This window comes from Parasteatoda tepidariorum, chromosome 5, assembly GCF_043381705.1.
Source record: "Parasteatoda tepidariorum isolate YZ-2023 chromosome 5, CAS_Ptep_4.0, whole genome shotgun sequence".
Taxonomy (NCBI): domain Eukaryota; kingdom Metazoa; phylum Arthropoda; class Arachnida; order Araneae; family Theridiidae; genus Parasteatoda; species Parasteatoda tepidariorum.
The window spans coordinates 19,296,855-19,360,376 of record NC_092208.1 but is presented as its reverse complement, the minus strand read 5'-3'; the positions used below and the strand labels follow the sequence as shown (position 1 = coordinate 19,360,376).

The following is a 63,522-nucleotide window of genomic DNA, read 5'->3' as shown; positions in this document are numbered from 1 at the left end:
ATACTATAATCATATATATATATATAAATAGGCCAATAAATATTTCTTTAAATCCATTTACAAATTTTCAATAATCAAAAGTATTAAAATTCTATTATTATTTTTTCACAAAATTCTAGCTAGTTGACAGTTTTCCGTATAGTTTTCCAGGGAGTAGACGTCATCAGAATCCTCCAATCCACTCAATCCATGTAGTGAATGACAAGTACCTTACCGAAGTGTACCAAGTTTCCCATTCTTCAAGAAACTACGGTCATTCCTCATTCGTCTGAAAATGTGCCTTTTCTTCATAATCCATCAGCAGGCACTATTTGGGCAGGGAGGAACTTGAAGTGCCTGATTTCAGCAACATCGTTTGAAAAGGAGAGTGTTCCATCAAATCCCTTTTCCGCAATCACAGCGTCACTCGAGTCACTATTTTTCTTTTTTTTAAAATACACTTAGGTGTATATATATTTATATGGATCAAAAGAAAAAATTCTGAAAACTGTCTTCATATTTTTTTTATTGTTCTTTAGCTATAGTGAAACGAAAACGTCTAGCTTAATAATATTCTCTGAAATTATGTGGATGAATCAAATAAAATCAAGTGAAATTTTAAGTATAAGTACGTAGGGGATGGGCAGATATATTTCAATGGACTAGATTCTTGAAAATGTTGATTCACTTTCAGTGATACCGAATACTTAACTTGAGATTTTTTTCAATTATTTTAATGAAATTTTTGTAACTATGTTTTAATTAAGATGTATAATATATTAATTTTACGATTTTCGGATTCTTCATAGCAAGTACTACAAATAGTTTGGAAAAATAAGAAGCGAAATCAACCAACACTTTGTAAACACTATATGGTAAAAACAGGATTCAAAATTTTTAAATTTAAAAATAACAATAAATTCTAACTGTAGTGAAATTCCTCTCTAATCAAAGAATAATAGATAAAATCGTTAATGTGTATTTAAATATTCAATACATTTTAAGAAAAAAGAAGACAGCCCTTCAAATCTAATGATAAATAAAAATGAAAAAAGAGCAAACTTAAATTGCATTACTTGAATTTTTTAACATTAGCATAACAATGGTAACGATGATCTTTAGATATTTTCAGTGGACTAGACTTACAAAAATACTGATTTGTTTTAATGAAATACCATCAAATCATCCACCCCATGTGTAGATGTATACTTGTTCCATCCAATTTGTGACTGATTTTAATTAAGTAATTAGGCTGTAATGGAGCGTCATTTGAACTTAAGAATGAGATGAATAAAATATTATTTTCAAAAATTTTTAACACCATTAATTTCAGCCCAAAAGAAATTTTATTTCGCTGTGAAGAGCTGCAAAATCATTTTTTCAGATAATTTGCTGATAAATAAATAATTTGAAGTTTAAAAATATTTCTTTTCTTTCGCACTCACTCTAAAAACCATGCATTTAACTCACAAAATTTTTAATAATAATTTATAACTGAAGTGATATCAAAACTAAAAGAGCATTGAAACATCCTTAGAGGATCGATGCGGCGCGTTTCCATTCAGCACAAGTGACGTAATTGCCAATCAGGAAAAAAAATTTTATTGCATCACTTACGGAGGTCTTCTTGGGCATTTTAACTATTTTATAATTAAAAAAATATTTGGCCGAAAAACCAATCAGATTTTGGGTCTCAGAACAAAATTTCCAGTAAGTGAGGATTGGAAACATAAAAATAAAAATTAAGAGATGGGGTAAATGTCCATTGCTAACGTCAGTATCGGTATGAAATTCATATCAGTGCAATGAGTATGTTTACTGATTCAAGTTCAATATATCCCCAAAACGATTCATTCTACGAGTGCTTTTAGTAACTGCACCAGAATGGCTCTTGTGGATTTCAAATTATAAATTTTAAAAGATATGACGTAGGTATTTAATTCACAGCTTACTTAAAAGTAATTACATCACAAATTAGATTTTTTTTATACTAAATGGACAAATCAATAAAATTACTTAAAATATAATGAATTTAAAAAGGTTCATATAAAAACCATTTTTTTATTTAAAATAAATTTAATAAAAACAATTTCAAGTCTGAGATGAAATTTAGCTCCATAAAACCTCATCTATAAGTAATAATTTGTTGTCCTCCATAGCTTGACTAAAGAATTCTTCTGTTTTACCAAAGTATTTCTTTACAGAATTTTTTTTTTCAAAAGTAGTACTCAACTTCAGGTGCGAAAAACTGTCTCTTTGTCAATACATCACAAACATTATACTATAATCATTATTAATGTTGTAACAATCAAAGTATTTTTTAAAACTTTAAATGACTGTAGAAAGCAAATGATATCACCCGTAAAATATAACAAAATAAAATCTTTAGAGTTTAATACACATGCATCGATATATCTTGACGTTTTACTATGAAAAATATAAACATAATCCTCTCCAATCATAATTTTTTTCACTCATCAATCACTTGCTTGAAGCATTTTCTTGTCAAAACCATTGCGGTATCAATGTATTGTCATACTAGTTAAGATTATTATTAAATCATACCAAAAGTGCCATAATTGTAGTATATTCTAATTAGTAAATAATTTGCAAAATTTAAATTTTAGAATCTGCGAATTTACTTTAAATTATCGAATCTGCAAATTATATTCTAAATAACTTCGCTTTTCTATAATGGCATATAGTTTTTTTAAATTATTGAGTTCCTCAGAATCATGTCAAAAACGAAGCTAAATTCAGTAAAATAAAGTTTTATAAAGTTGAATCAAATTTGTATTATTTAGGTGAATGCTCACTAATCATAATTTTTTTCTATCATGAAATAATTGTTTGAAATTTTTTTTTGATATTTTATATTTCCACATGAGCTAAGATTATTTAAAAATAATAATAAAAAATAGGAAAAAAATGGGTGATTTGTAAAAGTAAAAAACAGCTGTAAAATGTAAGATAATTTTTTTAAAAAAATGTTAAAAAAAGTTCCATGAAAAAATTATTTCTCAGAGCGATTTGCAAAGCAATTTGCCCATTTATATGACAGAATTGTTTCTCAATTATTTTTTGCGGACTTCCCAGTCATATCAATATTAGAACAATAAACTCAATAAAATAAAGTGCTTCTTAATTGAAATAAAAGTTTTATTCGAGCAAAGTGAAACTCACCAATCAAAAAACTTTTCTATCCTTCATTGCTTGTTTGAATCATTTTCTCTTCAATATTATTACATCATTCCAACTCATTTTCACAGTAGTTCAGATTCTTTTAAAATCATGCACAAGAAATATTAGCTGAAAAATGACTGATTTGTAAAAGTAAAAAATTTATGATTCTTTAAAAAAAGTTTTTAAAAAAGTTTAAAAAAAATCTATTACAAATGTATCTCAAACAAATCTCCTAATTATATATGTAAAACAAATTCCACATGTATATGATAGTACATTTTTTCAAATATTATTTACATACTTCACAATCATTTTAATATTAAAAACAATAAATTCAATAAAACAAAGTGTTCCTAAAATTGAAATAAAAGTTTTATTCGAGCAAGGTGAAACCTCACCAATCATAAATCTTTTCTATCCTCCATCGCTTGTTTGAAGCATTTTCTCGTCAATACCATTACGTCACTCCAACGCATTTTCACACTTCTCAAAGATTATTTTAAAATCATGCACAAGAAATCTTGGGGTTCGAGTGTAAAAAAAATATTTCAAAAGAAGAGTGGAAAGTAAAGTGAAAAGAAAGTAAAGAAAAGGAAATGGAAAGACTTTTCATCAGTCATCAGCACACGTCAACGAAATACGTCCGAGTCACTCATTTTGGCTTTTCTTTTCTTTTATTTTTTGTCCTCTTTTTTTTCTTAACCGTCATTTATTTCCAAAGTGCATGCTGCTGAAAGATTTTTCTTAATTTTTTTCTATTTTTTTTTTTTATCATTTGAGCATACGAACTAAAGAATGTAGAAGGTATTTTTTCATTTTGAAAGTTTAAGAACGACCATGATATTATTTAAGAGATAATACGGCGGGTATTAGCGAGATAGGAAAACGAGTAGATGAAATGAGTTAAAATAAATTCAAATGCTGGAATTGGCAGATATTTAAATCTATATAACTAAAGAAAGATTTAGTGGTTTTTGAAAAAATAAAGAAATGTTATTTTAAAAGCATAAAATTTATATCTTTATAAAAACTGTATTTTTTGTTTAATAGAACACTATTAAATATTTTAAATTTCGTTTTATCTGTGAAATATGCTTAAATTCCACTCCCGAAGTCTGAACAATAGTTAAAGCTTGTGAGTCATAATTATGAAAATCCTCATTTTTGAATTGCCCGGGGGAATGGTTATAGAGAATATATAATAATTTCAATTCCATGTTGGCGATAAAGTATTTTTTGCTCCCTTTAAAAAATTAAGGTAAAAAGCGCCAGCACTTAGGATGCTGGTACGGTTTACCGTAAATCCACTTTTACCGAACATGTTACGGAATAAATTATACCGTAGTTATAAGTTTACAGTACTAATATTTTACTTTAATTTTTAGAGCAACAATTACCGTGAAATCACTGAATAACTCTAACTCAATAATTATTTTCTCTTTTTCTTAATAATATTAATTTCAATAAATATAATAATTATTTTTCTTAAATAATATTATTATATATTTAATATAATAATATTATTTAAGAAAATAATATTATTATTAAAATAATATTAATAATATCATATTAAAATAATAATTTTTCTTAAAATATAAAAATTTCAATTCCATGTTGACAATGAAGTATTCTTTGCTCCCTTTAAAAAATTAAGGTAAAAAGCACCAGCACTTAGGATGCTGGTGCAGTTTATCGTAAATTCATATTTTCATTTCATTTATATTTTCATTTCATTCAGATTTTCATTTTTTCATTCATATTTTTATTTATATTTCAAAGAAATTGCTCTGTTGGCGTAGTTTACTGCTGCAAAAAGAAAGTCTTCTGAAGTTACTACCGTTTGTTAGTCTCTAAAATTAAACAAAACATTACTTTCTATTTTAAAGCATACAAAGATTGTTACTTTGTACATTTATTTAAGGAAATATGTTAAATTTAAAGACTTGTCAAAATAAATTAATGTTGCATAGTTCAATAAAACAAAATAATGCAAAACAAAGAAAATTCCATTGTTTATAAACTCTCACTTAGCCTTGTCACTTTCAAACATGTCAATATTCCTCTTAGCCTTGAAGTATAGAGAACAATATTTTGTGTTGAAATATTTAAGCAAGGCTAGAACAAGAATATCATATGTTCAAACCTTCTTTTTCTTTCATTCAATACATGGTTTAAGTATTTTTGAACATTGAATCGCTGAAATCCATTAACACTGAAATATTCTTAGCTACTTCTCTCAGCGGTTTAAGACATCATCTACTGTGATTGAGATGAGTAATAAGAAGATATATGAAAAGAAATGTTTATTTCAAAATAATGGTTGGATAAGCATCTCTAAACAAGTATAGTAAATTATAAAAAATAAAGACTAAAAGTTAAAAACAAAAATTTACAGTAATTACCGTTTCAAGTTAACTTGATAGACCAGTCATATTGTCCGAAAAACTCTCTGTTTTTGAATGTTTAAACGAAAAAAGAGAATTTCCCAACGATATGTTGTTCAGGTTAGTAAGGTGAGAAAGGGTTAGTGTGTCTTAAATCACTAATATTTCAGATTTTTCCCGTTTCCTAACAATACCTTAAGAAATAGTAATTTTTTAAATCTAAGCATATAAATTGCTTTTATTACTAAATAAATTTACCTCAAATTGGAAATCAATACGAAACATGTAATATTTTCAGAAATAGAGCATTTCATTTTATATTTCATTACCGGCGTTACGCAACACCTCAATTCAAAGTTTACGATAATCACTGTTCAACTCTGTGGCCTTATATTTTTAAATACATCACAGAAGACAAGGGAACTCAGGATCAAGCATTGGAACAAACTAATCTTCATAGAGGACTTTTTGATAGAACAAACCCGCATCAGCATCACATGGAGAGGAAAACCACAAAAACCTCCCATGGTTAGCCGTCTGTTACTGGATTTTAACTCGTGATACGTTTACCGCTGAGACAACCAGCCACCTCTAGGATTTGAGCATGGCTCATCATATTGGGAAGTAAACGCTCTTATTCCGCGAGCTATCTTGTGATATAAAATATAATGAATTTAAAAAGGTTCATATAAAAACCATTTTTTTATTTAAAATAAATTTAATAAAAACAATTTCAAGTCTGAGATGAAATTTAGCTCCATAAAACCTCATCTATAAGTAATAATTTGTTGTCCTCCATAGCTTGACTAAAGAATTCTTCTGTTTNAATCCTAGCAACTTATAACGTCGTTGCCGAGTGGAAGTATTAAAACAGGTCTTAGGCTGGGAAGGAGGGTACAAAATTTATTTATTGATTATTAGACAGGGAACGTTTATCAAAGTGAAGACGAGATCGTTGTGCTTCTCGATATAAGTTAGGGAAAATCCTGCAAAATAAATCCGTAAAATTTTTCATTTTAGGGAAAAATGGAAATCTTAGTCATTGTAATTGGTTTATTAAATAGGTGGCGCGATTCCGACAAAGAGCAAAAAGAAAAATGCCTTACTATTAATTAATGCATACTTGAGCCAAAAATAGATTAAAGGACAGGATGTGAATTTAAAAGTGTGAGAAAGCATTTCGTTTCGAACAGTAAATTAAGAAAGGGATTTACAGAAAAGGAATAAGATAAAAAGATTAAGCCCTAGCTCAAACTATATTGCAATTTTAAAAATGACAGACTCATTTGATAATATAACCTTCAAAATAATAGTTTTACCAAATTTCCTATCATACAGCTTGACAATGAAACTATAAATTATTTTCATTTTACCAAAAGTCATTAATCAACTCGCTATGTTTAACTCACTGTATTTTTTGGTTCAGTAAGAACCGATTGCTTTATATGTTTATTGAAATGCTTCAAAACATTCCATATCCTTTTTACATTTTTTAGTCTGCAATTAAGTGATTAAAGTGAATTTCACACTAGAGAAAATTTTTCAATATGAACTTAAAGAATCTATTCGGTCAGAAATTAGTAAAGTTCCATTTATTCAGTAAAGCAGTAAAGCGAACTTTATTTCGCAGTGATTGCCTTGCCGACTTAGTTGATTAGTTTTAAAAGCTTTTAAGTGAATTTCAGAATGAATTCTTTATTTACATTTAGCTGTTAATAAAGTTTTCCCAGAAAGAGCTGCCAGTTCTGAATAATAATGTAAATAGCTAGCAATAAATTAAATAATCAGATAAATACGTTTTTATTTCCTGTCTGCTCTAAATTCTTCCTTTATTTGTGACATGCTTTAGAATAAAACAATTTTTTTTTTCATGTAGTATAGAAAAATAATCTGAACTCAACTTATTTGATGATTGAAAAAATAAATGAATTTTAAATTATTTTGTAGAATATATAATGATATATTGCTGGAGATGAGGAAAAATTCTAAATGTCTAGTTAAGTAAAACAGAATATTTAATGAAGAATAAATTTTAAATGAATTTTTTAGTTATTGCTAGTAAAATATCGATTAAACATTTTTATTACAGTTAGGAATTGAATATATTTAACACGAGACGGACAGAAGTCCCTGTGAGTAATTTTTGCTTTTTGTTGCCCATTAATTCCTGAAATATTTAACTTAGAGCTGTGCACTTTCTGCACTTTCTTTAACTTTCTTAATGTGACTCTATTTAGGTTCTTAATCATTTGGGTTTTAGTTTGATAGGAGGAGAAATATAGAAATATCCCCTTCCCCAAGCAGGTTTTTTTATAATAGGTGTGGTTCTAAAATAAAGCACAATAATTTTTTCAAGTCGCAATTATTAGTTAATACCCATTCAAAAAAATGTTTTTTTGGACTTTATATCTGTTGAATTCAAAGTTATGTCATACAATTAACTTTCACGTCACGTTTGGTTGAACGTCATGCAATTAACTTTCATTATTATTTGCATGACAATAGCTGTTCCTCAGCAATACTACCTTGCCTAGGATTATAACAATATAAACACTTGTAACCAACATGTACGTGGTTTCTTTTAGACGCAATAATGAAATAAATTTTAACGGAAATTAAGTAGTTTAGATATCGGATCTAAATCGAATCGGATCGGTAATCGAATCTGAAATGCAATATAGTTCTTACGAAAATTGTTGCGCGTGAAAGTTTTTAACACGATGAACCCTAATTTCTATTCTAAAGTTCATATTCATAATTTTTCCAGTTCAGCAAATTTAAAAATAGACATAAAACTTCAAAAATAAAGTTTTTATTGTAGGAGTTGAAATGACCATTTTTGAATGTTTTAGGCATTTTTACAATAATAATTTTATTTTACCAATCATCAGAAAGGCATGAAGTTTTGATATACTATACTTGGAAAATTTTTTGGAAAAGTCAGAAAGTTTGAGATTTGAAGTTATCTTGTATCTTCAAAAATAACCTAAGAAATGGCAAAAAACGATCAAAATGACCTCAACGGCACTTTTAGAGTTAAAAAATATATTTCAACTTAATATCTCCTTAAATCTTGTAAATTTTTTCTTAATTTGTAAGAATATTCAAAAAGAAATATTTTCGAACTGTTATCCATAATTATTATTTTTATTAAGCTTCATTTGCGTGTAATACAGGAAAAATTGAACAAATTATGGAATTATTTATTGATAATTCTTAAGACACCATAATCAGTAAAATACAATTATTATTACTATTTTTACTTTTACAATTTTTTTTGATTGAAAAAGTTTACTGTCATCAGTAGTTAAGAAATAAAGAATGGCAAAGAGAAAAATGAATGATAGAAGAATTAAAAAGGGAAAATTTCTAAGAAAGAAAGGGATGAAGACGAGGGAAAAGGAAAATGAGAAAGCAGAAAAATGGTTTTGAAATCAAATCACTTAAAAAAAAATTCTAATCAATCAATCAAAATTAAGTACCAATTTTTCAATTACGTATCCTCCAATACATTTCACTACATATTTAAAAAAAAATCACATTTTTTCTCAATTTTGTCCAAGATATTTTATTTATCACTTTGTCAAACGAGTAGGATGAGGATGCTGCAAAATGTTTAGCGGTAGTTTCGAATCTTCTGGCGAGGCTGATACTGCGTTTTCAAATAAATGGTTCTTTTGAGTAAATCACGTTATGAATAGTAATCTTCAAAAACTGTGATTCTAGATAAGCATGTGACATTTCATATTTATCTCCAGCTTACATATACCCTTCACAAGAATCTATATCAGAGCTAATGTCATTAGAATTTAGTAAAATTATTGAAACTTACTTTTTATTCAAGTTTGTGCTGCTTTGATGATCTTGATGCTTTCCATACAGCCCTTTTACGTTGGTTCATGCATGTGAATCATGTTCATGCATGTGCATCATGTTTTCATTTTTTATCACTCTATTACCACCTAGTGAGTCAAATAGAAGTCTTCATCCTCTTCATAAACTTCTCTTGTATCGACTCACCTATTTATCAAAAAATATTTCGTAATTATTCAGAAATTACAGACATTTTCTTTTTTTTTTCTAATAGCAGGTACTGAACTTTTACGTCCTTCCCGTGGGAAGATGCCGGAAGTGTTGCTCATTTAGCGTTACCCAGTGGACACCTGTAAACTTATGTCACGGAGGCGAGTAACATTAACCACGCCACACTGCCACAGACACCCGTTCATAATGTGGGCCACATTCGCATATTATACACAACAGAGGACAACACATAGAGGAAACATCCATGTACATAGCGGGAGTCGAACCCGCAGCCATTGGCTTCGTAGTCAGGTGCGCTAACCGCTCTGTCACCTGACCGACGAAATTACAGACATAAAATGTATACATAAAACTAATTTTATTTTCATCCATAAAAAATTTATGCAAAATTTTAATTTTTAAATCACCGTTCACCTGAGTGATTAATCTTTTGGATGCATTTTAATAAACTATGTTGCTTTTATATTCTTACTCTCGATAGTTTAAAGTAAACTACATAAAAAAATCACTTAATCAGAAAATTATTTCCAAAACGCTTCACGTGCTCATTTCGAATATTTTGAGCGTATAAATAAATTATTTTCGTGGAGTATTACGATTATCTTTATCACTCACTACTTCCTTCAGTTTTCGATAAAAGTAAAATGAAAAGAAAAAATCTCTCTGACTGGTTGATATCAATTTTGAAATAAAATTGTCAGCCGCAAGAAAAACCTTAGGAAAACTTCCAAGAATTGAAATCGGAGTTTCAACACCATATATCAGGATTTGGGATTTTACGAGACGTTCCTAAATTACTCCGGATAGAAGGCAGAATTTTATTTTTGTTTGCTCTCTCTCTCTCTCTCTCCTTCTCATCACTGTTTAGAGAAAAGGAAAAGGAAGAGGATGTATTTTGGAAGCTTTTGTGGTCGACTGGGCGTTTTTGATACTCCAACGCTATAAATCCCTGTTGAAATTGGACAGGTCTTCTGCTTGAAATTGAACAACACTTGGTTCGGCCCTTTCCTTCTTCTCGAGCTACGATGGGAATTACTTTCTAAATCTATCGAAATTGTAAGTATTACTGTTTGTATTGGGTGTATATGTCTTGAGAATCGGTTTATTTGCAGAAATCTACTTTCGTTTATTTTTAACAAAAGTTTTGGACTCTAGCTAGAATAAGCAATATCTTTTTTCTCTTTTATAAATATTATTATTGTTAATCTAAGGTTGTTTCCCAAAGCTGAAATGAAATATTTCAATAGCGTTAAATGGTGAGAAAATTTCTTATGAGAATAATATTTAAGAGAGCTAAATAGTTCATCATACCTTGAAAAATTAAACATATATATATATATATATAAATACAAGAAAACACGAAGAAAGTTAAGAAAAACAATAAGTTTCATTTATTGCGCTTAAGCTGCAAGTAAACAGAACTCGTTAGATAAGTTCAAAATGAAGAATAAAACAAAGAAAAATTAAAGACATATGAAAAAAAAGAGGGGGGGAATAATAAGTAAAAAAATAACAAACAACAGTTAAAAAAAAAATATGAAATTTTATTTAAAAAACCGGAAAAAAAAAGATATAATATTTTCATCAGCCCACACGATTATATCCGCAAAACAGAGTGCTTTCTGATATTGTATCAATAAAGCCAAAGCAAAATATATTAATACAATAGTGTGAGGANTTAGTATACCTCATGATTAATATATATATATATATACAAAAACTTCACAAATGGATAATCGTGTTATTTATTTAAAGATTTCAAAGAAAGTAACAATGTTCAATTCATACCACTCATAATATTTAAATTTTTGACATTTTCGGAATAATGCTGGAAATTTTGAAGCGCTAAACCATGTAATTTAGAATTTCATCACTTTACAATTTTTGAGAATTTCAACTAAAAGTTTAATACTGAAAACGATATCTAAAATTTTTCTATTCAAATATGATTGCGATTAGGTTGGTTACAAGGACATCTTTGAAGTTTGATTAAATATGTTAATTCTAATATTTTAGAAAAATTATAGAAGCTACTTTACTCTTCGTTAAAAGACTCAATTTTAGGAAACATTTTATAGAAAATAAGGAAACTTCACAAATTTATCTTAACTTCCGTACTAAAGATTTTAAATAATTGCGTATGTGCCCCTGAAAAAATATCAATCTTACGTAAGTGAAAATAAGAGATTTCACAAAAATTCGTAAGTTAAAAACGCAAACGTATTGGAATATCATTTTACTTTTGACTGAAAAAAATCATAGCAGCATTTACAATGGACGTAGAGGATGTTTTCGTTCAACCAATCCTTGCATTTCTAAATTTCATCAATATATTTCTTCAAACTTGTATTCCATGCCCATATTTTAAGTTCGAAGCTTTGAACAAAAAAAAAAAAAGGATTTAACCTCTAAGAACAGCGTGCTTGTAGCTTTGTCTTAGTAGCGTTAATCACGCCATTATAACGTAAAGAAGCGTAGCATCTGAAATCTAAAATAAACATGAGCCTGTGCAGTTGTTTCAAATATTACGTACGGGGGCGTACGAAAGCTAACGTAAAACTGCGAAGAATTTTTGTTTGCTTAGTATACCTCATGATTATTTGTTACTTTCTGAAAGAACATTTCAAAAACTTAAATAAAACAATTCAAGATGCTTAAGAAATAAATTTCAATTATTTACTGTCACTAAATCCTAATTAGACATAAGCAAACATAAGTAATTACTGTGCATAAAATCTCATTATGTGGTTATTAATCATTGTTTAGTTTGCTTTTAGCTGAAGTTAGTGTGTTTAAACAGTCTTTTTATTCTCCTGATATATCTTTTCAGTTTATCTACCATAAAATCTAAAAAGTAAGTACGCTCATGTTGTAAACCTTCTAATAACAAGTACTTAATGTCTGTGTAAACAAGTTCATGACTTTAATATATTTGACTTTCATATTTTATTTATCCTTATATGTTTTATTTTGTCTTAACAACTAATGAAATTTGCAAAATAACATTTTCTCGACAAATAATGCTTTAACGGATAAAGAAACATATTTTAACAAGGTCTGTTAAAATGAAAGGTAAAAGAAATGGCAACATTATTTAAAAATCTTTTTTTTCTGAATTTTTAAGTAGTGGAATTACTTTAGTAAATATGAATTATAATAAAGTTGTTATACAGCCTACCTTTGATTAGGTTTTGAGTGAATTTTATTACTATAAATTCCTCGTTCTATTAAAATTTTGGGCTATTTATTTTCTGCGCATTTAAAAGGTATTATTATAACTTTTGCTTAAAAATGCTACGTGTATTAAATTTTTTCGTTTTTATTTTAACTAAAATATGATTTGAGCAGTCCTTGCAAATTTATTTGAAACTTGTGTTACACTGTAAAAAATTCCACATCAAAAATTCTAAATAAAGGTAAAGAAATGATTTCCGAAGAAATGTAAGTTCGAAGTAACAACGTATGTTTTATATTTATAACTGACAATGAATAGCCGATCCAATTTCGGGATTTTGACAACTAATGTTCAACTCCGTAACCTTGTAATTTTGAATCCAATTCAGAATGCAAAGAAACTCCCGGATCGAGTATTGGGATAAATTCTCTTCCGTGGAGGACTCTTTAATGGAACTAACCACATTTGCGTAACATTGAAGGGAAAACCTCGAAAATTTCTCACGTTTAGCCTGATGGAAGGAGGACTTTAACTCATGATCCGTCTACCACTGAGGATCTTTCATGTCAGCATTGTTGTCGTTGCGAGCCGGGTGCGGAATTCGAATCAACCAGCCATAACAGGGATTAGAACCCGGATCACCTCTTTGGGATGTGACCGTTCTGCCCCTTGAGCCACCACGGCACGGAGCCAACATATTGCCCATATCTTTCCCCGCGGTATTTCAATATTTTTTATAAGCTCAAAAAAGCCCAGCGTCTGCGTAAGTGTGATAAAACGTCGAAGCCAAAGTGAACGAGTACTAGTCACTGGTTCAATCTGCAACCAATGGTTTTTATCAAGCATGACACTGATTGAGCTGCGAATTTTGATCACAAAGAAACAAATGCCTCTATAATTTTTATTTCATTGAATAAATTTTATGAAATATCACTATATTTCGTAAAACTATTGACTATAATATAATTTTTTTCATTCCTCGTTCACGAAGCAAAATGTAATATATTTCAAGAAAAAAATTATTATTTCTTAAAAATAATTATTTAATTTATTTCCCACTTGCTTGTACTTCTTCTCATTAATTCATCAATTCATTGCATAATTCATTATCAAGTTAAGTAATAAATTTATTCACTAATTTGCCAATTTACTAACTTGTTAATTTCGTCTTTTTTCCATTATTTTTGTCATGCTTGAAATCAAGAATCAATATATAGTTGTTAATCAAATGATACATTAGGAAATTAGTAATTAAATATGTGTAATATAACTATAAATAAATAATGCACATTTGTATTAATCTAAATATCTATATTGCCGTAATTTAACACTTCTGAAAAAAAAAGAATAAACAAACAAAAGTGACATTGTTGAAAAATACTGAATAGAAAAAACGCTGTTCAGTGAAATCAGCAAAAGTCAAGATTGTCTTTTACAAAAATTGATAAATTTAGAGACTTTCCAAATTTTCAATATATTTCCTTGCTTACTAATCTATCAAATGTAATAAAAAAATCATTCCTTCTTTATTTGGCAACAGTATATATTTGAAATCCGTTATATAGATTTATTCATATTTGATGATGCATTTTCGAAGTCCGCTTTAAAATAACTTCGACACAAAGAGAGGTAAAAATGAATAAAGGATACAAATCGAGAATCTTATCTTAATGAGCATTCTCTGAATTCAAATCGTTAGGACTTTTGGAAAGGAAATATCCTTTTACATCAGTTAATACACTGAAATAACATCCAATTAAGAATGTTTCTTGAGCTTCGTTGTAGGAAATTTTACCTAAAGATTATTTATGCATAAAATATTTTAAGATTACAAGGCAAAGATAAAAAAAAGGGAACTTATATTCTCTTTAAAATTCTCTAATTAAAGTCACTTATTTAAATTCTCTTAATTATAGGTTGCTAATCCCTAATATATCATAAGTAGAATGATTTAAGAGGTAATACATAACATAATAATTTTTATGAATCTATACAAACTTAACAAAAAGTATATCTGCTTTGTTATTCAGCTCTTGCGTCACTGTCATTCAGCTAATTAATAAAATATTTATCAATGTAAAAGGCTTAAAATTATAATTCAAGGAGCAATTTATTTTTCAATTTTTTAGCAATTCAAAACCGTTAAACATTTTAAAATTTCAAGCAAATATAAAATTTTCACAATGTGACAATAAGTTTTAAATTTATTTAAAAACTCTTAACATATATCTCATTTTTAACATAATAATAATTCAGTTTTAAAACTAGATATTTAAACATAACAGTTTTAAAACTAGATATTTTTATTCAGACATCTTGTTATTTAAAGACTATGTACCAATATTCTTAAGAATTGGGAAATGTAATGAATATTCCAAAATTGTTTGTAAATTTTAGTAAAACGCGAAATATTGGAAATAAGCAACGAAAAAAAAGGTCTTAAAACAAATTTACACAAGGTATATTGAGAAAGAAGAACTAGAATTGTACTATATATATATNAAGATTGTATCAGCAAAGTAAACTGCTGTAATTTCAAGCATCAATGAGTCTTTCTCATTAAAAAAACGTGATAGGTTATACAAATTTATTTGCATATGTTTTTCTTTAGCTCCTATAAATGAAAGAGTAAGTAATTTTATCAGTTAGCTTAACTATATATATATATATATATATATCAAAATGTAAAATTTAAATTTAACTTTTAATTATTATTACAACCTTTCCTTTCAATTATATATTTGAACTTTACTTTAAAACTGTTAGAAAAAAAATCACTTAAAATATAATAAAGTGCCATCTGACTTTAAATTTAACTGGTTGAAAACAAATTAAAAATTTATACCCAAAAGGCAAACATTTCTGAACCTCACAACAAATTTTGAGTAATTGTCCCTTGAATAATGTGCATCATAATTTTCAGAAAAGGTTATGAAAATGTCTTTAATGTTTACATAATAATGAACAAGCTGACACTTGTTATATGAAGATATTATTTATAAGATTAAATATGTGATTGTTTAGATCTTCCTTTAGGGATAAATGACTGATTGACGTGACACAGGAATTTTATTTCCCAAGTGGGGCCAATGTTGAAGCTTCCATTGTCCACTGAAGGATACTCTGTCGATGACGGATGGTTTCAATGACGACAAAACTTAGGACAGTGATGGATGGTCTCTAACAGTATTCTCTACCAATAAGAAGCTCTCCATGAGGTATTTACGAGATTTTTCTTCATCACAGATTTGAAATAGGTTCTATAAAAGAGGATTTCAACGTATCCAAGGAGGAAGTTTGTTTTGCATTCAAATAAAGAAGTATTATGAACCTTATATTTTTTTCTCTGTCTCAAAATCCTTTTAAAGATGGAAAATAAACAAAAAATACAATATATTCCATTAATATTACATTATAGAGGAGATGCTGGCTAGTGGGGACATTTTTTCAAACTTGTCAATAAGCATTATTAAATATAATTTTTAAACCGTAAAGTATTTTTGGAACAATATTTTGGGCATTATTTTTTGTATCTGAACTTCAATAGTTCTTTAGTTCTTCCCTATTTCTTTATAAGGTTGATTTTGTCCACGCTAGCCCCGCATAGTGCAATGCAAAATGAGGATAATCAAATATCACGAAACTTTCTCTGTTTTTGACGACATCGTTTTCAGGTTTATTCTTCGAGCAAAAAAATTAATGACTATTCTATTCTTATGCCGGAGAAAAAACTTCTCAATGCCTTATGTAGTTTAGCTTTGGTAATAATCACTGTAACGGTAATAATCACTTAACGTAGGCACCATATCGGTTATACAACACGAGAAAGACAGGTAGAACAGAGAGATAATTTACACCCATGCCCGTACCTGGATTAACTCGAGACAAACGAGGTACGATGCCAACTCCTTGACCATCATTTAGTCGGGTCAGCTTTATTCGTCAATTCACTTTTGAATGTCTAGCCTTTATTCTAGTTTCGTCATTCAAATTAACAATCTCCCACAATGCATGACGATGAGGTTTTTGTTGAGGAAAAATTTTCCCAGAAGGCTCGAGTTTCGTAATAAATCACATAATTTCGTAACGAAATGATTCCCAAAATTAACAAAATGCTGGTCAAAGATTGCTGAAACATCAAAAGTTTGACTTTAATTTCTGAGAATTCGGGGCTAGTGTGGACAATCTTGACAACTTGCTAAGTTGTCATTTATTACAACTCAGAAATACATACCTCAACCTTAAATTAAAAGAATTTCAATCGAAAACTTACTGTACAAAAGTATTGATGTAAAATATTTAAAAAACTATTCTATAAAAGAGCATATCATGGTAATGAGAACGACATTTTGAATGCAAATTTGCATCAAAATTATTATTCAATTAGGTTAATTTAATAAATATTTAAATTTTTTTTCTGATTTTCATTAAAAAAAATTTTGAATGCCAATTTTAAATGCACATTAAGATGCAGTCTTGGTAATGGCCCCAGACACAGGCGATAGAAGCTTGTTAATGTTTTTTTTCCATGAAATTTCAGGAAAAAACTTCTTTTTTCATGAGAAATGAAAGGTTCATGATTAGAATAACTATATCTATCTTTCGTAAGAAAATTTAACACCATAATCTTCAAATCTATAAGCAACTCCCACTCTACCGGAATAACGCGCCTGTTTTTTTAATTGAAAAGAAACTTGACTAGCGCAAAGTCGTTAACTCTAATTATTATTGTTGCTAACAATTTTCCATTTATTTGCATCAATTTGATATAATTTAATTTAAAAAGGGAAAAAATTAAAGTTTGTAATTTATCAATGAAAAAATCCACTCAAAGCATGTACTCGCTAGCCCAATCAACATACGTTTTCTTATGCCTAATGCTGATTCATAGAAAATTTACAGAGCAAAAGTTAATATTGAAATAGGTAAGAAAACATTATTATTTATAACATACTATCACCTTATAATATATTATCACTCTTTTTGAAAATCAAAAAATATTTTAATAATGAATAATGTCAGTTACTTATACACATTAAGAGCCTTTGCTTTCCACATTTCTACCAAAGCATTCACAGTGTGTGATGATTACGTAAATGCACATAGACGAACTGCACCTTAAAAACATACTCTTACAAATTTCTACTAAAGTATTCATTGTGTGATTATGCAAATTCACATTGAAGTATTGCACCTTAAATACATACTCTTACAAATTTCTACCAAAGCATCCAGCTCATGGAAATATTGCATATTGAAAGCATACTTTAACAGATTTTTACCAAAGTAATCACAGTGTAACTATGCAAATGCACATGTAAGTTAACGCCAGTTTTTCCAATTAACGATATCTCACAGAAGAGAATTGATCAATAAATAAAAATATTATTCTAGAAAAATTTTATAATTTTTGCACCATGTCAACAGAAGCCCCACCCCTCACCCCTATATATTTCTAAGAAAAAGTTAATAAATTTAATGAAAAGCAATAAAAATACAAATAAAATTTGCATGCATTAAGTAAAATTTAAATGCATAAAGTTATCAAGTTTGAATATTAAAAATAATAAAAGTTTAATAAAGCAATGTAAAATAGCGTAATAAAATTTGACAGAAAAAGAATTACTGTACCCCTATATTTCAACATAATCCAGCGACATTTTAAGCGACTGTCATGTTTTTCACATGAATTAAATTTCGAATACGTTGAAATTATTCAACATTTAAAAGTATCGAAGATTTGTAATTAAATACGGACATTATGCGATGTGGACACTATATTTAAAAAATGCAATATAACTTAATAAAGTAACTCATAAATAAAACATTAGATTTCATTCTTATTTTAAACTTTTATTTACACCATTATGCAACAATTTCAATATGGATGTGAGAATAACATTTCCTCCTTGTGCGAGATGAGTATTAATTTCAATACGAGGACTTGAAATAGGCTTTTGAAATATCATTTCAATTTATCCCACTTTGCTTTCATTTTTATTTTTGAAAAAAATTATAATGTATCTAAGAGAAGCCTAATATTTCCATGCATACAAAAAATTTTAAAATAAGAAAACACGAAGACAAGATGGTTTAAAATATGAATAGTACTTTTATTATACTGTATTCAGTTTTGACAAAGCTTGATCAACCCTGAGATATGCTCCTATACTTTTTTCCTCTTAAATTAAGATTGCTTGAAGAAAATATGTTAATGTAACTTCACTTTTATAGAAAATAAAAATTAAAAAATTAAAAAATAAATAAGCTTAAGCGACGAACTGTTTCTTAGAATCCTCAGCAATACATATTTTTTAAATAACTATGTTTTTTGTTCTTAACTATATTAAGGTACATAACAGAAATATAATTTATCTGAAATCTTCTTCAATTTCTACCATTTATTATTCTTTTCACATATCCGTAATTAAACCTTTAAAGTAACCGGTTCAGTGACAATTTGTCACGGTCCAATATGTTGTGAGTTCAATTTGCCATACAGGCCATCGTTTTCACAAATCGTCACATGGACAATTCATCGTGGGCACGATTCGTCGAAAGCCTAATTCGTCGTTTGCATAATTCGTAACAAGTAGAGTTCGAAAAAGATACAAATCGTCGTTAGGAGAATTCGTCATGGGCACACTTTCTTGTGCTTTCAGTGTATCGATTTATGGAAGAAAAGCTTTTATATTGTTCGAGAAAGCTAATGAAAAATTTCGTATTTCTAATTAATAGTGAAATTAGTCCCACGAATTTATTAGAAAAATGTGTCAATGAGTTTCAGAGGTCAACTTTTAAACTCCGAAAAAAAGTATTCGAAAAGAATATTCTATGCAAGGATATATAGAATAAATTTACACGTAGGTTTATATATATACTGTATATATATACTGTATATACTGTATATATATATACACGTAGGTTTATATTATAAAATTACAGAACAATGAAACAGAGCGGAAAATAAAAATAATAATATAAATAACAAGAAACTGGAAAGAAAAAAAAACCGAAAAAAATTTAAAAAGTTAATAAAATTCCAGAAAATAAAAGATATAATCTTTTCATCAGCTCACACAATTATATTCGCAAAAAGGAGTGCTTTCTAATATTGTATCAATGTATCTAAAGCGAAATATATCAATAGAATAGTGTGAGAAGCACTCAAAAAATATTTACATAAAAATTACGACAAATAAACTAGAACACAATAAGTGAAAATATATCTTAGAAAATAAAATATAAAGAGAAAACAGAATAAAACATGAAACAAAATCTATAAAGGGAGCAGCGAATTCAAATGAACTTACATGAACGGGAAATTTTTCAAGAATGATTTAAAGTATTTTCGAAACAAGATTGCCATTTTGCAAAATATGAAACCAAAACCGCAAATTGTGGTAAAAGCGTAAATATAGGGTTTTGTATTAAAGTGCGTCCTTACTTCAGTACTGAAATGCGTTTGATTTGTTAGTAAACAAGGATGGGCCCGAAAATGGATGTGCGCATGGTAATATTATACAGGATAATTTAAAGAAGCTGACAATTAATAATTTTAGACAATTAACACTTTTCTAAGAAAAGTAAAATAAATCAGAACGAAATAAGAATTGCCTGTTTTGCACTTAATTTTAGCCACGGATTTGCCTGCAATGGATTTGCACATGGTAAAAATTATACTAGTCAACAAAGTATTTTTTTAGTAAATTTATTTGCAATAATATACAATTAACTCAATGATTTTACACAGAATTCAATTACTTTAGTTGGATATCCATTGTTTTTTATCAAATTTTGAAAGAGTTCATCTGTTTATTTTTATTATTACTTTATACTGTTTTAAACTAATTACTTGGAATTCTAATGTTTCTAGGAGCATCTATGTAAATACCACAATTAATGAAATGAATAAAATTAAAAGAATATGTAGTAATATTTATTTATCCAAAAAACAAATAGATAAACTCATTCAAAATTTGATTAAAAAAACAATGGATACCCAACTAAAGTGATTAAATTCTATGTAAAATCATTGAGTTAATTCTATCTTATTGTAAATAAATTTACTAAAAAAAATTACTTTGTTGACTTGTATAATTTTTACCATGTGCAAATCCAGTGCAGGCAAATCCGTGGCTAAAATTATGTGCAAAACAGGTAATTCTTATTTCTTTCTCTCTTCTATTTTATTATTTTTTCTTAAAAAAGTGTTAATTTTCAAAAATTATTAATTGTCAACTTCTTTAAATTATCCAGTATAATATTACCTTGCGCACCCTTTTCGGGCCCATCCTTGGCAACTAACAAATCAAACGAACTTCAGTAGTGCACTAAGAACGCACTTTAATACGAAGTCCCTCTATTTGCTCTTTTACCTCAATTTGCGGTTTTGGTTTCAAATGTTGCAATCTGGCTATCCTGTTTCGAAAATATTTTAAATCATTATTGACAAATTCCCCGTTCATGTAACTTCATTTGAATTCGCTGCTCGCTTTATAGATTTTGTTTAATGTTTTATTCAGTTTTTTCTTTATATTTTATTTTCTGTTTTTTCGTGATATTTTCTCTTATTGTGTTCTATTTTATTTTTTGTAATTTTTTTGTAAAAATTTTTTTGAGTGCTTCTCACACTTTTGTATTGAGATATTTTGCTTTGGCTATATTGATTCAATATTAGAAAGCACTCCTTTTTGCAGATATAATCGTGTGAGCTGATGAAAAGATTATATCTTTTATTTTCCGGATTTTTATTCCTTTTTTTCCTTTTCTTCGGATTTTTTTTTCTTTCCGGTTTCTGGTAATTTATATTATTATTTTTTCGTTTCCCCCCTTTCTTCATTGCTCTGTAATTTTTTCCATGTTTTCTCTACATTTTGAACTTATAATAAATATATAAAACAATTCGATCATATGTAGATTCGAAATTCACCGTATGCACTAGGACATACACATGGTGGGTAGTTACTAATACCTGAAATAAAATCCGTATAGTAAAATGCAGTGGAAATTATCGTAAACTGTGCAGAGAAAAAAGTTAACAAGCGTTTAACATGACTTGTTCCGATGCAATCTATAGGTGATTTCATTGAAATCTAACAGAATTTTTTTGTTCATCTTTTTCAGATTCTTATGATTCAACAGTAAAAAGAACTCATGATTAATTATAAAGCAAATATTTTAAATGAATTGGTTGTTTTAAAAATAAAAATCTAACTATATTTAACGTCATTTTCTCTAATAATATAAATATAATAATATAATCTAAATTTTATTTAATATAATTGATGAATTGATTATTTAACTAATTAAATACTCTCTAAGTAATTACCCAACTCGCTTTTACGAAATTTACATTTCACTGCAATTTATTCTTCTAATCATTTTTAAATTAGTAAAATTTCAATATTATTTTCTCAGTTTAGTAAAATTATTCCTTTTAACTTCTCAGTTTTTCAATCATTTTAATGAGAATGGAATTTCATTAGAAAGAATGGGGCTTGTTTATATTTCAGACATATAGTTATACTAATGTCTAGATTTAATTATGTTTCATTTCAAAAACTATTTGCAATGTATTCCGTAGGTATTTATTTAAATCAAGCTTTCGAATCCCAAGCAAATTTACTAATAAATACTCACAAAAGAGAGGAAAAATAATTTTCTTTTTTTCCTATTTCTAAAGTTTTTTTTTCTAAGTTATAATTATATTAGTATTAAATCAAACAATTAAAATATTTTTTTTTCTGTACGCAAAGAAAAAAATATTCTGGTAAAATTACCGGGCTGCATGGTAGTAATATTTCTAAAAAAAACGATATTGGTAAATAAAACAAAAATATACAGTATTTAACACTAGAGCGACGAAGAGGTCATTTTAATCGCGAATCAATTTTGTGATGATTAGGAGCGCAAATCAACTTCTTAAATAATTATGCAAGGTTATTTAACTTTTGCTGCATTTCCTAACTTTTTGAAATCTCCAAAAGCATTATAGTACAATTTTCTTTTGAATATATAATGAGCGTATAAATTGATGATTTACCTAGAGCAACCACTGCTGTCAGAATGACCGCAATAGTGATATGAGTGCATATAAGCACTGTTTCATCTTCCTCGTTGCTTATCTTTATTTTATTCTAGCACGCTCCTCGTTATTAGATGCACAATTAGCACTGTACAATTTTCCTTTTTTTCAAGGGAAATATTCTTCTACCCTCCAGTCCCTCGCAATTTCATTACAAAATTGTCAATATCAACTGTTCTGATTATTTATAGATATGAGCTCGCAATGAACTTATGTAAAAATACCGTGTCCCACTATCCAAGAAAGTGTACATTTTTTTAAAAAATTCTAATTTGTATTTTATAGCAGGGAAACTATTAAAATGCAATAAACAGCTCTTGTCATTGAAAATTTCTTACGATAAAAATTTTCTCAGAAGAAGGGGAAAAATATAATAAAATTTTAATTTACTTTCTGGCTTGCTGGAGAATTAAAGACCAACTATTTTTTGATCAGTATGATATATCTAGAAAAAGACAGAAGAACCTTGGTAGAATATGCCGTTATTAACTAATTGGCGTAGTCTTTATCGGAAAGAAATCTTTCTGCCATTGGGCTAATTTAACAGGCATCTTTTTACATACCTAAAACGTGTGTACTCTTTTGGGGCAAAATGAATTTCAATAATTGTGACGATATGACTAAATTATAGAGAAATCCCATCAAATATCAAAGCTACAGCTACCTTGTACTTTTAAAAAAAACTATTCCAATGCGGCATCAAAAAGCTATTATTATAGATCAATGTAAACTAAAAAAAGAAAAAAATATCTGCACTTTGAGTACTATAAATAACTATGGAAGTGTTAAATTAATTTTGAATCCTAAAAATCTCCATGAAAATGTAGGTTTTTACAATTCGAAATATTTTTAAAGTGGGTGTATTCTCTCAAATAACCTTATTGTATAAACCAGAAGCGCGATAAAATTTGTTAAAACTTCTGGTAGTTTGACAATACTTTGCTTCTCTATGTATTACAAGTAACTCATAGAATGTATTCATGCTTATATTTTTGATTTAAATAATAATACGTTTTCTCTATGAATAAATGTCATCTTTATTTGATCACAAGACTTGAGTTCGTAATTTATTTAGAAAACGCAGCGAGGTGCAAAAATCTGTAATTGACTAAATTTATTAAGAAATATTGTTTTATCTGATATTTGAAAAGGAAATTGGTTCAATTATATTCAATAAAATATACTGATTATTCTTTTCACAAATTTGATTTAGCAATTCCAAAAAAGTACTCTAATGGATAATAACGTAGATTACATCATTTATTAAAAATTAAATATTTTAAGGTAACATTTTGAAAGTTTTACTTTTTAAATAGTTATTGCGTATGAAACATTTGAATAGTTATGGCTAAAAAATTATAATGATTAATAAATATCTTTTCCTGAATTATGAATAATTTTTAACACAATTTATTTTTCACATATGCATTAATATAATTTCTATGGTATATATAAATTTTTTTCTTACATCATGGTTTTCAAATCCTACACAAATGTGTAAAGATTTAAGAAAATAATGTCAATTCTGGGAATTTAATTTCTTCTCTCATGTGATTAACTTTACGTGATGACTAATTTACGTGGAACCTAATTTTAAATTATTTATTTATAATTAGGTTCCAGGATTAATTATAAAAGTAATTATTAAATAGTTGGAAACATGTTATGATTGTTTAAGCATGGCTTCATGCTTAACAAATGCGGTTTTATTCGCAAAAAAGGAATTCCCAAAAATAAATCAAAAGAAAACTTAAATGTAAATGTTTTTTTCAAGGAATAGGTTTTATGTTTTCATTTTTTATCAGCTGCAGAAAATCTAATTTTTGTGAAGAAAAAAATATTTCAGATTTTTATAAAATTTTGAAATTACTCATTCAAAATACGAAGTTGGTACTAAATCATATCATATACTGTTTCACAAATAGAAAAAGGAAAATTTGTATGTTGCAAAGTCACAGAAAATTCACTTTATCTATTTATTTGGTCTCTTATTATTTTGAGATTCAGCTTACATTGTGAAAGGGTGTGGGCCCAAGAGAAAGGTGACAATTCATGTGAGAGTCCTTAGTTTGTCTGGGTACAAATCTCATGCATATGCTAGGAGGGTATAAGTGCCCAGATGTTGCGTGGGGATATTTCAACAACGAGCATATCTTATCAATACAAAAGAGGGAAGAAATTCGCTGGCGTCATTTTATACTTGTTATAGTAAGTGGAATAAAACGATTGAAGTATGAAGCCACGTAAAATGGATGACGGTATAGAATATCATCGATAAAAGAACTTTGCTTTTGAATTGTCCATCATGTAAATTTCCCTAGATATTTCCTAAGAATTAGGCAAAACAACTCTTTTTTTTATCTTTAACTTACATCCGGTTTTTTCTGACACTTTATTTGATATTCATTAGTCGAAGAGTATATTGCAAAGAAAGAAAATTTTTTTTTCAGTGGGCAAGAACATGTTATTGTTATGACTTATTGCATTTTTTTTCATTAAATAACTGGTTGCATATCTTTATTTTTAATTAGAGGCTGAAAATCTAATTTTTAAAAAACAAATTATTTCAGATTTTATTCAACTCCGAAGTCTCTTAATCAAAATACGAAACCGATACTAAAGCCTATCATATACTGTTTCACAAATAGAATGAAAAAAATATGCATATTACAAATTCAAGGAAAATCCACTTTATTTATTTCGTCCCTTATTATTTTGAAATTCTGTTCAAGTTGTGAAAGGGTGTGGGCCCAAGAGAAAGGTGACAATTCATGTCAGAGTTCTTTGTGCGCCCGGGTACAAATCTCATGCATATGCTAGGAGGGTAAAAGTGCCCAGATGTTGCGTGGAGATATTTCAACAACGAGCATATCTTATCAATACAAAAGAGGGAAGAAATTTGCTGTCGTCATTTTATACTTGTTATAGTAAGAGGAATAAAACGATTGAAGTATGAAGCCACGTAAAGTGGATGACGGTATAGAATATCATTGAAAAAAGAACTTTGCTTTTGAATTGTCCATCATACAAATTTCCCAAGATATTTCCTAAGAATTAGGCGAAACAACTATTTCCTTTCTTTATTTTTATCTTTGATATGCATTCAATTTCTTCTGACACACTTTATTTGATATTTATCATCGAAGTGAATATTATAAAATGAAACAATTATTTTTTCACTGGACAAAAATATAGATATAAAACGGCTTTTACTGTTTTTTAAATTTTTTTTTCACAACAGATTGCATACTTCTAATTTTTAATGTTTAATATTTTTTTGCCAGAGATAGGAAATCTAATTTATTTACGAAGGAAAAGAAATATTGTCCAAAATATAAAGCCTGTAATAACATCTATATGTACAATATATTATTGCAGGCTTTATATTTCGGCTTTATATATTTGATATATATATATANTATATATATATATATAGTTCAAATATTGGTTCAAATATGGAGAAAACATAAAATAAAATTATACAGAATATTTTCTTGAAAATTTGGGAAGAAAAAGACATAATCTCTTTATCAGCTCACACGATAGATTAACTATAACAGTCTTTATTAATTATGAACTTCTTGAAATTATACGGTATAATATTAATTTGCGCACATCCATTTTCAGGCCAATCCATGTAACAAACAAATTAAACTTAAACGCACTTCAGTACTGCAGTAAGAACGCGTTATAAAACAAAATCCCTCTCTTTAGGCTCATAATAATTCAATATAAATATTTCGAATCATTCTTGAAATTTTCCCCGTACGTGTTCCCGTACAATTTTTCCTTTATAAAATGAGTTTATTTGAATTCGTTACTCACTTCATAAATTTCGTTCTTTGTTTTGTTGTCTTTAACCTGTTTTTCCCTTAAGCTTAATTTCTGCTTTTTGCGTGTGATTTATTACTTAATGTATTATGTTTCGTATCAGTTTTTTAAGTGCTTCTCGCACTATTTATTGTATTGATATATTTTCTTTGGCTATATTGATACTATATTAGAGAGCACTCATTTTTGTGCACATAATTGTGTGAGCTGAAGAGGAGAATTTATATCTTTTTTTCCCAAATTTATATAAATTTTTTTTAAACTTTATTTATTTATTTCTCTATGTTATTTTCTTTCAATAATTTTCATCTTCTTCTGTCATCATTTTGAAATTTTGCCCATATTTTCTTTGTATTTTTAACTCATTTTCTGATTTGTTTATACTTGCAGCTTATGCTCAGTAAATAAAGTTAATAAAACTTGTTAATTTATTCATTTCTTTCTTCCTTTTTGTATTTATTTGTTGTGCTATATATATATATATATATAAGTAATATTAAAAACAGTCTTTAAGGAACACCATGTATACTAATGGATAAAAAATTAAACAGTAATTAAAGTATTTGGAACTGCACAATCTTTTAAAAGTAATATCAATAATTTCTCAATATTTTTTTATATTATATTCATATTTTTAAAAAAAAAATTCAGAAAAATGTTCTTTTTTTAATATCCCTTATTGAAAATTTTCCAAGTTTCGAATTACTATTCATTAACATTAAAGAGGCTCATATTTTTTTGAAGCCCGTGAGTGGTCAGATATGCACTTTTAAATGATAATGTTATTTGTGCAGATCTATTTTTTTTACAAATATTTTGTTTTAACTACAATTTACAACATTATTTAGAATGCAGATGTTAATCATCATTCATTGAATGCACAAGAAAATTATTTTATTTTTTGTTTTTGTGATCCTTTATTTTTTATACATTCATCAATTAGAAGATTTATACTATAAAAAATTATTTGTTTAAAATGAAATCCTTTATATATTTTTAACTCAAGCTACGAAAATTTTGTGATAAAAAATGATAAAACCAAATTTTATTTGTGTTTGACTTTTAATCAAATGCAAAATACATCCGAATTTCACTTATTATTTAAATAGAAAATCCAATTTTATGCTTCTTTTGCTTTTACTCTGAATCATTGTTTAAAATATTTGAAAAGAATTCCAAAATTCTTTTTACATTACTTCGAAATGTTTCAAAGTAAATAGGAACGTAACACAAAGCAAGATCAAATATTTGAACACTTTAAATTCAAATATTTGTTAATTGCTGGAACATTCAGCTCTGTTCAGAATGCAATTTTGTCAGAAAAACGAAAGAGGATAAAAACTATTAATGATAATTATCCTCTTCTTTCAGAGTATTTACTTTGTTAAGGTTAAAGAATGTCAGAGACCTGTAAAAGAAAAAATAACTCTGACTTTTGAAAAAGAAAATTAGCGTCTTTAAATTTTCTAATACATAAAAGCAGGAATTTATGTAGAAAAAAATATTATCTTTATATCTTACTTTAAAAAATTAGCTTTTAACACTATATAAATTTGAAGTGTTAAACTTAAAGAAACTAGTCTTTGAGAATTGTTAATGTCTTCGCCATTTGATTTAAGGAATTTATTTATTTGCATGAAATTCAATTGAATCTTACATGAAGTATATATATTAGCATAGATTAACAATGCAAACCGTAAACATTGAACCACATTTTTACAGACATTCACGACAAATATTTTTCTTTATATCTGTAGCATTTTTAATTAAATAATATTGATGTTAAAAACTATGAATTAGTGGAATATATTATTTCTATGCAGACAGTTATATAGTAAAGAACTATTTTTTGTAGAGTCAAATTTTACTGAAAATTTTTATTTTAAAAAGTATAAATATCAATGAAAAACCATTTTTTTGAATTAGATTATTTAACGTATCGTGGATATTTTAACGTCTCTGATTTAAATTCGTAATCGGTTTCTTCTCTCTAGCTACCGTTCTTTTTTTTTATTATTATTTTCTTTCAGATGACATTTTTAGTCCATTTTTTTAACAGAAATGTACAAGTTAGAAAACGTTATGTACAACAGGGGGTCAAATTAATATCGCATTATATTTAGGGGTGTTAGGAAACACTATCAAGATCTAAACTGCATAGGAACCCACGCCTGGAAATGTCATCATACGCATCTAGGGGCGCTACGTTTGAAATGTTTCTCCGTGCGCTTCTGAAAAGGTCATAATAGGTACCCCTAGCTGTGTGCGACGACTTTTCAGGCAATAGTTTCTTATGAAAATATAATCTTATAGTTGTGCCCAAATTCCTATAGACCCATCTGTAGTAATATTTACGCAATCCTCAGTTATGTATATATTTTTAAAACTTGCGAAATTTGACATAAAATGGCCTAAAAATACCATTCTTAAAAAATCTATATCTTAAGCACCGAAACTATTTTCAGATTTGAAATCCACACTACTGAATTCGCAAGCATTTGTAAAAATACAGCACATAGTTTGTTCCACAGTGTAATTATAAGTTTGGGAACATTTTTAAAAGCAGAAACTATTGAAAACATTGAAACGCTCCCTAAATATTTAATTTCAATGAAGAATCTGTGAATAATTTTGAAAATGTATTATTTATTAATTCTTCATTTTATTTTATTTAGGAATATATGTTACAAATAACGTACTAAATGGATGCATTGTATACAGTGCCTTGTATTTTTAGAACAAAATTGAAAACTTTTATGTGCTTCACCTAGGCACTGTTTACAATTACAAATGCTAAGTATGGTTTGACAGTTGTTGGTAATACGGATATCACAGAAAGAAATATGTGAGCAACCGTAAGTGTAACCTCTACTCTATCCTCAACTCTAAAAGCAATTTATCGGTTTGGAGTTGCCGATAGGGCTGCGCAATTGCCCGAACGGTCGCTCGTAACTGGTTACTATATTTTATTATTTATGTTAACTTTTGGTTAATATTTTTTTTCGTCTGATGCTATTATCTCGTAGTTTCTCAATCCTGTTCGTTAAAGGATTAAAAGGAAATCACAGACGTTGCAGAATATTGGCTAATTTTGTGAATTTTATAATCTTTATTCGGCTACAATTAAAAATTCTAAGCAATTCACTTAAACATTAGTGGATCCACATAGTATGAAAATGATTATCACCAATGTGGGAATGATTGATGTAATTTACGGAGAATATAAAATATGGAGATGTAGGGGCATTTCACCATTCCATTTCTAAGAGGATAGGGGATTTAAAAGACTGTTATCTAGTATTTTCCCGATTTCTTTTACGTTGAATCTATTGACTAATATTTTTGAATTTATTTTGGTTTTATATATAAAAAGAAATTTTTTTACTTACATTTACGTATCTAACATTGTTTTCTAGGCAAGTGAGGTATCGTTATGGCTATCATAAAGTCAATAATTAAATAATAACTTTATTTTAGAGTTAATTATCTGATTTAATAATTAAGCAGTTATAAAATTTGTTAGAGGTTTCGTGTGTTCAAGGTAAATAAATTTTTGCTTATACCAATTTGCGCAACTGACATTGCAATCTAGACAATTAAGGCATTGCATCAAATTTAATTTCAGTACGTTAATTCTAATAAAATCATAATTAATTCTTTGAACTAATAGTTTAGTAGAAATGAGGGTTTCGTGTAGAAATAGGAATTTTTTGACGTACCTTTTGCTCATACTTATAACATTACCACTATTAGGTCTACAGAAATTAATTTTTTTTAAATTTTGTCTTAAAAAATACATAAGAAATAATGCTTGACTTACCAATATAACAATGTCTCAAAATGTTATTGTCATATAGTTAATTAATTGAAAATGCATTATTTGTGATTATTATCAGAAATATTACATTTAAGAATTCACCATTTTTTTAAAAAAATTGATTTTCAAATATAAGAAGTTTGGTACTGATGAATTAAATGTCATACTTACAGTTTATTATTGGAACATTTCAAACATTTATTATTGGTATAATATAATATAATTAAAAATTGCACGACTTATTTTAGAACAAATTTATTGTAACATACAATATATAAATTAAAATTAAATAATAACAATAAAAAGTTATATTAAGATCACTTTATTTTTGTACTCTATTTCTTGTAATAGGCTTTAAATGACTTCGCATTAAAAAAAAATATAAGAATCAATTTAAAAAGTAAAACATTTAATATCAAGTGGAACATTTAGTCAATTATTCATTTACTTTTTTAAAATTCTTTAATTTCAATCATAAAAGCAATGTTACATCTCTTTACTCCTGCATCAGACAAATCTTGTAGGGTTCTACAAAATATCTGAAATAAAAGTAAAAAAATAACAATCATGATAAAATATTACCAACACATTAATAATAGAATAAAGGAAATTGAATATCATTAATTTGAAATCAAGCATTCGGGTATATCTCAGAAACTTATTTTAAATCTGATAAATATTTTTATTAAAGTTCTAGGACTTTTCTATACACTAAAGAAAGATAGGCGGTGTAATTTGTTTCGTAGTTTTTATGATTGGACAGAAATTCATTTGTTTTAGAAATTCTAAATTATATTTATTAAAAATTATTTGCTCTTTTTAAAATGAAACTATGTTGAAAAATTAGTAAGGTGAGCTTATATACTTACTCCCATTAGAGAAAAGTGAAGTATCAATAGTTAATTATGTTTCAACTTTGAATTATTAAAGATAAAATATTATATCATAATGCACCATATCATAATGCACCATATCATAATGCACCAAAAGAATGAGGGTATGAATGTAAAAACTGTTTTAAAAAAAGGAAAGGAATTGTGGAATGTGGTGCAGTTTGGATTGTGAAATAAATATATTTAAGAACTCTTCCTTATACACTATATTTCTACTTCTTTCTAAAATTAATTACCGTAAAATGGGTAAATTTGTGGGAGACAATGTAAGTATTTGCCCCACATGTTTTCAGAGTTTTTTAATTTGTTAATGTTTCCAAGATTAGCTTTTCAAAAACTAAAAGAATTCTTAAGGAAGAAAAAATAATCATTTCAAAAAGAAAACGGGTAAAAAAATCTAATAATTTAACACATGGTTTTACAACTAGCAGAAGTTAAAATTTAAGAGAAAGAATGAAATTTAAAAAATAAAAAAAAACGCAATCTCTATTTTGTATTTTACATTTTAGAATAATGCAACAAAGTTTGGCGAGTTGCTTAGCGAAATTTTCAATATGATCTCCTCGCCAATCTTCTCACCAAAATAATTCCTCCTCCATATAAAAATCGAAATTATTTCTATCAAAAGCAATCTAAGATTTGATTGGAAAAATTATAATAATTTATAATTTTACTTTAAAAACAACTCAGTGTTTTTCTTCTTTTTTTTTCATTAAAAATAACTATTAATGGAATTAAGGCCTAATAAAAATATTTTTTTTTATTCTAAATATATATATATTTTTTAAAAACGAAAAAAATATTGCTACCAGATTATTAACTTCGTTAATCCATAGTATTAATAATGCATGGCTGTTAATAAAATTTTTTCTTTCCTCTTGGCGAAAACCAAATAAAATAAGAGCTTATTTGCCACAAAAAACTTTTTTTTTTAAATTGACAATCATAATAATGCTGATTAGAAATAGGAAATGTTCAGATTTCTTACGTTCCTAGTTGTGCTTCCTAGTTGTGACTAGTTGTGCTTTGGTTCGGCCTTTTTTCAAAATGCAAAGGAAATGAGTAAAATGTTTAGTTATTTCATACTTGATTTATGTTTATTAAAGTATAATTAAAGTCTGGCATTGTATACGATGCCGAATTTCCATTTTTGATGGTAACATATTTTAATACCTAACTTATTTTCATGTGTTTTTATCTGTGCTTTTCCCAACCGTAGCAGCATTCTTGGAAACTACAGAAAGTAAATAAGTATTGATACAAAAAATTTAACAAAATTTTATTAAAAAATTGCATTGTTTGTTAATAAATCCTCGTATATTGTTCTTAAAAGCAGAATCATCTATTTCAATTCCTGTTAAGTAGTTTATTTATTTGTAAACTTTCTTTAAAAAAGTGATATGATTATTTAAATTAAGATTAAATTTACGAACTACCTAAATATTGAAATGTTATTGTAATAATTTAACTAATAGTTTACAAGTTTAATATATACTTGTCACATAGAATGAAGTTATAACAGATTTCCACAAAAAATAATTTTGCTCCTATATAAAGTAGTGTTTAAAGCATTATTATAATATTTGAGGTAATAACAATTAATATTTATATAAATATGCAAGAATTATTTGAACATTTTATGTAATTCCAAGTTCTTCTGTTTTAAAATAAGTAAGTTTTAGTTTAGTTGAAATGTTTCTGTACTTTTTTCAAGGAAAAATTTAAGTTTTCAAACGAAAAGTTAACTCTTTAGCATTATTCAATTTAAATCAACCTTCTGCTTTCTAATTATTTTTAATGAGCTTTTATTCCAGTTAAAAGATAATTAGTTGCAAACTATAAACTACCGCTTGTTTCACTAATTACTTCTAAGTAAGACTTAAATGATAAATGAAGTACTTGAAGTGTTGAAATTTACATATTATTATATTAGTATTGCATAACTAATACAATAGTTAATTAGATTATTATACTTATTTGATATAACAGTTTCTCGAATAGAATTAATAAAAGTTTAATTCTAATAAAGGATATTGTTATAAGCATTTTCAAAAAGAATGGGGTAGAACAAAAATATATTTCTGTTGCATATATAAGTGTTACTTTACACTTTAAACTTAATTTAATAAAATTTATGTTTTAAGAAATTTATATATTTAGTTTATAATTATCTTCAGAAATAAATAAGTCGTTTGGAATATTGAAGTAGAATATTAAAAATAGTTTGGAATTTTTAAAATTAATTGTTTGGAATCTTTAAATTTCCAAAGGATTACTTACTTCTCAAATATTATGTTATTTAAGTTTACCTTGTGCTTTTTAATTAATTTTCATATTTGTTAATTTCGTTTAAAAGATAATTAGTTCCAAGATATTAATTTACGTCTGTTTATCTAATAAAATTTCCGTGATACTCCAAAGATAAATGTTCTTATTTTTCAAAACATATCAAATTATGCTTAGAGAACGAGAAATGACTTCTATCATTTAATAAGTTCGGAGATAAAAATTTTTCTTTTAATTCTAAATCAGGAATCTGGAGTTCCAGTAATGACTAAAAAAGGATAAAAAAAAGTTATCTTTGCGCTCTGCTTGTGTATCAGCATTTTCCATTTCCTTTCCAAAACAGACAACTGGCACAACAAAAACAGGAAAAATGGAGAGCGGGAAATACGGGAAAAGATAGGAAGTATGAAAAAAAAGGGGTAACGTAAAAAAAAATAATAAAAAGTTAAAAAAAAAAAAATAACTAAATGCATTCCATCTCTACGCGCCACTTAACGCAGGGAACCGTCCACCATCGTTAGAAATGATGTCATGCGAAGCGAGCGCCTCCTATCGGCCAGTCTCGGATGTTTGGCGAATTATCAGCCTGAGCGGTTTTGAATGATCGTTCACCTTCGAATGGTAGGGTACTCAAAGGGGGAGAATGCTTTCAGAACTAGGGGTTTTTGACGTTTTTCATCGCAGGGAAGAATAAAGAGCAAAACTAGAAATGCTGACAGTAAAAGACAACATGTCGTACGACTTAAAATAATCCAGCTGCAATTTAAAGTACTTGATTACAGTACACTGCTCTTGGCTTAAAATGACAATTTCTTTTTCATATTTCCAAATTAATGCCATGTTGGATTTAGAAAGCAAAATGTAAATGTCAAACCCTTTTTCTGAGAGATTTTTATTTCTCACGAAGCAATAAATAATATCAGAACACAGTAGATATAAAGAAACAAAATCATTATTTTAATGGTGTTAAAAATAATAATAGTTTGAGCTGCTCATCGTAAGCAGAGTGCATTTTTTTTCTACTTTGAGTGGAAATAATTACTGTTACTGACTAAACACAGAAATGCTGATTTTTTTATTTATTTATTTATTTTTTTTACGGGAAGTGAAAATATTTAGTAGTTTTACAAGCTATTTTAACTCAAAAAAAATAAAGAAAGAAATAAACGAGAAAGAAAGAGTGAGAAACAGAGGGCAAAAAGTATTACTTTAAATCCCGAATGATTGTTTGAACTGAATTTTAGATCAAATAATTTTTTTTCATGTCATGTGCATTCTCAATCATAATATGAAAATTATGGAATTGTAGCTGATGGGAAGCTTTAAAATAAACACAAGAAAGTTCAAAATAAGACTTTATTTTTTAGTTTTACAGAAAAAAAAATTCTTAAAATACAAGTCAAAACAGAAGAAAAAGAGAAGAAAATAACAAGATTAAGATGCATAAGTATTTCGCTTAAGTACGTTTAGTAAAGAAAAGGCTTCATTTTTTCAAATAACATTTTCTTAAAAGTTTTAATATTTTTCCATTTACAATTTTTTTTCCCGTTGAAATTATAAAAAAAAAATAATGAAGAAAAAACTTTAATCAATATTTATAAAATCTATTGTAAATAATGTAAGTAAAGAGAAACAGCATATATTTGTACAGCATGCATTGTATTAAATAAATAAATAAATAAGAAAACATAGAGTAAAAAAAAACATGCAAATTTTCACCTACATTAGAATTTTTTTTGCTCGAAAAATAATTAATAAACAGGTATTTAGATTGAAAAAATATAAATATCATTGATAGGAACAATGCAAATATAAAACTGTTCCCCTACAGTGAAACAAAAGATAGTGTTTTGATAAAGTTTTTCAGAGAATTATAAGTCTTCGTCAATATTACTAATGAATGGAAACATTATATCAACGCAGCAGGTAACTATTTTTTATTAGAAATGATTTCATTTCACCGGATGAGACATTTAATATTTACACGTATATGAAATATAGTCTAAAACATTTTTTTTTAAATTTAACGAAATAATTAAATAGATATAATGGTGGAATATTGATTTAGTTTGTAACAATTTTTCAGAAAATTTTTAATTCTTTAACAATGAATTTATTTTTATCTGGATTAAGCAATTTAATTTTTAGCGCAATCAATTCAGAAAAAAATATAGTAAAGAGATTTCTTGACGAGTTTTGCTTACGCAATAATTTCAACCTATTTCCTTCTTGCCAACGGTATATAAGTTGTATCTGCAAAATTACATAGGCATTTTAAATCACAAGCAAAAGTTATTGCTTAAAATAAATGACAATTAAGAATTTCATTACCATAAACATTAAATAATTTTATAACTATTAAATAACTTATTAAATACCATGACCAAAAACATGATAATCTTATAAGTCTCGTTTTATTAAACTAACAGGGGAAAAAGCAGATTATTCGAATAACATGTTTATAATCTAAGAACTGGTATAGTTTACCAAGAATAGATTTTTATTTACAATCCTTAAAATTTATATTTCAATATTATCATAAATGTTAACAGGATAATAAAATAAGAAGACTCATTAAAAATGATCTGAAACAAAATAATATTAAAATTCTCAATCCTCGAAATATAAAAATAAATTAGATTATAATGAATACTAAATACTAAATTAACTGAATGAGCACTGAATACTAAATTGGATATATTGAGAAATATTAAAGGCATAGTGAAGGAATATCTTTTGAAGATTTGTCTTCCACATATACTTTCACAATTAATTTATTTTTATTAGGATAAAGCATTTATTACTTTGACGCCAAAATTACAGATAAAATTTTAAAGCAAAATGTAGTATTTATTTCAATAAACTACTTCAAACTAAAATGTTTTAAAACTTTTCTACTTCGTTAACTATTTCTACAGAATAACCAAGATCTTAAATCCTTGTTTTAAGCCAAAAGCAAAAACAACAAAAGACTTTTTTTTGTAAGAAAAAAAACAACAATACTCTTGCAATAAAAGTAGCAATATAAAATTTTACAATACAAAATAAGACAAATGAAATTTCATAAAATCCATTTTAACCATATTCTACTTCCTTCTAATAACCTACATATCTTCTATGAGCTGGAATATTTTAACAAGAATGCTTTTTATCAATAAGCAATAGTTTTTTAAGACACTGGTATTTTCTCAGAATTCAGACTCCCATCTCTTAAATATTAACATGAGAGCAGAATTTAAAGTGTTATTATGATTTAAGATTGTTTTATACGAATTTATTTTAAAATTCTCAATCTTCAGAAAAAAAATAATAATTGAGATATAAAGTATTTAATGTTATCTCTAGAAGAACTTTTATTTCTTAAATATTATTTTACATTCATGTGGATTAAGTGTCTCACCCAATCCAAAATTGTGGGTGTGACATTTACACAAACTCAGTTTCCTTAAATATTTAAAGCGTTTTATGGATTATTAATATTTTATAGATTTCAATGTTGACCACTCACACCTACAACAGTAATACAAATTTGTAAGTTGTTCTGTATCGTATTCATGTTTTTTTTTAAAAAAAATTTACACGTTTCGAGTGTGACATGAAGAAGACACTTTTCATCTTGAAGAACGAGAACTCAAAATTCTGTGAATTATGACAAGTGTGAGAACAGTGTGTTTATTTTTGACTATAATTTTTAAATAAGTATTTTATGAAAAAATTGAATTACTTCCTCAATTATTGCTGCTTGCGTAGGAGTTATTGAAAGTCTTCGTTGCGAGTATGATACCCTGTTGTGGGTGTGACTTGTTTGAACAATGAAATAATGACGCACATAAGTAGTTACGAAGCAGATATTTTATTTAATATATTAATGATTGATTCAGCAATAACATCAAAAGAAGGTAGTAATTTAATTTTCTTGCTTTTGTCACTGTAATTGTTTTTCCTTCTACGCTACTATTTTTTCTTCTCTTTCTGCTTTTATCTTTTCTTCTCTTACGTAGATATTCTGCATATTTAAAGGGGTTTTCATTAATCTTTCTTCCGAGAACAGGCTATCCGAGGAAAAAGAAAGTAACATTTAGTTCTGTAAATATAACAGTAAGTATTCTGAAATAAATATTTTTTTAAAATAAATTACTGAAATGATTTAAAGTTTTTAATCCAAGAATAAGCTAATAATAATTTTTTTCTTAATTTCAAACTCAGTATCCACATTTTATGCTAACTTTATTAACATTGATAAAACAGTTTCAATAATTTTATTTCCCGATTTGTCATTTTTTTCTTTATTTAATTAAGTAAAAACAGACAAGAAATCTGCTTCTAATAATACATTTATTTAAAAATAATAATAATAATAATATAGATATTTTTCAGGTATATTTTTCTTTTAAAAAATAAATAAAAGATCGTCTTAGTTTTTTTTTTTTTATTTAGCAGAATTATAAATTTTTTTATTTTCTTAATCACATATCAATTACAAAGAAACTTTCCCTCAGAAGCAACAACTTATTAAGGAAACTGAATTAGAAAATTTTGCACAATGCCCATGTGCATTTGACGATAATTTTGATTTATTAACTGAGGTTCACACAACTAAATTAAAGGGTATTGTTACTGTTGTAATTCACGTATTTGCCAGCATATAAATTCTCTTAATAGCTTGTTTGAATAACATATGTGTTCAATTAAAAAGGATATTGCTGGTTGCGCATGTTACAGTTACGATGCTTAATAACTTTAATTAAAATATTTAATTTTTTTTTTGCTCTTGTAATTCTAGGTATCCTTCTAAACTATTTTTTTTTAAATACAAAAATCAAAACTTATCCTCAAAGAAATTTTTCTGTTGAGATATAAATTGAACTTTTTCTTGCAGGTGTAACTATAATCAAGTGAAAAATTAGATACGCTTATATTTTGTTATGAAGATTAATAAACACTTTTACTCGGTCAAAATTATAACTGTCATATGAAATATCCGTAATTTTAGAGATATGCAAAATTACTTGTTCAACTATACGAGACCATGAAACATAAAGATCTTTAGCACAGTCTTTGCACACAGAGATCGTGTCACTTTATCAATTAAAAAAATCAAGTTAATGACAAAAATTTAATTCTTTTTTATTAAAATCGGAAATAGTATACGCTTTTACACTTAAAATTTGAAGTTTCAAGCATATTTAGGGAAGTTAAATTTTTCCACCTTCTCCCGTTTCTTTTTTTCTTTTAGGATGGAGTGATTTATGATTTAAACATCGATACCCCAGTTAAAATATAAAATATGGAAAATAAGATATTTTGCACCCTCATATTGAAATCTATTCCTACTTTGCCTACTATTTTTTAATAATAACCACAAGCTTTAAGGCTTATTTTACACCACAAAAAAAAAGCAACAGCTGTCATTTTCTTAAAAGATAGGAAATAGCCATACAGAGTTTGAAAAAAAAGCAAATAAAATAGCATAAGCATAAATTTTTTAATAATTAATTCAACTTTGACCTGAACTTCTTACTTCCAATCAAAATTTTTTTTGTGTATTACCTCATTAAATACCATAAGGATAAATAAGATTATCGCCAAAACTTTGTTTTATAATATTAAACAAAGGAAACATTTTCTTCGAATAACCGTTTTATTTTTAATGTACTGAAACTGTTTACCGTAAAGAAATATTTTTATCTACAACTCCTATCTTTTCCAAAAAAATTCAGATTTGTGCACCATTTAACCATCTGAATCAAGCATTTATGACTAAAACATACTCTGGATAAAATATAATATATTGTTGCCTCAAATTACTCTTGGACATTCCAAGTTTGCCAGCCATTGGCCTTTTGAGAATTCAGGAAAGTGCAGTTTTCGCTTGACAAGAGAAATACGCAAGGGTAAAAGAACGTCTCAGCTAAAAACCCCACAGATAGATGACTCCACCTCTCATTCGTGTGGTCACTTCCTTAATTTAGGTATAGGCCTGAAGGGGAAGGACATTTTCTCGAGATCTCTGTATCATTAATACTGCTCCGGGAACGGGCACAGTTCTTTCGATTTCACATATTTTACGAGAACGTATATCGCGTGTACTTTGTGGGTCTTAGTCCTTTCGGACTGGAGTCCGATTCTCAAACCTCAGGGCTAATAAGGCCCAAAATATAAATTGCTTTACTAAACAATAATATTTTAACCGATTTCTGCTATTCTTAAATACTGTTAATGAACTTAAAGTCGCATTTTAAAACAGTTGTAAAAACTTCTACAATATATTTTAATGAGAAATATCACTAAGGCATTTCATAAAACTAAGACAATCAAATTAGCATGAACTTAAATATTTTGACAAGTTCCTTTTTGACTCTTAAACCTATGCGTTTAATAAAAATTTAAGTACCATAAGCAAAAGCATGATCTAAAAAAACCACGTTTTATTAAATTAAAGAAAGAAAACACGTTCTCCGAATAACCTGTTTATCTTCAATGCAGTGGAACCTTTTACCATAAAGAGATATTTTTATTTACAGCTCTGGTCTTTCCCTTAAAATTCAGATTCACCCTACGAATGAGGGAGTTAATTCCAGTCTTCAGACTATAATCGAGTTACTGTTCTTTTATTTGAAACATAAAGTTCTCTTTTACGTCCATACGTGATGTACTAGAGTGATTCAAGTAAAGTAGGTGAAAAGACTCCGCTATAGTACGTCCCTGGTCTTTCACGAGGTTTTGTTCCAGTTACTATTGGTAGCTTTATTTGAAAGTCAAGAGAAGAGGTAGGTAATTGAAAACAAAAGAGAAATTTTCTTTTCCATCTGTTAAGTAGTTTCGTGAAATAGATGCACTTAACTGTCCTCACAAAATTCCTTCTTCAGAAGGTTTATATCTTGTTTTATTTTATGTTTGCATAGGTTGTGGGTAATTCATGTAAAAATGTCCGGGAAATAAAAGTTAATGTGGGGATATTTCAATGAAACATCAGGGAATTTAAATACGTGAAAATATAATTATTTTCTAACTAAAAAAAGATTGAATCAAAAAATTCAGGAGAAAATAAAGCTATTCTTAAAGGAAAATAGTATAATTTTAATTATTTCTTTCTTAATATAAGACTTTTTTTTTAATTAATGTACATAGCATTTTCAACTATTGAATTATGAATTATTAGGCTGCACAAATAAAAATTCTGGCTATTTTTCTGACTTCCCAGTTTTGATAATAGTAATAGTAATTTCTAATAGTAATAGTGATTAAAAAAGGAGTAAAATTAATAAAATGTAGAAAATTTAGAACCTTTACAATTTTTGAATTTAAATGCTAAATTATCCCTTAAAATTACACACTGTAAAAAATTCCGGATAAAATTCCGGCGTTAAGTAACGCTTTGGGTGCATCATCCGTAAAATCAATTTTTCCCTTAAAATATTATTCCGTAATTTTTACAGTAATATTTATAAAATTGACTCAGTGATTCAATGATTTTACGGTAATTGTTACTCTCAAATTACCGTATATCAGATTTTTTATTCCGTAACTTTTTCCGGTAAAAAAGGATCTTTTGGTGAAAAGTACCCGCAACCTGATTGACGGTACTTTTTACCGTGATTTGTGCCGGAACTCTTTTATAATACACTAAATTTCAGGTAACACTTACGCAAAGATGGAATTAAATAATTTCGCAAGCTTTTCCAGTTTCTATTGGTGGTCCTGCTTCTTTATCTCATATAGTCAATAAGAGATATAGATGATTGAAAACAAAAGAGAATTTTTTCTTCTATTTGTTACGTAGTTTTGCAAAGTAGATGCACTTAACTGATCTCACAAAACTATTACCTACGAAAGTTTATGACCTGTTTTGATAGGTTCAGAAAGATTTCTGTAAAAAAGTTATGGAGATAAAGTTTAATGTGGAACTATTTCAGTAAAGCACTAGATAAGCTTAAAACATCACAAAATATTTTTTTTAATTAAATCATATATTATTTAAAAAGACATGCAAGTTTTTATAAATTAAACGTCATTTTCATTTTACCTTAATTTTTTATTTATTGAAAATATTTCCGGATTTTACAACTTTCACGAATATATGTTTGTTTTTATATCATTAATAGAATAATACTGATTGAAATTGTTCAGTGAGTGAATAAATGAGATAAAATTTAAATATTACGCCAGTAATATTACCTGTAAAATAAATGGAGCTAGGAAATGAAAAACATAGTTCCAGTTTCAAATTTTTAACTTCATCTGAGAGTTCAGAAATGAGGTTGGTAATTAAAATTAAAAGAATTTTTTTTCCCATTTGCTACTTTTTCTGCTTACATAAAATTTGTGTCATTTGCCTAATCATGTCGTAAAAAAATTTTTTTTTATATAAAACGAGTTTAATTAACTTAGGATCCGAAAATGTTCCAAATCTAAAAATACTTAGGAAAATTATGATCCTCTTTTGACGTAATATTTTTGAAGATAGTATATACTACAAAGTATATTAATATAAAATATACTACGAACTACATGAATATAGAATAGAGTAAGAATATTAATTTCAAGATGATAGATCATTTACTTTACTCTTAAGCTTCAATTTTCATTATTTGAAATTCATTCTTCTATATTTAATATTATTTCAAAAATCATTTGATTATTTTATACATTCATTAAGTATATTTACATTTTTTTTAAATATGTGCTATTGCACTGTTTATAAACATTTCATAGCTAAATTCGTTACGAAATCGAAAAGTTGCAAAAGTGATATTTCAGTTTCATTTTAGAGCACATATTTTGTTCAAAATAAAGTTCGTTCACAGTTCCTTTATAACAGACAACACCAACATAAAATTTTTATTATAATAGAAATAGGTTAGGATATAGATAGATTCGGATATCATTTTTAGAGTATTTAGCATTATTCAAAAATTGATATTTTTTTTCATATTTCTGTAGACTATGCTTATAATTTTCCATTAAAAAAATAAAGTTACTTTAAATTTGATAATGCAGTGTTTTATATAATTTATGGATAAATAGAATGCAAAAAATTTTATCTTTAGTTAAAGATAAATTTTAAAATAATTTACAGATAAGGAATGGACAGTTTTCAAAGTAAATTATACTCTGTTCATAGTTCATTACCCTTAGAATAAACTAAATTAACGCTAATAAACTTAATTGAGTTAATTTTTTTTTTGAAAGTGGATTTATGCTTTTTATTTTCTATATAGTTCAATGTTCCTTTCTAGAAAAGAGAAATATTTTCGCATCTTTCATAAAATATTATTTGACGCTTAACCATACGAATATCTAAAACCTCTAAACTTTCCATAAATTTGAAACCTTCAGATCTAAAATTACTCATTCAATTATACATGCATCAATGTCTGTAAATGCTGTGATCTTTATATATTACATTGGTTCCGATGATTTACAAATATAAATATCGCTAAAAATATATGATGCATTTTAAATTTCGTTTTACTTGCAAATCTTTCTCTTAAAATACTCTAAATTGCTTTTATTTAAAATGACATCTATTTTTCAAACTTAAATATTCTTATTTAGTTATCCAAAAAAAGGAGTTTCTCTTAACCTTTTTAATAATCATCTAATGTACCTAATAAATTGAATTACTGAATGCAAATCATTTTCTTTAATTCCACTTGTCTAAAATTATTGATAATACTATGTATGTAGCTTGATATAAATATCAGAAATATTATTTTCATAATTAATTATCATTGAAGGTGTTTTAAAATACAATTTTATTTAAGCATAACTGAGAATATTATAGGTTTGCAATTTTAAAACCATACAGTCAAAATTATAATTCAGTTTGAATAACGCCCACATTGCATAAACATACATATAAACTGACTAATTATTTCTAACTTTCCATCTCTATTATAATAAGTAACGAAACAGTAAAGCTGTCTGCATTAAAAAATGCGCACAGAACGTGAACTTTTTACCAAGAGTTATTATATCTTTCAAATAAAATTTTTTGTATATCCTAATATACTAAAATCCTTAATTTGAACTTTTTACCACCGTGAATAATTAAATTAGTTTCGACGTATCATTCAGCTAACTCCAGTAAACAAAAAATGGCAATTCATCATTGTTAAGCGTTTAACAGTACATTCATAAAACTGTTTTTAGCAAATTTTTATTTTATTTTATTTGTAAGCTCAAATAGTAAATTTTGCATGTTCTTGTTCAAAATTCAAGAGCTTAACTTACTTAACACGCGTTTAGGCTGAAATAGGTTACCAGCTTGATCTGAGCCTTGTGACTAAGGGTCATATACAGAGTATTAGTGACTGTCTCTTACAAAACTTAAAATAATCCCATACAATTCTGTTGCAAGTAAAATATAATGTCTTACATTTTTCTTGATTTATAGTGTATTGGAATTTTATAAATGATCTGATTTAAAGTGTATTGAGCTTTAAAGTGTGTATTATAAAAAACGAATGAAGTCGAAATGGCCCCTCCCGTTGTCTTTCTAATGTTAACAATTGGGTAACTAATTTGGGTTTTTCATTAAAAGGGAAATCCAAATGTAAGATAAATCAGCTGCAAGATAATTTTATCTAGATTTTCCAATTTTAGTTGGGTACGAAATAGTTCATTTTTCAGAGAGAGATTGTAATTCCGAGAAACTTAAAAATCGAAGCGAGATTGTCTCCTCCAAGCCTTTTTGACTTAACAGCATGCGAGTAGACCTAATAATGAAACAAAACAATGGATATCTATTTAGAAATATATTACTAATAACTATGTAAATGATTATTGTTTTACATTGATAAGGAAATCTGAATGTAAATTTAGTAAGCTACACAATACTTCTAAATAGGTTTTCTAACAAGGAAATTTCAATTGTGTACAAAAGGATTTATCTTTTTAGACAGTATAATTCAGAGAAACATAAAATCGAAACGAGATAGTCTCCACTAAGCATTTCTCTCTTAACAACATACCAGTAGACCTAATAATAAAATAAAATGATGGAAATCTGCTTGTAAATATATTAATTATAATTATACGATTGATTAAGGTTTTATAATAATCGAGTAATACAAATATAAGTTTAGCCAGCTTAACCATACTTCTAATTAGGTTTTCTAACATTGAAATCGGGTACAAAATAACTCATAACGACGTTCGCCTCGATGACAAGCTGCTGTCAATTCCGGTCATATCTCATATCTTCCGTTTCCATACATTCATCAAGTTTTACTCACCCAGGACGTTCTGTAAGCACGGAGAACTCCCGCAGAAATGGCCCGTTAAGTCCCTATTTTACTCTCAACAACTATTCAACAGGGAGTTGTTAGCGATACTTCCGGATCTCGTGGTTTAGCTAAAGCAATAAATCACCAGCCATGGCAAATTTAAACGGCTGTAGGCTCAAGTAGTTCGGAAATATATCATTCGGAAGATATAATATAGGCCATATGCTTCTGAAAATTACATACAACTTATGGATGTTTAAGCATACGTATATCAGTTAAAAATTATAATGGAAAGTTTTTTTTTACATATGGAGGTAAAAAAATTCCTTAAAAATTTTTAATTAATGTTCAGAAACGTAAATAAGAAAATTTGAGATTAATATTAAGAAAAAGTAAAAACTGTAATATGTTGTTCGAAGAAAAATCGTATGAATAATCCTTTATGAAATACAATAATATTTTTTTTAAAAAAAACTTTGGGATTTTGTTTTTTTAAGCTCATTTGCTCATAAAATTCAAAAATTTTCCTAAAATTAAAGTTATATGCAATTTAACAGCTAGTATTGTAGATACTATTCTGCGTCAACCTAACTAATGGCCTGTGTAATCCCTAGAAAGGTAGAGATGGTAGTGTAAGGATATTGAATTGAATGTTTAGAATAATAAAAAGAAGAGTTATAATAATGAAATGAAGATTTGTAACAAGTTATCATTTATTATTTAAATTTTGAGGAATTAATATTATTTTTGTATTCCGTAGAATGAATAGGCGATGATATTTTTAATTGCAGAAGTTTATTACCATTCAAACTTTTAATAATTAAATATTTATCTGTTTTTTTTTTTAAATTTCGCTTCTTGTTATAGAATCAACTACTTTGATTTATTCTTTACTTACATATTTTTCATATTATTTAATAAACTCTAGTTCTGCAAAATAAGCAATTTAAGTTATTTATTAAAATGAAAATTTGCTTGAGAAATATAAGTTTGTTCTTCAAAGATTTTTTTTAAATATTATTTCGCATGAACAGTTATAATTTATTACGTGTTGAAATGAAATAATAATTTTAAGCAAAAAAGGCGCTAACCATATAATTGTTATGTGCTTGCAATATTTAATTCCAACTTATGTCAATCTTTAACCAGTGCCTCCTATGTTAATCCTTTAAATCGAAAAAAAAATGTCAGAATGAAGAAAAGTCAGTGTTTTATGAAAATTGTGGCTTAAATTATAAAATAAAGAGGAAAAACGTTTATAAAAAATAAAATGTTGTGGGAACAAAATTGCACCATATGACCATAAAAAAATCAAGGCTTTGAAGATTTTTCTTTCATTTTAATTGAGTTAATAAAAATGAAAAATCTTTTTTCAATGATTTTCAAAAAGGTTCAATATTTTTCTTATGCTCTTAAAATAGTTGCAGGTCAATAGTAAATAAAGTTTCATTTTTTAAATTTAAACTTGTATCGGATTTCAGCAACATCTAGAAAAAAAAAAGAAACCTTCCTAAGTAAGGATAGCTTTAGTAATCCGAAGAAACGAATATAAATTGCGCAGTGGAAAATAAAACGAAAGAAAGATGCCATAACCTTTGAACTAGTATGCAGAGGGGAAATAAGACGTCACTACCTTTAGACTACTACAGGATCGAATTTCTCGTTTATGATAACCCGTGCGAAGGCTTTTTCTCTTCTAGGAAGTATTGGTTTTAGGTGCTTTAAAAAATGCAATTTTTGTTATGAAAGATCCTAGTAAAACACTAAAGTGTAATTCTATACTGAATTTCATTATTTTAAAAGCATACTGATGAAAATTAAAAGGAAAATAAATGTAGATAAACTATCAAAAATAAGTAGAATATATCTTTAAGTGTAACTGCTTATCTGAGAGAGGCCTTTCTGGCTCTTGAAACTTTTGCCACAAATATGGGCTTTACCATCAATGAAGATAAAACTTAATTTATGGAATCTCCAGCCACAACTGTAAATCATGATCCTTTATTCATAAATGGTTACACCTTTGAAATGGTTTATGAATTCAAATACCTTGGAATGATGATCAATAACAAAAACAGCATAAAAACAGAAGTAGACAACCGAATTAAAATGGCAAACAAGTGTTTTTTTTGAACAAAGAAGGCAATTAAGATCAAGCCTAATCAGTCGAAAAACCAAAATTGAAATTTATAAGACTCTTATTCTACCTGTATTGCTCTATGCAAGTGAAACATTGTCACTAAACGTAGACACTCAGCGTACTCTTGGTGTTTTTGAAAGGAAAATCCTTAGAAATATTTTTGGCTCAGTACAGGAAAGAGGCTGTTGGCGAATCAGATGCAACTTTGAATTATACAGACTCTATGGACAGTCACAGATAGTGCAGGTCATCCGAAGCAATAGATTAAGATGACTTGGCCATATCTGGAGAGGTCCAGAAAGCAATGCAGTACGAATCGCCACCTTTAAAAATCCTTCTGGATCTCAGGCCAGAGGAAGACGTCCAACTAGATGGCTGGATGACACTACTAAAGATCTCAAAGTAATAAAGATTAACAACTGGAAAAAAGTCGCCATGGATAGGAGGCGCTGGAGGCTACGCTTGGTTGAGGCAGCCAAGGCCTGTAAGGGGCTGTCGTGCTGAAGAAGAAGAAGTAACTGCTTATCATTTTTCTGCTCTTTATTGGACTCTGTTCAACGTTTGCATTATGGTACTTTATAATAATTTAATAAATTTGCGTTTTGATATTTTGTCAGACTGTGTCTGAAATAGGACCAAATTAGTATTTTGTTATTTGGGATTAGATTGTTTTTTATTTCTGCTTAAAATAAAATGTGAAATTTAATTAAACATAAACAGTTCAAGACATAAAATTATTTTAAAAAACTGCAAATTTAAAATGGAATTAATCTCTACTAATAATTCTAGATGTCAGAAAGTTATAATATCTTGTTGGTATAAGATGTGTGTTAAAAAAACGCTTCTAATTACTTAAACTTACTTAAATTATGGTTACTGTTAAACCTGTTATGAAAAATACTAGTCAAAATGTTACGGAGACTAATACATGATACGGAGACTAATACATGAATAAATGTTTACAATTTATCAGGTTAAAAGGACCATTTTTGTTTTTGATAGAATTATTTTATTTATTTTTGAAATTTTAATTTGTTTACAGTTTATAACAATTTAAAACTACTTTTTAAATCTTATCCTTACAATTAATAAATCGAAGAAAAATATCTAGCAAGATTTTCATTTTACAAGCTCACCTATTTTTATTTATTCTAAAGAAATTTTAAAAAAAAGTGTCGATGTAGTATTCTTATTGTTCTGGGGATTTTTTTTTATTCGTCAATATATTTAAAAAGTATACAAAATTTACTGCATATTTATTATTAAAGATAACAAATCAATGTAATCTTAAGTAAGGGCTTGTCATTATAGATTAAAAACTAAGGGTAAATTTAAAGTTGTAAAAATGTGCTGGAATGTATGGAGTTATTTATAAAAGGGCAAAAATGGAAGAAAGAATTATTTATGAAAATAATCCAACATCTGTTTGTGTTGAAGACTGAAAGAACAAAAAATGCTGGAAAGAAACTTGAGTAACAGACTTATATAAACAATATACGGTGTAGCAAAGCAGTTAACTATAAAGCGATTAATATTTCACATTTTGCCAAAATATTCTGTATCATGACTGATAAAAAACCTTCAAGGAATTTACTTAATGTCAGTTACTAGCAAAATATATAATAATTCTTTCAATTCAGGCAGTGTTGTACATTGATCATAGGTTAGAATCCCCTTACGTCCTACTAGTCATATGAGGTTTTCTTCTCAATGCGGTTTAGTTCCCTCAAAATATCCACCACGAAGTCTGTATTGTTTCAATATCTTATATTATTCATTATCTTATATTCTGGGTTTGTTTGAAAGGTTACAATGTTACGGAGTTGAATCAGTGAATTTACCCGTAAATTTAGCGACATCCGTAAATTTAGTAATGGCCTGTATAATACCGGTATTCCACACATTGATAGTAATGTACTCACAAAAATACAGGAGAATCGAAAGAAAAATGGTTTCGTCTCTTTATAAACTGTAATTGCCCCATATAAAGTATATGAGAAGAACAACGCATTTTTATTTTATGCATGAAAGTTATTTTAAGTTTAGTATTTAAAGATATTTTACTTAAATTGATCGAAAATCGAAGAAATGGTAATTGATATATACTACGTATCTAATAAGCCTATAGTTACAAAATATCTTTCTTAATATTAAATTCAAGTCATTGAAGAAAAGTTTTTATTGAACGTAAAGCCATTGTAATTCTATTCTGTATTTGCATTACTAATTACACATATTAACATTAGCACAGAGTTTCCATCCATTTTAAAAATAGAATATTTCAGCCCTAATGAGATAAGCCCCAAAAAAGATTCTGCTAAAAAAGTCTAGGCAGCAGCGTACTCTCTATTGTTTACCTTTCGGCAAATACGTGACCGGGGCTGTGAAGGTTTATAGGGCAAACAGAAAGAAAAGGGCTCAGTATAACTCAATGTCTCTTCCGAGTTTTGTCGTTCTTTTCCGAGAGGGGATCGATGGGGCTGTCTCCGTTTCACCCCGAAGGCCTCTAATGAGATTAGCATACCTCTTTGCTTAGCTGCTCTTTATTTAATTAATTGATGCGCAACTCTAACTTAGGAAGAAAATTAGACTTCTAGTTTCTATACTATTCAGGCAATGCTTTCATGCTTGGCCAACATTAAAATGCCAGCAATTTTTGTCCATATCAATTTTCCTCTGCAAAGAAAAATGTTTGAAATCTAAACAGAAATTTATTTTTAGTTAGTATCTTCAGACGAACGATTTCTAAGCAAACTAAGTATTCTTAGATAAAGCTATATATGAAGTAATTGGTTTATTTAAAAATAAACTATTCTTTCGCTAAAATAGCTGGGAAATCTTTTAAAATTAGTGAAATAAAAAATATACACCCTAATAATTTAACTTTACGTAGGCCTGTCACAAGAACATAGAATGGCCCGCCTCCAATCTAATGTTTTATTTTAGGCAACTAATGAACCAAATCTAAAAATTTAAAATAAAAGGAAAAAAACAGCATTAAAGGAACGAAATGATTTTTATATACACAATAAAAACTATGGTGCTTCGGAATAGGAAAATAAAAACAGATTTTTAAAAAAAATGCATGCGAAGGGACACTTAATTTCAAGTTAACTCCTTACGAGCTTTCATATACAATTTAAAGGTTGTATTGTAAAAGGTTACCAATCTCACGTGTATTCACACCATACTTGAATTATTTTTGCTTCCGGAAGCAATAATTCGTTTTGGATATCTCCAGCAGAATATTTAAAACATTCAGTACGTACGCTGTTGTCTTTTTCGCTGCTATACATCTACCCCGTTTCCCGTTAAAATATATGTTTGTTTAGTTGTGTCACATGGCTAACTATAATTAACTTTTCAAATTGAATTGTTTTCAATGATTTGAGAACTGTATTAAATAATTTTAAATTTATAATAGCTATTTTGTTTATAGGTTATATTTTTCGATTTTGCTAAGCCTAGTTCGAATTCTTCCTAATATTTTACCTGTGCTAAGCGTGATTTTGATACAAAAACTAATTTTATTTTTAGAATTAGATTATATTGCTATCTAAATTAATGAATTAAACTGCATATTTGCATCATAAAACTACGAAACATTATGGGGGCACTTAACACCAAGTAGAGTCTAAAAATATTCTCCTGATTCTAGAAACGCGTAGTTTCATATATCTTTGAAAATACAAATTCGTTGACGTCATAACCACACATTACAAAATTATTAATGTTGATTTTTCGTGTGATAACCAAACACATGAAACCAAAAATAAATAATTCATAAAAACATGCAAAAAAAATAATTCATTAGAGCTGAAAGAAGAACATTCATATTAGAAAACATTTATCAAATCATATGAAAAACTCATTCTTTGAGACGAAGCGAGTGAACCGGGAACCGGTGGTCGGAGGGAGCTATAAATTAGATAGTTAATCCACCTTATCCTCTTCCCCATATGCAGCAAGATTAGTGTTGATCGGCTCAGAATTGCGGATTTGCATATGATACATGCATACTGATACATACATATGAAAATCTTGCTTAATTCATATAAGTATAGTGTGCATTAATATAAATCACCATTTACGCAATTTTGAAGTTGTAATATTGAATATACTAAAAATATGCCAAAACTTATTTTGAAAACAGTTTTTTCAGTAATTCTTTTAGTCTTTTTAGAAACAAAATATTCTAATTTAAATAGTATTTACTAAAATCCACCATGTGTAAGTTTTGTTGTTTCTCCTTTTACAAATAAAAGCAATGTAAAAATTTCCTTTGATGTTTTAAGACATTACGTTTAAAAAGAGAATTTATCATCTTTGTTCGTGCACGCAGGCGTAAACCTTGTTTCCTGATTGTAGGGGTTTAAAGAAAAAAGGAAACAAGAAAGATATTTCCGAACATGAACAAACATCATTAATGTTCGGATTTTAAACCATCGAGCTGTATAACAATTGATCAAAGGATAGAGATCGTTGCCACATTTAGCCACGAAATAAAAGCTTCGATTTATAACAATGTTTTATTGCCGATGATCGTCTGCCATAATGTTTTCAGTTAGGAAAACTTTACCGCAATCTCTTGTCGCGAAAATTTCTTTGGTCACGCTATGCTATTTACTCGAAATATTTCGTGGGTAAACAAAAGAAACACTTAAAGGCATTTATGATATAGTCTAGGAATTTTCGGCTTAGTGTTTATTCTTATTTTATTCGCCGGTTTAATATCCGAGTTCTTTATAATAGAATTATAACTATTTTAGAAAGAAAACGGAGAAATAATATTGTTAAACGTTTAAAATATGCATACAGAGCAACGGTTGCTACTTAAAATACCGTAAAATAGATTCCAAAATTTTTTTAAGGATACTAATTTAGTCTGGTGGGTAGAGCCTTCGTCTACCATGGGCTCGGCTGGAGTTGATAATCCTTGCAAAAGGTGTCCGAATTGTTGATCATATTCTATGTAATCTTCCTATAGAGTTCCGGTCAAGAAAAGTTCACACATGATTGGGTAGTTTGGGTCCATCTGTATACCTTCAGTAAACCTTAGTCAGCCCATCAGTATACCTTTGCCGATCAGTATAATTTAGCCAGGGCTATATTATTATATGTGCCAATGGAGCTTAGGACCTGATCCCATTGCTTGTTGACGATTCAAATATCTATTCTTAATAGATTTTTATTCTTTTTCTACAGATTCGTCAATATTTGATATTCATGATTCGACGGTCTTAAAGATTTCTTAGCTTGATTTATTAGTATGATAATTTACTGCTTCACTGAAACAACAATTCTGGTAAAGTTACCGAACCGTATTTGAGTCCTCGTTTGTAGATATCTGGTCATATGATCAAAAGACATTCATAGTCTTTTTTTTTCATGCATATAGTCGATTCTTTTATAATTAATTACGTTTTTCAAAAGAAATTGGCATATTAAAATTATATGCCCTATTACCAAAGGAAACTTCGTTAGTTGTACTATTGTTGAATGCTGAATATCAGGGAGAAGTGAGAAAAGTTATCCACATCGACCTTAAATAGCTTTTTTTTTTTGGTGAGAAATTGAAATTTGAGGATATTTTCTGTTAAAAGGCGCTGTTATCACAAACTTATATTTTTACTTTTCTCTAAAAATAATGAATTAATAAATATTTCCCAAGGTGGTGATGTGTATCATCAGTTTGAAGGGGAGCTGCATGCTCATGTAAGGAAAAGAAACAGAAATTAAGGAAAACACGACAATCAAGTATTTACCAATGACACAAATCGTCCTTTCAAAAGCTTTAAACATTAAAACGACTTGGATTAAAACGTTTAGGATTAATATATTCCTCATTCATGGTTCGTATTCTGTTGTCAAATAAATAGCGGGTATAAAATTATTAAAAGCATTTTCTTAGTATTAAACACATTGAAATATAACGAATGTGTAAGTAAAACGTAGCGCGACGGCCTTATCGCATGAACTTATTCATCCATTTGGGACTAGACCCTTTCTCAAAAGAACGGTCCTTTTTTCCGAACAGAAAAAGAAAGTGGCTAAGCGAGTGTTTCATTTCTATGAGTGATTTTTAAAAGTTAAGATAATTCTGTAAACCATAGTATATTAATAATATAAGAATTATTATTTTGTCTGAAATTGAAGCTTAGTGCTTTCAAAAATCTCAAGTGTAAAAAAAAAATAATTGAAAAATGCATAAAAGTAAAAGAAAAAATGTTCATACAGCATAAATAAATATAGGAAAGTTGGCAAAATCGTACCACTTTTCAGAGTAAAATTTTTATCAATCACAAATCACTGACATTTGTAATATTTCGATAATATAATACAGTCATGTAGTTACTTGTTCTTGTTGTACACGTATGTTCAAAATATAATGTTAATGCAGAAAATTGTTTTTGCCAGGTCTAAAAGTAGTACGATTTCGTATACCGATTGCTTAATTACAAGCACATGCTCCCTAAATCGTACCAATCTCAAAAATATTGAGTTTATGATTAATTAATGGGTTGACTCCTGTAACATGAACTTTTGTAAATAAGCTGTGTTTCTTAAACATGAACAACAATTTAAAAGTAAATAATAAGTTAAGAGTCAGTTGTGAATGGTTTGCTGCGTTCAAATTAGGAACTCAGAAAATTTATTTCCATTTGGTTTCAAATTTGTTACCATATTCGCCAACGAATAGAACGATGCTGAAACTTTATTTTTATTTATTTTTTTATAAATCATATCGGATTATTTCAACTGAAGTCCTTGCACAGACCTCGATTGGTTGAGCTCAAACTTTATCACATTGTGGTCTCAAACGGATTACATTTTGAATATATTGTTTTTATAGTTTTTCTAAGCAAGCAGCACCATCTCTTTACAAACCTCGTAACTAATTTCAAAAATTAGGGAAAAATACGAAGTTCTTAAAACAGAACACAGAAAACATTTTTATTTTCGTATTATACACACTAATAATTAAATTTGCTTCATTTTGAGATACTTTTTTATGATATTTTAAAAAAGTATTTTTAACATACTTGTTAACGATATCGACATCATAATTAGATTTTAAAGTAAGTTAAATCAGTCTTAAAGTAACCGATATAATAATTCCTAAAAAGTGAAAATGAAAAATAAAAATAAATTAATTTATCAAATGTTGTTTAACATGATAAAAGTGCTTGCAGAGGTTCACAACCTATTTTGAATCCCTCTGAAACATATTTCGATTTCAAAACATTTATGTTCTTAATTTATTCAGACTTTGATTATTTCTTAGCACGCTTTAAGAATAGAACAAAAAAAAGCATATAATTTTTAATATGCTAATTCTTTCATATTTTTTTTCAGTTAGAAAAAATTATTTATGGGAAATAAATTAACAAAACATCAATTATGAGGGAAGAAAAAAACGTTGTAACATACCGATATGTTCTTTTTGACTTTTTGTTCAACTGGATGCCTGTGATTGTTTTGTTCGTCGCTAATTGTTCGATATACAGGATAGCGCTTACGAAAGATAAAGATACACGCCACTTTCAACTTCCAATCTGTTTATTTAATTGTTTTCATGCGCAGTGTAATTGAGAGACCTGTTGACCCGCCAATACTACGATGCGATATAAATGGAAGCAAAATCAGATTTCTTCTTCTGCCTTACACGTATCTGACTTTCTATGACTTTGAAATTAATATTTAACAATGACCAAATTTCATGACTGATTTCTCTTAAAACAAATCTTTAATATCGGAAACAATTTTCGTACACACGAGGCTTGGTTTGGATGCCGGTTAAATGCGGAGATCGTGACAAAAGGATTTCATACAAGAAATTCAAAGTGTACTTCAAAAATAAATAAATAAATAAATAATGTAATTCCAAAAAAATTCAAGCTTTACTTAGCATATCGTTTGTACTTTTCTAACACGCTAGATTTCGTAGGGATAAATTTGTTTTAACTAAATTTACAATGGGGGAAGGAAAACTAGAAGATACAGTCAAAATTTTATGAAAATTAAAATGCTTCATTTAAACATCGTCTGAAGAAAATTCAGAAGTTTTATAAAACAAAAGATTGAATTGAAGATTTCAAGATCCAGAAAGCATTTTTAAGGATTTGCAAATAACTAACTTATTTAACTAGTAAATTCTGATTTAAAAAATTTAAAGCTATTCTTATATAAGCATTAAAAACTAATATTCTTTATAAGCATTTAAAGACTAATTTATAGCACAACAGAAAGCCAGAATATCACTTTAGGAACTCATCAGGATACTATATTTAATTTTAACGTGGCTCGTATGTTATATGAAGAACACAACAGTCGTGGCGTTGGCTATTAAATAANCAAAAGGATTTCATACAAGAAATTCAAAGTGTACTTCAAAAATAAATAAATAAATAAATAATGTAATTCCAAAAAAATTCAAGCTTTACTTAGCATATCGTTTGTACTTTTCTAACACGCTAGATTTCGTAGGGATAAATTTGTTTTAACTAAATTTACAATGGGGGAAGGAAAACTAGAAGATACAGTCAAAATTTTATGAAAATTAAAATGCTTCATTTAAACATCGTCTGAAGAAAATTCAGAAGTTTTATAAAACAAAAGATTGAATTGAAGATTTCAAGATCCAGAAAGCATTTTTATGGATTTGCAAATAACTAACTAGTAAATTCTGATTTAAAAAATTTAAAGTTATTCTTATATAAGCATTAAAAACTTAGGGCTATTTAAAATTTATTCTTACACTATACTTTTTATGATTTTTAATAAAATAAGCATAAACACCGAGTTCAACTTATGTCTTACTCATAAATGCCTGAGCAGTGTAAATTTAATAGCAGTTTTGTATTTAAATTTTAAAGACTAATTTATAGCACAACAGAAAGCCAGAATATCACTTTAGGAGCTCATCAGGATACCATATTTAATTTTAACGTGGCTCGAATGTTATATAAAGAACAAAACAGTCGTGGCGTAGGCTATTAAATAATTACAAAAATAATATGTAATAAAATTGAGTCAATACTATCACAAATCAATGTCGTAGTAAATAAAATTGTTAATAAACGTGAAATTTTTAAATTATAACATAAACAAAATTACTATTTTTTTTTTACAAAATAAGTTAAGACTAAAATACTTGACTAATTTAAAATAATTTTGATTGTCAGCAATCAAATTTAAAAAGTTTATTCCCTTGATAAAAATTTACCGAGAAAATCAATTTTATTAAGTTTAGGTTTGTCACTAAATCGGTTTAATATTTTTTAAAAAAAAAGCATCAATCCAAAAATCTCTTTTATTTAAATACTTGAAAGCATTTTTAGGAAATTTTAAAAATCGCATCAAATTTCTGCTTCAATTTGCAATTATTAATAACAATTCTCAATATCTGTCATTTTATACAATCCTTCAAAAGGCTCTATCATTTAAAAATATTTGATCGAAATGATACATACCTGGAATGATTAGCTCCTGTTTAGATAATATCCATAGTGATTCCAACTATAAACTAGTTTAATACTCAGTGCCTATATGAATGACGCAGAAAGAACTGTAGTTTACTGAAAATAAACATTTGTATTAGCTCTATAAATTGATAAGACTTATTAAAGTTATTATAATTTACTTAGATAAAAGATTTACTTAGATAAAAATTTCCTTAGATTTGTTATTATAATTTACTTAGATAGAAATTTAGTTAGATTAGTTATTATAATTTACTTAGTTATTATAATTTACTTAGAATCCAGATCTATACTGAACAATAATAGATAACGATAATTATTGTAGATTTTAGAATAGTAGAATATTATTTTTTTTAATTTTTTTTTGAGTAAACGTACACTTGAATGTAAGTGCGCAAGCCAGTTCTTAATTTAAAAGTTGTTGCCTCCAGGTTTCCATTTTTTATCACAGTTTTCTACTGTATATTGAATATTACTTACATACATTATGAATATTACATAAAACATTCGCCTTCTTTGAAATTGAATGTAGCTATTTTTTATTTATTCCAATTTTACATTTCGTATCATATTTAAAATTTTCAGAATATATAAAAGCGTCTATAAAAATATATAATAGAATAATAAAATAATCAATATTTAGTAAAAATTGAAATTTTCATTTCATTGAATGTTCCATCGTAACCTGATATATATGCTTCATTATATTCATACATACGGGTTTTAATAAGACGATGTTCAACATTTTATTTTTTCCATTTTTCAAATATAAAAAACATTTTTTGGAAACTAATACAAATGTGCATTAAAAATGTGTAGAAAATAAGGAAAATATATTTTTAAGGAGAAATTTTTTTTAAAATTGAATTGATCTATTTTGCTTTGGCTATATTAACGCAATATTAGAATGCACTCTAATTTGCGGATAAAATCGTATGAGCTGAAGACACGATTTTATATTTTCCTTATTCTGTTTTCTGGATTTTTCATTTTCTTTAATTTTTTAATATTTTTTTTTAAAAAAAACAATTATTTAACATTTTTTCTTCCTTAAAATGTTTTTTTTTGCATTTTTATCGTATTTAATAGGTTCGCAATATTTGCAGCTTAGGTGCAGAAAATTAAAATTATTTTTTTCTTACTTTTATATTATTCTCGCTCTTTTTTAATTCTTTGTTGTATCTTTATTGTGTATACACATATAATATTTATTACAGTCGATGCGAAAAAAAGTGAAATTTATCGTATTTTTGTGCATGCAAAACTGGGCACACGAAAGAAAAAAAAGTAAATTTTGTTTTATTGCACTCCTTCTCCCCAAATATAGTTATTTCAAGTGTATTTCTCATCAATACTGAATTTTTAAACAGGAAACAATTTTCAACACCCTATTAGAAGGTAGCACAAACGAAAATCATCAGGGACGGCGTAAAATAATGGAACATCGGAGGATAGGAAAGACGGCCTAAATGGTACGAGAGGGGGGCGAAATCGAAAAGGCCATTTAGTAACAGCCCTTTGCCCTTCTAGTGGGCATTAAATACAAATAGGGTTCCATTTTTCTCGCCCAAATGGTTTGCTGTTCCCCATGTTTCTGGTCTGGGGGTTGAGGACGTGTGGCCGTAATCTGCTACATTATGCTCCGATAAATTAAAAACAACTAAAAGCGGGGAAAAAGTCGGGAGAACTGTGAAACCTTTTCTTTTTCTGGTTTTGTTTCTTTTTTTAATTCGTTCTTTTTAGAGAGGTGGGATAGGACGACAGCTGTGTAAGATGGAATGGTATGATGAAATAATGCTGTATCCAATGCAGTACGCAGCAGCAGACATCTCCCCCTTCAGAGCCATTGGAGCTTATCTCCAAATTGATGAATGATCATTCCTCCCTAAATATGCAAATGATAGAAAAATTTGAGGAAAATCATCATTTCATTAGGTGTATTTTGGGTAGTTAGGAAATAGTTACAATGTCACAAAGCTCAATAAAGGATTTTTTTGTTGATTCACTTATATTTTGATGATAAAATAACTCTTCAAAATTTATTACGTTGTAAGGTAACGGTAAATTTTAAAGCGCAAATAAAAAATAGAGAAAAATATTTTAATTATTTATAGTAATAATGCTACACTTATTAAGCTCACATTAGTGGTTCATATTTAAAAAGTAAAGTATGCTTCTAAAAATCCCCATTTCCTCTTGCATAGTAAGCGTTACGTAATTACAATTTTTACGCTATCGAATTTATGATAATGATGCTATCTATATTTACGAAGTTCACATTTAGGATTTATCTAGAAAATAAGTCTGCATCTAAAACCCCATTTTTTCATTTAGTACAGATGACATTATTATTATTTTTTTATTATTGTATTTATTATAATAATGCTATACTCAAAAAGTTCCCATCGTGATTCATTAAAGAAAATTATAAACTGCTTTTAAAACTCCCTGTTTTCCTCTTGCTTGTTACGTCATTATAATTATTACTTTCTTGTATTTATGATAACAATACCATATACTCAAAAATTTCGCATTCGAGACTCATCTAGAAAATTTGACATCAGCAATTAAAACCTCATTTACACGTTGCACAGTACACGTTACATTGTTATAATTTTTACTTTATTGTATTTATGATAATAAGTAAATCCTCACAAATTTCAAGGATAATAAAGTCTGCATCTAAAACCTATTTTTTTTTTCATAGTACACTTTATTATATTTTTCATGTAATTATATGTATGATAATATTTTTTATTAACAAAATTCACAATTTATTCAAATATAAGGTTTCAATCAAAAGTCTCAATTTTTCCATGCAATACACACGCTATTAAAATCTCTATTAATATGAAATACAAAATGTAACTACTATATTTTCTAAAATAATAACTACTATATTATTTTATGTGTAACATCTGTATTTTCTAAATCTTTGCCGAAAATGAAGCTAAAAGGGCAAGCACACCAGAAAACATAAAATTTAAAAAAATTTCAAGGAAAAAAGCAAAACAAAAAGGTTATTGAAAGTTTCTGAATAGCAAATGAGGAAAACGAGACTAAAAAAAGAAACCCCATCTGGGCAACAAGAACTCAAAAATAAGGAAACAGAATTGAGTTAAAAAGTAATTGGTACAAACTCTCCCAAATTTCTTCGGATAATCAAACTGGTTTTAATGTTCTCAGACCTACCTTTCTGGGGAGTAATAAGTTGGATTGTAAAGGAAGTTTAGTTTTTTTTCCTTAATATTAATCCCTTACTCCCAATGTGTGCATTTTTTTTTTACTTGATTTTTGAAAATTATCGAAAAATTATCTAATTAATATAGCTAATCATAGTATAATTTGTAAGTAAAAATACTAAGAAAGAAAGAATTTTCTTCATTTCTTTTCCTAAAGAAAGCAATGTTTTTTATAGTTTTAATATTAATGCTTATTTGTTAAGCGTAGATATTTATTATAAAGAAAATCTATAAGAAATCTGTTTAAAAATAAAATACATTATTTTCATATTGGATATATTGGATATATTTTAATATTGGATTCGATCATTTTTTAAAATTTTCATCTCAGAATTTTTTATAATTATATGAAACAAAACAAGAATTTCTTATTTAACATAATGATGTAAATATACATACTAATTATCTCAAATTTTATATAGATTTACAGTGCAAAAAAAAACACACCATCAGCAGTAGCTTTTGATTAAATTATCGGATTTTCTCGAGCTAGAACCCAATCTTAATGGTTGGAAAAGGTGACTTCAAGTATGTTAGTCCGCTAATGCAGATGATATTTTAAGTTACGAAATCAGGCACAAAAATGAACTTTTTCTGAATAAACACACCTTTTTTTTCAACATATTATGATTTCGGATTACCGAAATATAGGGGATTCTCGCAATCTGGGAAATCCCAATAGTTTGTACAGGAGGGTGGTCGAAAATTTGAACCATTTAATGGTAATTTTACATATTGATAATTTTACATTACTTTTTGGTACTAATGGTAATTTTACATTACTTTTCTAGTATTTCATCACACAGAAAGTAATATTTTTTTAATGATTATTTATTTTTTTCTTATTATTTTTATTAATTATATCCGAAAAAAATTTAATTGTAAAGCCAATTTATTTTATTAAAGAAGCTAGTTTAATACGAAAAAATACAGATTTTGCGCGAAATTGATCGACTAGTTCTTGAAAAATTGATAATTTGAAAAAGTCGTATAGTATGAAGTATTGAAATAAGTGACTTTGAAAATTTTTATGGTATCCTACTTTTAATGACTTAGGTATCCACGCGACAGGTCACGGAATAAGAAAATTGAAGTAAAAAAAGGATAAATTTAATACTCAGAAATTAGCTTTCTTCTTTTGAGTGTTCGTTCATATCCTCTCTATTAAAATGCTGCTGTTAAAACACAGTTATTTTAAAATAAGATAAAATTGCTCGTATTATAAAATATTGTTTATGCTTAATATGAGGTTAACTAGTTTCATCATAAATCACACTAATGCTTTTCCTAATTAGGAATCGTTTATACAGGCTCAAATGACGCTAATATATCAAAACAACTCTAAACCTACATTGTAATATTATTTTAACTTTTGTATGTACTTTAACGTTGCCGGTGTGAAATTTTTTTTTTCAATCTGTATATGTGTAAAAATTACTGACTATTTTAAAAAGTTAAAAACTCTGTTCTACATTAACTCCAACTAATAAGGTAAATATATAGTGAATAGGATTCCGAAATTATACATTAAAGACGTTGATTACAAGCAACAATTTGCATTTTTTCATTAGTTACAAGAATTTAGCAATTGTATATTGACTATTACAGACGATAAAAGAAAACATCAAAGATATTTATTTTTCGAAAGAACTTTTAAGATTAAATTTAAAGCCGAATTTTCCAGATTGTATGATATATTGTTGGTTGTTTAATAACAGAATACAATACTGTTATGTTTCAACGCTGTACTTTTTTTTCTTTTGCTGCTCTCTCATAACACGAATTTTTACTTAGTTGGCCATCATCTTTAAAGCATCATTTTTACTTGGTTAAAATTAATTAGATAATAAGAATGTCTTTAAATATACGCAATAAAGATTTCATAAATTAAGCCATATTTAAAAAAAATTCGGCCAGAATTTGTCATTAATTTAGTAATTGCAACATTTAAGAACATTTTTGTTAAATTTTTGTATTTAGCAAATTTGATCCATTTTAAAAAATAAATAGTTTACTTTTTCAAATTTACCTAAATAAAATAATACAACTTCAAAAAACTGCTCACACAAAGCATCGGTTGCTCAGGGAATACAGTGCTCACTTCCCATTGAGGTGAACCGAGTTTGAATTCCATCAATGGCTGGTCGATATGAATTCCGCACACGACTCACTCCAACCTTAGTTCTGACCTAAAATATCCTCAGTCTCTCGCCTTCAGGCTAACCGTGGAAGGTTTTCGTAGTTTTCGTCCCCATGTAACGCAAATGCAGGTTAGTTCCATCAAGAAGTCCCCCACGAAGGAAAGTTTCCCCGAATACTTGATACAGGAGCTCCCTTGTCCTCTGGAATGGGTTCAAATTTACAAGGCTATGGAACTGAACATTGGTAGTCGTAAACGCAAGAATTGGGTAATCTGTTCAACGACAGTTATAAAATAAAATTAAATTATAAAATAAAATTAAATAATGCAACTTGACAAAAAATTTGTCATAAAGTACATCGATGCAAAATTCATTTTGTAAATATCGCATAATTACTCTATAATCAAATTAGAAGACGTATTTTACAATTTTTTCCCTTTAATTATCGTAGTATTCATACTGTAATTTCAATTACAGTTAAGCACACAAAGTTGATGAGCAATTTTGCATAGTAAAGATTTATGACAGCATAAGTAAAAATTAATAATTTTCCTACTCTCTAGGATCAATATACAATTTTTTTTAACCTTAAAAACATCTTAACATTTAAATATTTTCAGTGATATAAGTTAAATAGTAAATGGCCATTATACATTGACTTTAATATCTTATTATCGTGATTCAAAGATATGAGCAACTATGTTTCACTCTTTTCGAAACTTTAATCTGTCTCTAAAATCTACGTTTGAAATGCCTTTTCAAAAGCTAGAGTCTTATATATAGTTAAAACAATATTTAAATATTCCCCATTACCACGTTTATGGATTGCAAATACCCAATTTTAGAATTAATTTATTTTATCCCTTAATGCAGCTGACTATAGCGATTTATTGGAATATTATTCCAGTGAAAGACATTCCACAGGGGTATTTAATGGGATTACAGGAATAATGAGAATGCAATGAAGCAGTTGAACTATTAGATATTCGGTGTCCTGAACCGATGAGGGCGATTTATCTTCCCGCTCTTCCATTGGATATAGCTGAATTCGATTGCTTTTTGAACGGCGAATGCTTACACTGTTGACAGAAGCGTTTCTCAACGAGGGAAATTTCAACTATACCAGTCACAGGTAATTAACTATTGTTCGACTTTGTTAACATAATCAAACAATGGTTTACTTTCTAAAAATGTTTTGGTCTATTAAAATTTCTTTGCTAACCAGGCTAATGTGACTGCTAGACAGAGTATTCAAACTGGTATTGTATTTGGAGTAAATTTCTTATGCTTTATGTCATAATCTGTAGATTCTCTATTTAAATTGTGTCTATCCATTTAAAACCTACATATTCAATGACTAAGTATCTTATAAAAACTTAGCCAAAAATAGCTGAATAAATCTTTAATAGTATAATTTGTAAATAAGAAGCATTCCGTAACAGCCCAATGTGGCCCTAGTGTTTCATGCAAGTAAGGGCTCCACAATTTCGTGACCAACAGCATAATTGTAGCAATGTGGTCAGCACTGCACACAGACCGCCTTTACTTTCCAGACAATAGGTACCATCGATTTGAAACTGGGTGAGTTTTAATCCACCACTGAGGAT

General features: G+C 27.6%; 1 long non-coding RNA gene across 1 annotated transcript; it reads left to right on the top strand.

Annotated features, from left to right (window-relative positions):
• Positions 1-10,465: 10,465 nt before the first annotated feature.
• Positions 10,466-16,100, top strand: LOC139425582 (uncharacterized). The gene is made up of 2 exons (XR_011636785.1): positions 10,466-10,646; positions 15,802-16,100. It is a non-coding gene; the product is annotated as an uncharacterized lncRNA (long non-coding RNA).
• The last annotated feature ends 47,422 nt before the right edge of the window (positions 16,101-63,522 follow it).